Below are 72,089 nucleotides of genomic sequence, written 5' to 3'. Positions count from 1 at the left end.
CGCTTGTGGTGGGTAAATAATAATGATTGTCTGGGTCTGGACAGGGCTTCCTTCTGGGCGCATGCTAAACTGTGCTGGGAATATTGTCTCATGGAAAGGCGGAAGGCAGCAGATCGCATCTCCATGCGGCATGTTGCATCCTGAGTGCAGTTTCGTCTGATGCGAATAAACTCACCCTTAGGGATATTTTTGGCAACATGGGGAGGATGACAAGATGCCGCATGGAGTTGTATTACCCGCGGTTTCTTTGCGAAAAAGTGCGGGTGTTAATTGAACCGGTGCACTCGTCGCCCTCCAGAGACAAGTCCAAAAAAGATATATAAGTAGCATGAGAGTGCACAGTAAATTTCAAATTGCACACATTGCAATTCAAAAACTCCTCAAAGAGTGGTATGGTCGCCACATCACCAGACCATATGAACAGCAGGTCGTCAATGTAACGACCATACCACTCCAGCGAGGATGCCCAGGGATTGGTCGGGGAGAATAAAAATGCATGTTCCCACCAGGCCATGTACACATTGGCCAGGGAGGGGGAGAATTTGGCTCCCATGGAAACTCCCGACAATTGCAGGAAAAACCTGTCATTGAACATGAAAAAGTTGTGTTTTAATAGTAAAAGAACCACATCGCACACGTAGCCCTGGAAGGGGGTTGAAAAATCTGAATATACAGCAAGAAACCAGCGTAATGCCCGTACGGCCAAGTCATGTGGAATGACGGTGTAGAGGTAAGTCACGTCTGCAGTGATCCATGCAAAACGTGGCTCCCACTTCAGGCTATGAAAAACCTGTAAAACACTCCTAGTGTCTTGTAGGAAACCAGGTATTTCCTGCACCAGTGGCTGCAGCAGAGAGTCAACCCAGGCTGAGAGATGTCCCGAGAACGAGCCAATGCCCGACACAATAGGACGCATGGAAGGAGGAAAACCTCCCTTGTGTATCTTGGGAAGGGAGTGGACAATGGGTATCACTGGAAATTGAACAAAAATAAAATCGCTTTGACGTTGATCCAAATAGCCATTTTCCAATCCCTTCTCCAAGAGGCATTGTTGCTGAAAGAGGGGAGTGGGATCACCTGGAAGCTCCTCATAAACAAAGGTGTCTTCTAACATTAATACATTTTGTAATTTATAGATAGCTTTATCCAAGATGACCACTGCTCCCCCCTTATCAGCCGATTTAATAGAAATGTCGGGCATTGACTCGAATTCGGACAGGGCTTGTCGCTCTATATATGACAGCTTGTTAAAGAAAGTTGCCCTAGGCGATTGCATATCCCCTTGTAAAGCAAATAAATCCCGTATAACTAATTCCTGATAATGATCCAGAGCAGGGGTGCGTGAATGAATGGGATAAAACCCAGGGTTATGAGTAGTGACCTTGTGTGCAAAATCACTGCCCGGATCAAAATCAGGAATAGTGCGGGATTGCTGTAAAAAAGATAAATTAGACAATTCTTGAAAAGAAAAAGAGGACACAGGTGAATGACATGACTCATCAAAACAGACTATATCAGCATTACACATAGGCAAGGTAGGCTCATTGGACAGGGCTGGGGTGGAATCCTGACAGTCCGCAAAATGTTTTGTCACAATCAAGCCCCGTGCAAATCTATTTAGATCTATAATAGTGCGGTAAATGTCCGCCTGACAAGACGGGGAGAATGAAAGGCCCCTGGATAGAACATCTAGTTGTGACTGTGAAAAAACCTTTGCAGAAAGATTAAAGACCTGGATATTCATCTCATTCTCCTGTTGCGTGAGGGATATCGACCTCCCTTTGGAATGTTTACGTCCTGCACGCCATTTTTTGCTTTCTCGATAGGAAAAATATTACCAGCAGCACCGGACGTATCATCTGATTCAAAATCTGGGGCTCCAGATGGTATGGGCTCCGAAACCGAGTCGGAAGATTCCGGATCGGTTGAGCTGAAAACCATGCTCCTAGACTGATTTCTCCCTCTTTCGGAGCGGTGATGTTTTTTCATAATAGAGCGTGGAGTGTAAAATTTTTGGTCAGACCATATATAGACTGACTGCGTTTTATAGTCCTGGAGATCCCGGTTAAATTTTGCTTGTTTCACGGAGATGAGACTGTCCTCAAGTTTGCTTAGATTTTGTTGCAATTTAAAGCCCAAGTCCGTGAACATAGATGTAGAGGAGAGAGGAACGATAATTTCCTGTGTGGCTTTAATTTCCTCACGGAGTGTTGTGAGCATATCCTCTTCATGTGAGGTGATCAGGCTCATCAATTTTAGGGAACAGTCGGATAGAATATCCTGCCATTTGGTGACGAAGGCATCCGAGTACACCGTGGTGGGTTTTTTCCTTAGGCGGAGTCCACGAGGTATCATGGAGCGATCCACATATTTCTCTAAAGTAGTAAGGTCCCACCAAGTTCTCATTTCCTTTACCAAAAGCTTTTCCAAAGAAGCCATATGGATTTTTAGATCCAAGGAATCTTGAGCAGATTTATCGTCCATGTTAAATATGGCATCCATTTTTGATAATCTCTCATCACAGTTATCGATTTCACGCAGTGAGGAGTGTAACATGTTTTTGGCTCAAAAAATGTATATAGATATGCACTGGTAACAAAAGGCTGAATACAGGGGAGCAACACCTGGGTTCACAAGCACAGGTAGGCAAAGAGAGAGTATAGGCGTGCTCAAACCCTGTCACACCAAGCACGGACCACGCCAAGAACCACAGCGTTACTTAAGTTTTTTCTCTTTTTACTCAAGTAACGCTGTGGTTCTTGGCGTGGTCCATGCTTGGTGTGACAGGGTTCGAGGACGCCTATACTCTCTCTTTGCCTACCTGTCCTAAGGTAGTGGAACTCTGGGAAGAGATACGCAGATTGTTATTGAACAAAATGCATATACGACTTCCAGACTCACCTATACAATATATTTTCCAACACAATACATCCCATGAACATATTCCAAGGATAATGCATCTTTTTATATTAGCAGCAAAAAGATGCCTATTATCATATTGGCTAAAGCCAGAATATCCACAACCATCGGAAGTGATTTCCCAACTAAAAAAATCCTTAATGTTGGAGCAAGTAGAAGTAAAAAATAATAAATCAAAGTTGACAAGCGCATTTTTTTTTTAAAATGGCTAATTTTTATTGGAAGTTTCTCAACAGACAAAGAAATACAAATGATAGTAACACGATTCCAATTAACAACATGGTATCTATTAGAAAAGCAAGCCAACAGATTGGGTAGACTCCAGATAGATGATCAAAAGAGGAGAGTAATGAGAAATCACATATAGATCACCACAGATGACACTTTATGCATTGAATATGAAAAACCAAGTGGAGGTGACCGGTGCTGATCTAGTCAACACCTGTCTCCCCCGAGGTCAGGCAGGAGACGCCAGTGTTTGGCGTCCCCTGCCAACGCTCCAGCCAATGTTAGCGCTACAGCATCAGAGGGAACAGGAAGAATCCCTCTGCATGCAGCCATTCTAGCTGGAGACTGCATGAAGAGTGGACCTGTGCCCCTTTGTGCTGTATCTGCTGGGACTTGTGGTTCACCACCACAGCTTTTACTGGTACATGTAAAGAAGAAGAGAAGAACAACATCTGCTGCAGTGATTTTTTTTTTTTCAGCAGCAGAAGTTCCAGATTCCTAATCCACCGACCCTTCCCAAGCACTAATCCCTTTCTCCTCTCTCCCACCGTCTGATTTTGCCTACGGCGAACAAATCTTGACTTTTTTGTCACTTTTATCTGTGTTTTTTTTTTTTCCTGCTCTGCACCACTTTTTCTGTGTGTGAGCTGTGAACGCCAAGCACTGATCAGTCCGTACTTCACTGTTCAGCGCCTGGGCTAATTTTATTGGTGCGGATATATATTTTTTTCATCTGTGCCTTTTTTTTTTTTAAAGAAGTAATAGTTAGAAGCTTATATATATCAGTTTATTTTTAGCTAGTGTTCTTTTTTATATCTGCAGTACATTTTTATTTGCAATAAATCAACAGACAATGAGATATGTTCATTATATCATAGAAATTAACTTCAGCATAAATATACAAATATACTCAGGGGTGTCCCCCAATAATAACATTAAGGCAGTTACATAGGTCTTTCTGAGGGGGGAAATTGTTCTTCCAGTTTGCATTCCCTCAGAAGGTAAATACAGCATGTTAACAAACATTTTTGTAAAAGCAAAAATAAAAAGTAAAATAAACATGGTGTAAAGAACATTTCTCTCAAGCAATGTGGCAATGTCTTGAAATATCATAAAAGGCATAGGTCACTCTTCACAGGGTATAAAGTGGATGAGTTAGCCAAGGGGCCTAGGTCTTGTCTCTCTTTCGAAGATCAATAATTGAAGGCGGAAGGTGTCTTTCATATCTACAGGTGGCATTAACAGTAAGTATTACTTCTTGTATAGTTGGAGGGGTCGTTTACTTCCTATGAGTGATGACTAATTTGGCGCTCAGTAAAATATGGCCTATTAGGTTTGTATGAGCTCGGTGGAATTGGTGGATGCCGATAAATAAGAGAGCCAATGCTGGAGAAGGTAATGTTGTGGTTAAGGTGATTTGGGAAATCAAAGTAAAGACTTGTTGCCAGTAGCTATCCAGTTTAGGGCATAACCACAGAATATGGTACAGAGTACCAGTGCAGCCACAATCCCTCCAACAACAAGCCGACACCCCTGGATACATTCGACTCAGCCTATCAGGTGTGAAATACCATCTCAAGAGGGTCTTCACTCCTGCTTCATAGTGTGTGACACATTTGAAATTGGAAGAGAGAAAACCTATGGCCTGAGACCACTCTTCCTCTGGGTATATTCGTCCCAAATCTGATTCCCACTCTAAAATGAGCTTAGATTTAACAAACGTCACTTTGTCACTGATAAAGTCATATATGTACCTTGTGGATTGTTTTTTATGTAGCATTGGGTTTTGGAAAAGTCTTATAATATCGGGGTTCACTTTTGAAGATGTTTTTAAGCAACTATCATGATAGTGTCTCACTCTTAAGTAGTTATAGCATTGCCTATAAGGGATGTGGAAGAGGACTTGTATTGACTCAAAAGGAAGCAATGAATTTCCTTGGACAATCTGATCCAAGGTATTAACTCCCGCTGCATACCAAACAGAGAGGTAAAGACTAGAGTTGAGCGAACACCTGGATGTTCGGGTTCGAGAAGTTCGGCTGAACTTCCCGGAAATGTTTGGGTTCGGGATCCGAACCCGACCCGAACTTCGTCCCGAACCCGAACCCCATTGAAGTCAATGGGGACCCGAACTTTTCAGCACTAAAAAGGCTGTAAAACAGCCCAGGAAAGAGCTAGAGGGCTGCAAAAGGCAGCAACATGTAGGTAAATCCCCTGCAAACAAATGTGGATAGGGAAATGAATTAAAATAAAAATAAAATATATAAAAATAAACCAATATCAATTGGAGAGAGGTCCCATAGCAGAGAATCTGGCTTCACGTCAGCAGAGAATCAGTCTTCATGTCATAGCAGAGAATCAGGCTTTACGTCACCCGACACTGGAACAGTCCATTGTCAGATATTTAGGCCCAGGCAGAGGAGAGAGGTCCCGTAACAGAGAATCTGGCTTCATGTCAGCAGAGAATCAGTCTGCATGTCATAGCAGAGAATCAGGCTTCACGTCACCCACCACTGGAACAGGCCACTGTCACATATTTAGGCCCAGGCACCCAGGCAGAGGAGAGAGGTCCCATAACAGAGATTCAGGCTTCATGTCAGCAGAGAATCAGTCTTCATGTCATAGCAGAGAATCAGGCTTCACGTCACCCACCACTGGAACAGGCCACTGTCACATATTTAGGCCCAGGCACCCAGGCAGAGGAGAGAGGTCCCATAACAGAGATTCAGGCTTCATGTCAGCAGAGAATCAGTCTTCATGTCATAGCAGAGAATCAGGCTTCACGTCACCCACCACTGGAACAGGCCACTGTCATATATTTACGCCCAGGCACCCAGACAGAGGAGAGAGGTCCCGTAACAGAGAATCTGGCTTCATGTCAGCACAGAATCAGTCTTCATGTCATAGCAGAGAATCAGGCTTCACGTCACCCACCACTGGAACAGGCCACTGTCACATATTTAGGCCCAGGCACCCAGGCAGAGGAGAGAGGTCCCATAACAGAGATTCAGGCTTCATGTCAGCAGAGAATCAGTCTTCATGTCATAGCAGAGAATCAGGCTTTACGTCACCCACCACTAGAACAGGCCACTGTCACATATTTAGGCCCAGGCACCCAGGCAGAGGAGAGAGGTCCCATAACAGAGATTCAGGCTTCATGTCAGCAGAGAATCAGTCTTCATGTCATAGCAGAGAATCAGGCTTCACGTCACCCACCACTGGAACAGGCCACTGTCACATATTTAGGCCCAGGCACCCAGACAGAGGAGAGAGGTCCCGTAACAGAGAATCTGGCTTCATGTCAGCACAGAATCAGTCTTCATGTCATAGCAGAGAATCAGGCTTCACGTCACCCACCACTGGAACAGGCCACTGTCACATATTTAGGCCCAGGCACCCAGGCAGAGGAGAGAGGTCGCGTAACAGAGAATCTGGCTTCATGTCAGCACAGAATCAGTCTTCATGTCATAGCAGAGAATCAGGCTTCACGTCACCCACCACTGGAACAGGCCACTGTCACACATTTAGGCCCCGGCACCCAGACAGAGGAGAGGTTCATTCAACTTTGGGTTGCCCCGCAATATAATGGTAAAATGAAAATAAAAATAGGATTGAATGAGGAAGTGCCCTGGAGTACAATAATATATTGTTAAGGGGAGGTAGTTAATGTCTAATCTGCACAAGGGATGGACAGGTCCTGTGGGATCCATGCCTGGTTCATTTTTATGAACGTCAGCTTGTCCACATTGGCTGTAGACAGGCGGCTGCGTTTGTCTGTAATGACGCCCCCTGCCGTGCTGAATACACGTTCAGACAAAAACGCTGGCCGCCGGGCAGGCCAGCACCTCCAAGGCATAAAAGGCTAGCTCTGGCCACGTGGACAATTTGGAGACCCAGAAGTTGAATGGGGCCGAACCATCAGTCAGTACGTGGAGGGGTGTGCACAGGTACTGTTCCACCATGTTAGTGAAATGTTGCCTCCTGCTAACACGTTCCGTATCAGGTGGTGGTGCAGTTAGCTGTGGCGTGGTGACAAAACTTTTCCACATCTCTGCCATGCTAACCCTGCCCTCAGAGGAGCTGGCCGTGACACAGCTAAGTTGGCGACCTCTTGCTCCTCCTCTGCCTTCGCCTTGGGCTTCCACTGGTTCCCCTGTGACATTTGGAAATGCTCTCAGTAGCGCGTCTACCAACGTGCGCTTGTACTCGCGCATCTTCCTATCACGCTCCAGTGTAGGAAGTAAGGTGGGCACATTGTCTTTGTACCGGGGATCCAGCAGGGTGGCAACCCAATAGTCCGCACACGTTAAAATGTGGGCAACTCTGCTGTCGTTGCGCAGGCACTGCAGCATGTAGTCGCTCATGTGTGCCAGGCTGCCCAGAGGTAAGGACAAGCTGTCCTCTGTGGGAGGCGTATCGTCATCGTCCTGTGTTTCCCCTCAGCCACGCACCAGTGATGGGCCCGAGCTGCTTTGGGTGCCACCCCGCTGTGAACATGCTTCATCCCCTGTCTGGCCACATTTGTACCTGGCCTCTGGTGTTGCAAAAAACCTCCCTCTGAGTCACTTCGAAGAGACTGGCCTGAAAGTGCTAAAAATGACCCCTCTTCCTCCTCTCCCTCCTGGGCCACCTCCTCTTCCATCATCGCCCTAAGTGTTTTCTCAAGGAGACATAGAAGTGGTATTGAAACGCTGATAACGGCGTCATCGCCACTGGCCATGTTGGTGGAGTACTCGAAACAGCGCAACAGGGCACACAGGTCTCGCATGGAGGCTCAGTCATTGGTGGTGAAGTGGTGCTGTTCCGCAGTGCGACTGACCCGTGCATGCTGCAGCTGAAACTCCACTATGGCCTTCTGCTGCTCGCACAGTCTGTCCAGCATGTGCAAGGTGGAGTTCCACCTGGTGGGCACATCGCATATGAGGCGGTGAGCGGGAAGGCCGAAGTTACGCTGTAGCGCAGACAGGCGTGCAGCAGCAGGGTGTGAACGCCGGAAGCGCGAACAGACGGCCTGCACTTTATGCAGCAGCTCTGACATGTCGGGGTAGTTGCGAATGAACTTCTGCACCACCAAATTCAGCACATGCGCCAGGCAAGGGATGTGCGTCAAACCGGCTAGTCCCAGAGCTGCAACGAGATTTCGCCCATTATCGCACACCACTAGGCCGGGCTTGAGGCTCACCGGCAGCAACCACTCGTCGGTCTGTTGTTCTATACCCCGCCACAACTCCTGTGCGGTGTGGGGCCTGTACCCCAAACATATGAGTTTCAGAACGGCCTGCTGACGTTTACCCCGGGCTGTGCTGAAGTTGGTGGTGAAGGTGTGTGGCTGACTAGATGAGCAGGTGGAAGAAGAGGAGGAGGAAGCTGAGTAGGAGGAGGAGGAGACAGGAGGCAAAGAATGTTGCCCTGCGATCCTTGGCGGCGGAAGGACGTGTGCCAAACAGCTCTCCACCTGGGGCCCAGCCGCCACTACATTTACCCAGTGTGCAGTTAGGGAGATATAGCGTCCCTGGCCGTGCTTACTGGTCCACGTATCTGTGGTTAGGTGGACCTTGCCACAGATGGCGTTGCACAGTGCACACTTGATTTTATCGGACACTTGGTTGTGCAGGGAAGGCACGGCTCTCTTGGAGAAGTAGTGCCGGCTGGGAACAACATACTGTGGGACAGCAAGCGGCATGAGCTGTTTGAAGCTGTCTGTGTCCACCAGCCTAAATGACAGCATTTCATAGGCCAGTAGTTTAGAAATGCTGGCATTCAGGGCCAGGGATCGAGGGTGGCTAGGTGGGAATTTACGCTTTCTCTCAAATGTTTGTGAGATGGAGAGCTGAACGCTGCCGTGTGACATGGTTGAGATGCTTGGTGACGCAGGTGGTGGTGTTGGTGGTACATCCCATGTTTGCTGGGCGGCAGGTGCCAACGTTACTCCAGAGGCGGAGGAAGAGGCCGAGGCTGCAGCAGCAGAAGAGGCCGGGGCGGCAGCAGCAGAAGAAGTAGCAGGGGGAGCCTGAGTGACTTCCTTGTTTTTAAGGTGTTTACTCCACTGCAGTTCATGCTTTGCATGCAGGTGCCTGGTCATGCAGGTTGTGCTAAGGTTCAGAACGTTAATGCCTCGCTTCAGGCTCTGATGGCACAGCGTGCAAACCACTCGGGTCTTGTCGTCAGCACATTGTTTGAAGAAGTGCCATGCCAGGGAACTCCTTGAAGCTGCCTTTGAGGTGCTCGGTCCCAGATGGCGGCGGTCAGTAGCAGGCGGAGTCTCTTGGCGGCGGGTGTTCTGATTTTGCCCACTGCTCCCTCTTTTGCTACGCTGTTGGCTCGGTCTCACCACTGCCTCTTCCTCCGAACTTTGAAAGTCAGTGGCACGACCTTCATTCCATGTGGGGTCTAGGACCTCATCGTCCCCTGCATCGTCTTCCACCCAGTCTTGATCCCTGACCTCCTGTTCAGTCTGCACACTGCAGAAAGACGCAGCAGTTGGCACCTGTGTTTCGTCATCATCAGAGACGTGCTGAGGTGGTATTCCCATGTCATCATCATCAGGAAACATAAGTGGTTGTGCGTTAGTGCATTCTATCTCTTCCACCCCTGGGGAAGGGCTAGGTGGATGCCCTTGGGAAACCCTGGCAACAGAGTCTTCAAACAGCATAAGAGACTGCTGCATAACTTGAGGCTCAGACAGTTTCCCTGATATGCAAGGGGGTGATGTGACAGACTGATGGGCTTGGTTTTCATGCGCCATCTGTGCGCTTTCTGCAGAAGACTGGGTGGGAGATAATGTGAACGTGCTGGATGCACTGTCGGCCACCCAATTGACTAATGCTTGTACCTGCTCAGGCCTTACCATCCTTAGAACGGCATTGGGCCCCACCAAATATCCCTGTAAATTCTGGCGGCTACTGGGACCTGAGGTAGTTGGTACACTAGGACGTGTGGCTGTGGCAGGACGGCCATGTCCTCTCCCAGCACCAGAGGGTCCACTAACACCACCACGACCATGTCCACGTCCGCGTCCGCGTCCCTTATTAGATGTTTTCCTCATTGTTCCCGTTCACCACAATTTTGAAAATGGCAAATTTGGGAATACTTTTTCAACCCAGAACAAAAACTGTGCTTTTACGGTCACTACAAATAATTTGACCAGCTAAAACAGTACTGATTTAGAGGAATATAAATGTCAGGGCTATTTTTTAGGCGCTGTGTGACAGGTATACCTCTAATCACAGAATTAGACTTGTATCTGCACTGTAGCGTGTGTGTTAAGTTTTTCAGAATGACACTATCAGCACCTTGAATCTAATATACCCTTTTTGGGATAGATTTAAAGTAGGCCTGATATAGCAGAAACTACCAATTTAGAAAATGGCAAATTTGGGAATACTTTTTCAACCCAGAACAAAAACTGTGCTTTTACGGTCACTACAAATAATTTGACCAGCTAAAACAGTACTGATTTAGAGGAATATAAATGTCAGGGCTATTTTTTAGGCGCTGTGTGACAGGTATACCTTTAATCACAGAATTAGACTTGTATCTGCACTGTAGCGTGTGTGTTAAGTTTTTCAGAATGACACTATCAGGACCTTGACTCTAATATACCCTTTTTGGGATAGATTTAAAGTAGGCCTGATATAGCAGAAACTACCAATTTAGAAAATGGCAAATTTGGGAATACTTTTTCAACCCAGAACAAAAACTGTGCTTTTACGGTCACTACAAATAACTTGACCAGCTAAAACAGTACTGATTTGGAGGAATATAAATGTCAGGGCTATTTTTTAGGCGCTGTGTGACAGGTATACCTTTAATCACAGAATTAGACTTGTATCTGCACTGTAGCGTGTGTGTTAAGTTTTTCAGAATGACACTATCAGCACCTTGAATCTAATATACCCTTTTTGGGATAGATTTAAAGTAGGCCTGATATAGCAGAAACTACCAATTTAGAAAATGGCAAATTTGGGAATACTTTTTCAACCCAGAACAAAAACTGTGCTTTTACGGTCACTACAAATAACTTGACCAGTTAAAACAGTACTGATTTGGAGGAATATAAATGTCAGGGCTATTTTTTAGGCGCTGTGTGACAGGTATACTTTTAATCACAGAATTAGACTTGTATCTGCACTGTAGAGTGTGTGTTAAGTTTTTCAGAATGACACTATCAGCACCTTAAATCTAATATACTCTTTTTGGGATAGATTTAACCACCTCCGGACCGCCTAACGCAGGATCGCAGCGCTGCGCAGAGTCACGCATATACGCGTCATCTCGCGAGACGCGAGATTTCGCTCAAAGCCGGCCCGCGCATGCGCATCGCGGGCCGGCAAAAGTTAAAGAACAAGTTCGTCACCAGCCTGCCAGCAACGATCATTGGCTGGCAGGCTGGCGATTTTCAAAAAATCCAATCACAAGCCATATAACAGATCATATTAGTAAATATGATCTGTTATATGGCTTCTCTGCTCCTCTGCTGGTCCTTTTCGTCGGTTGGATCCAGCAGAGGAGCAGACTGAACTGTGAGTACACCAAACACTTCACTGTAGCCCCAGATCACCCCCCTGCACCCCAATTAACCCTTTGATCACCCCTTTGATCGCCCCTGTCAATCACTAGTGAAAGACAAAAAGTGATCAGTGTAAACTGTCACTTTTTTTTTTCACTAGTATTGGCTGTTAGGTTTTAGGGATAGTTTAGGCCCCTTGGTTAGGTAGTTAGCGTCAGTTAGCGCCCACCCCACCGCACCGCAGTCACTTTTATTCGCTGATTAGCGTATCGCTAATCAGCATTTGTACTTTTATAGTATCTGTAAGTGATCAAAACTGATCACGGTCAGATCTATAATTGTATTAGTGTCACCTTAGCTCGCCCTCCACTCAAAACGCAGTGTTTGCCCGATCAGGCCTGATCGGTCGCCCACACGTGCGTTCACCCACGCCCGCCCCACCGCACCGCAGTGACAAAAAATTATTATTTTTTGATCACTGCACATTCACTTTACATGCACTGCGGCGATAAAAAAATCTGTTTTGATATTTTTTATCAACCGCAGCGGCCTCCGGTACTTCGCTAGCCTCCCCTTTGTAAGACAGGCTTGCTTTTTTTCTTGGGTAGTCTCAGGGAATACCCCTAAATTTAGTAGTCCAAAATGTCAAACAGGGGGTATTCTTCTGAAGAGGCCTACAGGATTCTGACCCAGTCGGATGAGGAGTGGGAACCCTCATCTGACGAATCTAGCGGGTCAGAATATGAACCTGTGGAAAGCATTGGCTCTCTGACCCAAAGTTCGGACGAGGAGGTGGAGGTCCCTGATAGCACCAGGCGTACCAGGCCCCGTGTCGCTAGACCACAGGTTGCGCAGGATCCGCTTCAAGAGCAGCAGAGTGGGGCTGTCGCTGCCGGATCACGTGGTGAGGCATACACCAGCAGCGCAGCCCTTCCTGGACCTAGTACCAGCACTGCCGTACAACCTGGTGAAGTAGCGAGCACCAGAAGGGCAGTTGAAGCTGGTACGGTGGCACGTGCAATAGTTACCCCGTCGCAGCCACCGCACAGACAGGCCCGTAGAGCCCCTAGAATCCCTGAGGTGCTGGCAAACCCTGATTGGCAGTCACCAACTTCAGCCGCACCAGTAGTTCCCCCTTTCACCGCCCAGTCTGGAGTTCGGGTTGAGACGGCTCAAATCGGTTCGGCCCTGGGATTTTTTGAGCTGTTCTTGACTGCGGAGCTCTTGGACTTAGTCGTGGCAGAGACAAACCGGTATGCCACACAATTTATAACCGCAAACCCGGGAAGCTATTATGCCCAGCCTTTCCGGTGGAAACCAGTCCAAGTTTCCGAACTTAAAATTTTTCTGGGCCTTCTCCTCAACATGGGCCTGACAAAAAAGCATGAATTGCGGTCATATTGGTCCACGCACCCGATTCATCACATGCCCATGTTCTCTGCTGCTATGTCCAGGACACGATTTGAGACCATCCTGCGTTTTCTGCATTTTAGCGACAACACCACCTCCCGTCCCAGAGGCCACCCTGCTTTTGACCGGCTCCACAAAATTCGGCCCCTCATAGACCATTTCAACCAGAAATTTGCAGATTTGTATACCCCTGAGCAAAACATCTGCGTAGACGAGTCCCTAATACATTTTACCGGGCGCCTTGGCTTCAAACAATACATCCCAAGCAAGCGTGCCCGGTATGGGGTCAAATTGTATAAGCTCTGTGAAAGGGCCACAGGCTATACCCACAAATTTCGGATCTATGAGGGAAAAGATCAGACCCTGGAGCCGGTCGGTTGCCCTGACTACCTGGGGAGCAGTGGGAAGACAGTCTGGGACTTGGTGTCACCCTTATTCGGCAGGTACAAGTGTGGCCCTCTTTAGGCATTTGTTTCTAGAACGGATTTGCGCCTGTGGCACCGCGCGAACTAGTGGCGTGGGCTTCCCCCAATGGCTTGTAACCACCCGTCTTGCAAGGGGGGAGAGGGCTGCCTTGTGTAACGAAGAACTGCTCGCGGTGAAATGGAGAGACAAGCGTGACGTTTACATGCTCTCCTCCATTCACGCAGACACGACAATCCAAATTGAGCGAGCAACCCGTGTCATTGAAAAGCCTCTCTGTGTCCACGACTATAATGCGCTCATGGGAGGGGTGGACTTCAATGACCAGATGTTGTCTCCGTATTTAGTTTCCCGCAGAACCAGACGCTGGTATAAGAAGGTGTCTGTATATTTAATTCAATTGGCGCTGTATAATAGTTTTGTTCTCTACAGTAAGGCTGGGAGAACACGATCCTTCCTCAAATTCCAGGAAGAGATCATCGAGAACCTCCTGTATCCAGAAGGTTCCGTGGCCCCATCCACCAGTGTAGTTAGCCGTCTACACGAGCGACATTTCCCCAGTGTCGTTCCTGGTACCTCAACCCAACCGTCACCCCGAAAAAGATGTTGTGTCTGTAGCAGGAGTGGAATAAGGCGTGACACCCGCTATTTCTGTCCTGACTGTGCTGACCACCCTGCCCTATGCTATGGAGAGTGTTTCCGGAAGTACCACACACAGGTACACTTAGCATAGGGATTGCATCTCACAGGACAGGCACACAGGGCTATTAGGGCCCTTTTACTCACAGCTGCTGCAAACCTCTCCTTTCACCTGGAATAAAGTGCATAACGTACTTTGCCACATCTTTGGGCGATTTGCGCTTTGCACATTGTCCCATGGGGAAGGAGAGGTTTGTTCTATAAAGGTAAAAAAAACTAAACAAAAAAAAAATTACCGATAAGTAAAAAAGTAAAAAAAGTTAAAAAAAGTTAATATGTTCTGTTCTAAAGTTAATAAAGTTATTGCGTTGCGGCCTGGTTTTTTCTTTTTTGTTTTGTTTTTTTTACCTTCCAGGTGGACCAACCGATCGACTAGCTGCAGCACTGATGTGCATTCGGACAGAAGCATTGCGCTGCTGTCAGATAACACGCAAGTCGGTGTATGCGGCGCTGCAAGACGAGATTTCTCCTCTGCAGTAAAAGATACGTTTGCCGAGGCATATGAGCTGAGGAGGTGGCGTTGTTCATATACTTTGGCAAACACTTTGTATATATAAAAAAAAAAATCCCGGCAATGATTTATTCATCCACATCGATTGATGTGAATGGAGAAATCTGGTTTGCCAGGGCATACGAGCTAAGTGGGTATGGATGTTGGGCGGAGCTCCTATGTCATGGCAGACGCCTTTCCCCTCCTTTTTCTTTTTTTGGCAGATATTTTTTCATCCACATTGATCGATGCGAATGAAGAAATCTGTGCCGTTCATTTTTTTCTTTCAGCCCAGAGGCTGAACGGGAAAAAAAAATCTCATTACCTGTATGCTCAATATAAGGAGAATAGCAGAAACTCCTAATGCTGGGCATACATGTAATGATTGCGGAGACCCTCAAATGCCAGGGCAGTACAAACACCCCACAAATAACACCATTTTGGAAAGAAGACACCCCAAGGTATTCGCTGAGGGGCATATTGAGTCCATGAAAGATTGAAATTTTTGTCCCAAGTTAGCGGAAAGGGAGACTTTGTGAGAACAAAATCAAAAAAATCAATTTCCGCTAACTTGTGCCAAATTTTTTTTTTTCTATGAACTCGCCATGCCCCTCATTGAATACCTTGGGGTGTCTTCTTTCCAAAATGGGGTCACATGTGGGGTATTTATACTGCCCTGGCATTTTAGGGGCCCCAAAGCGTGAGAAGAAGTCTGGTATCCAAATGTCTAAAAATGCCCTCCTAAAAGGAATTTGGGCACCTTTGCCCACCTAGGCTGCAAAAAAGTGTCACACATGTGGTATCTTCGTATTCAGGAGAAGTTGGGGAATGTGTTTTGGGGTGTCATTTTACATATACCCATGCTGGGTGAGATAAATATCTTGGTCAAATGCCAACTTTGTATAAAAAAATGGGAAAAGTTGTCTTTTGCCAAGATATTTCTCTCACCCAGCATGGGTATATGTAAAATGACACCACAAAACACATTCCCCAACTTCTCCTGAATACGGCGATACCACATGTGTGACACTTTTTTGCAGCCTAGGTGGGTAAAGGGGCCCACATTCCAAAGAGCACCTTTCGGATTTCACAGGTCATTTACCTACTTACCACACATTAGGGCCCCTGGAAAATGCCAGGGCAGTATAACTACCCCACAAGTGACCCCATTTTGGAAAGAAGACACCCCAAGGTATTCCGTGAGGGGCATGGCAAGTTCCTAGAATTTTTTATTTTTTGTCACAAGTTAGTGGAAAATGATGATTTTTTTTTTTTCATACAAAGTCTCATATTCCACTAACTTGTGACAAAAAATAAAAACTTCCATGAACTCACTTTGCCCATCAGCGAATACCTTGGGGTCTCTTCTTTCCAAAATGGGGTCACTTGTGGGGTAGTTATACTGCCCTGGCATTCTAGGGGCCCAAATGTGTGGTAAGGAGTTTGAAATCAAATTCTGTAAAAAATGACCAGTGAAATCCGAAAGGTGCTCTTTGGATTATGGGCCCCTTTGCCCACCTAGGCTGCAAAAAAGTGTCACACATCTGGTATCTCTGTATTCAGGAGAAGTTGAGGAATGTGTTTTGGGGTGTCTTTTTACATATACCCATGCTGGGTGAGAGAAATATCTTGGCAAAAGACAACTTTTCCCATTTTTTTATACAAAGTTGGCATTTGACCAAGATATTTATATTTAAACCATTTTTTTTTTTTGGACACTACAAATTATATATATGTATATCACAGGTACACGTCCCAGGATCAAACATTTAACAAATATAATGAAAGGGACGTTAAAAAGGGAGCAAAATAACGTAACATAACATTTTTTTTTTTTACCCAAACATTTTTTTTTTATCAAAGACATGTAGAAAAATAAATTTAGAGCAAAATTTATATATGGATCTCGTTTTTTTTGCAAAATTTTACAACTGAAAGTGAAAAATTTCATTTTTTTGCAAAAAAATCGTTAAATTTCGATTAATAACAAAAAAAGTAAAAATGTCAGCAGCAATGAAATACCACCAAATGAAAGCTCTATTAGTGAGAAGAAAAGGAGGTAAAATTCATTTGGGTGGTAAGTTGCATGACCGAGCAATAAACGGTGAAAGTAGTGTAGGTCAGAAGTGTAAAAAGTGGCCTGGTCTTTCAGGGTGTTTAAGCACTGGGGGCTGAGGTGGTTAAAGTAGGCCTGATATAGCAGAAACTACCAATTTAGAAAATGGCAAATTTGGGAATACTTTTTCAACCCAGAACAAAAACTGTGCTTTTACGGTCACTACAAATAACTTGACCAGCTAAAACAGTACTGATTTAGAGGAATATAAATGTCAGGGCTATTTTATAGGCGCTGAGTGACAGGCTCAACTTGCCCCTGATGTAGTATATGGCCAAAAAATAACCACACTATTGATGGTTAAATGCACTTGGGTGACACAGGCTCAGCCTGCACCTGATGTAGTATATGGCCAAAAAATAACCACACTGTTGATGGTTAAATGCACTTGGGTGACACTGGGTTAGCCTGCACCTGATGTAGTATATGGCCAAAAAATAACCACACTGTTGATGGTTAAATGCACTTGGGTGACACAGGCTCAGCCTGCAGCTGATGTAGGATATAGCAAAAAATAACCACACTATTGATGGTTAAATGCACTTGGTGGTAGCTTGTGCTGGCGCACCACAAGCCACAAAATGGCCGCCGATCACCCCAGAAAAAAGTGATATAAAAACGCTCTGGGCAGCCTAAAAAAAGTGAGCAATTCAATATCAGCACTTCAATGATCCACAGCTGGAGATCGATCACTGAATTAAGTCTTTTGGAGGAGTTAATCTGCCTAATCTCGCCCTAACGTCGCAGCAGCAACCTCTCCCTATGCTTGAATCAGCAGAGTGACGTGCAGCGCTACGTGACCCAAGCTTATATAGAGGCTGGGTCACATGCTGCACTGGCCAATCACAGCCATGCCAATAGTAGGCAAGGCTGTGATGGCCTCTTGGGGCAAGTAGTATGACGCTTGTTGATTGGCTGCTTTGCAGCCTTTCAAAAAGCGCCAAGAAAGCGCCGAACACCGAACCCGAACCCGGACTTTTACGAAAATGTTCGGGTTCGCTCATCCCTAGTCATGACCCTCAATGCTACTTTCTGGAATGTAGGTTGAGACCAATTTATATGAAATTTTCCCTGTTCTCCATGAGAGCGGTGGAAGCGTTGCCATAGGATCCTAGCGTATGCTACTGTGAGTAATGTGGTATTAGGAGGTATGGGATTCCATAATAGTTGTACAAGATAGTTTTTCAAAGAGCAATTATTTATAGACTCTGATTCAATTTGAATCCACTGCTTGTCAGATGAGTCACTCCACCACTCTTACCTTTGGAAATCGGGGGAAACCCCGAATAGCTCATAATCTGATGATGCGGAGAAGGGGAGCGGGAGGACTGGGCCTTCCCTCTATAAAAGCTTATCACTGCGCTATAGGAGTGCCTGTGCTTTTAAAAAAAAGCATTCTGGTACAGAAATGAGGGCTCTGAATACATATATAAGTTTAGGTAGAGTTATCATTTGAAATGAGACTATTCTACCCATCCAGGATATTTCTTTCATAGCAAAGCTATTAAGAACTTGAGCTAAGGTGGAGAGGAGGGGCTCATAATTCTGTTTATATAAGAGAGAGCTAGGGATAGTAAGCCTCATTCCCAGATATGCTAACTCTAATGTTTGCCAGTCTAGGAGATAAAGAGCTTTCAGTTGTCTAATCTCAGAGAGGGGGATGTTGATAGGAAGTGCTTGTGATTTTGACTCGTTAACCTTATAATAGGACAGTGAACCAAAGTGGGAGAAAACTTGCAGTGCTTCCCCAAGGGACGTGGATGGATTTGATAGGGTAAGTATAATGTCATCTGCATATAGTGAAACGGTGTGGGTAGTAGAGCCCACAACAAAACCATTTATCCCATTTGTGCTCCGTATGTGTTGTGCTAGGGGTTCCAAAGCTAAAATAAAAAAGAAGAGGAGAGAGTGGGCAGCCCTGACGGGATCCGTTAGTGATTGGGAAGCTAGTGGATAACACCCCGTTTACAAAAACTTTCGCAGACGGTTAGAGTATAGGCTAGGTATGGCAATTTAAAATAGGGCCGTGGAAACCAATTCTATCTAGAACCGAGGAGGCAAACGGCCAGTGTAAACAATTGAACGCCTTCTCAGCGTCCAGAGTCACCGCCAGGAGAGGGGATCTGTGTGATTCAGCGTAGTTAAAAAGATCTAGTACTCTACGGATGTTGTCTGAAGCTAATCGTTCCTTAATAAAGCCAGTTTGATCCTCTTTGATTAACAAGGGAAGGATGGTGGATAGTCTAGAGGCAAGTAATTTCGCGAATATCTTTATATCCGAATTTAGCATTGAAATAGGTCTAAAGTTTTGTGGAGTATGGCTGGGTTTGCCAGGTTTAGGGAGTGTTATGATCAGAGCCTGTAACATGTCTATAGGGAAAGGAGTAGCCATCATACACTGTTTACAAATAGATAATAGGTGGGGGGCTAGTAAGGAGTGGAAATGTTTGTAATATTCATTTGATAGACCGCCAGGTTCGGGGGTTTTCCACTGTGGGAGAGCAGAAATCAGTTTTTGAATCTCCAATTCAGTGAGAGGGGAGTTTAAAGCTTCCAATAGGGCTGGAGTGAGCGGGGGTAGTGAGGCTTTCGCTAAGAAGTCTGAAACTAAAGTAACATAGTTATCTGGCAAAGTGATGGTGTCTTTGAGATTGTAGAGATTCATATAAAAACGGTCTGAATTGTTCAGCAATATCTCTGGGGTCTATCAGTTTCGCCCGGGTATGGAGGTGGGTTATATGTGAGATCCTAGATTTGATTTGTTGGGATTTAAGTTGTCTAGCTAACAGTTGTCCGACTTTATTACCGTGTGCATAATATTTAGATTTCAACCTAAGTAATCCCTTTTCATAGTCCTGTAGTAGCACTGATCTCAGTTTATCCCTCTCTATCCTTAATTCTTCTGAGATTGGAGGAGATGGTTGTTGCTTATTTATTTTTTCTAGTTTGGAGATTTTTTTTAATAGTGTCTTGACGGTCAGTTCTTTTCTTTATGGATTATTTTAAGAAGCAAGCCACGAATAAAGGCCTTGTGGGGTTACCAAATTATAAAAGGGTCTAATACAGAACCCTCATTGAAAAGGAAGTACTTCTGTAGGGACTGTGTGATATCCGGTGATAAGTAGGGATACTAAATAAAAAGGTTTTATTCCTCCACACTGGGGCCGTTTGGTGTTGGTATTGGTCTTCTAAAGTAATCATGATGGGGACATGGTCTGACCCACTGATAAGGACAATTTCAGAGGATGTGGTATGAAAAAGAGTGGTATGGTCCACCAAAAATAGGTCTATAGAGGAAAAGGGGGGGGGGGAGGAGTAGTCTCTCTCGTGACTATGTCGTGCACGCCATAGGTCAATGAGGCCCTCAGAGGGGCTAAAGGAGGATAGACCACTTGTAGAGCATCTAGAAGGGTTGGTAGAATCCATGGAGGGGTCTATTATGCAATTGAAGTCCCCACACAAAATTAGCTTATCCTTTTTAAGTTTATGTCTCATTGCTCTGTGTAGAAGAGATAGCTGACGCTCATTGTGTAAACAATATTTTTGATAGACCAAACCATAATAATGTATCTCCCACTTTGATCCACCTTTTAAGAGTGTAAAGGAGACTAAGTTCTTAATGGCTATGAATACTGCACTGGCTTTTTTGTAGTAGTGTGAGTGGGTTATGTTAGGGAACAGACGATGTTTGATTCGATGAGCATCATTATTTAAGAGATGGGACTCCTGAATGCATAAAACGTCAGCCTCCAGGGTCAATGCCTCCCTCCACACAAATGCCCTGACATAGACCTATTTTAAAAAGGTCAACAGAAAGAAATACAACCAGTGTAAAAACAGAAATAAAGACATAGTGACCAGAACGGTGTTACCCGTTTGGGGCTAGGTAGGGCAAAAGTTCTTGGAAGGAAGCCGAGAGTATAGAAGCTTTAAGATTGTCCAGCTCCCAGTGGAGTGAAGAGGCAGCACCTGTGAAAAAAGCACAGCAGGGAAAGAAAACCTCCAAAACATCAGAATATAAGGCCCACAAGGAGACATGTTTCTCTGCAAGAGGAGCTTCGAAGGTGACAAAACCTGCAATGAAGGGTTATGAGGATTAGAGAATTTTTATAAATCCTCTGTAAAGCTCCTCAGGTCCTGCAGATTTTTCTGTAGGACACTTGTTTACATTCTTGTGGAATTGAGGGAAGAGTAGTGGAAGTCCCGGACTCTGGATGAGACAATGGGATTTTCCAGTCCTGGAGCAAGCATTTGCCTTCCTCAAGGGTGTGAACAATATGAAAGTGTCCATCTTTAGATATCAGTAAAGTCAGCTGACTTATTGATTAAAGGATACCTTGCATAATAGCTGGAGTCCACCGGGTCATCTATTCACGGGACTACAAGGAGATCTAACATTCTACAGGCAATCTAGGCGAGGGGGGTTTATGGCGTCAAGTGTCTTGAGCTTTAACTTGCGCCACCCCCTCTGGTGAAGTGAGTAAAAACTTTATGTGGATGTACGCTTTTAATTGAAGCACAATATTGTGTTAGTAATATACACATTTTTATACATTGTTTTTTATTCTTTGTGTGCATCCATAGAACCACTGGAGTAATAGCACCTCATTTTAATCCCATTTTCACAATATCAATCATTGAGATTAGTATTTAGTCGATCAAACGTACATTTCAGCTTCTCTTCTACATCACCATTTGCTATCTGGCGCTCCACTGGTCTTTTTATTCACCCTATTCTCATGTCTCTAACTGCCAGAGGTACTGTGGCTTGCAGCACAGTGCGCAAAAATCAGAGAGGCCTCCCTAGATTCCTGGTAGGGCAACGACTGAGAATGGGTGAAAGTAGGGCTCTCCACCATAAGAACATGCTGGTGGTTAAGTACAAGGACAAGAGGGACGTCCTTGTACTGACTACCATTCACACTAACACTAGTTCCCCTGCTCCTGTACGAGGTACCACAACCACTACCCCCAAACTAGTTTGCATCCTGGACTACAATAGGAATATGGGAGGGGTTGATCTTTCAGATCAACTTCTGAAGCCCTAAAGTGCCACACGAAAAACGAAAGTGTGGTACAAAAATCTGGCTGTACACATTGTACAGGCGGCAATGTACAATTCGTACGTGCTATTTCAATCTGCAGGCCACACAGGAACTTTCCTTCAGTTCCAAGAGGTGGTTATCAAGGCCCTAATTTTTCAAAGCCAGGTCGGGGAAGGTCCCAGTACTTCAGGAAGTCATGGTGCCTGTGTTGTACCAGAGCAACATTTTCCAGGTCAAGTCCCCCAGACAGCAAGGAAGGGAAGAACCCCAAAAAGATGCAGGGTGGGTTCCAAAAGGGGGATAAGGAAAGACACCATTTACCACTGCGAAACCTGTCTTGAAAAACCTGGCCCGTGCATGCAGGATTATTTTAAAATCTACCACACATCCATGGAGTATTAATTTAATTTCATCCATGATGTACCCTGTAGTTTTACCACCTTATATCTCTGATTTAGTCCGCATAGCTCACATATCCACTTTTCATGAACCACTGCATATTCATTTCTGTGAAACACCTGTTAGGTCAAAAGTGCCCTTTCCACCCCTTAAAATGTTCCTACGGCGTGCACTTTCCAAAATGGGGTCACTTCTTGGAGTTTTTCATTTCTGGGGACCTCAGGAATTTTTTTAATGCGACATGGCACCTAAAATCCATGTTTGCCAATTCAGGCCAGCCAGCAAAATCTATATTTTGCTGTTTGCATCTAGAGCCCTGCTATGTGCCCATGCATCAGTTTTTGAGCACATATGGGGTGTTGCCATATTCGGGGGAAATGTGTGGCGCATTTTGTCCTGTTACCCTTTGGGAAAGTGAAAAATGTGGGTGTAAAGCAACTTTTTGTGAAAAAATTGCAATTTTTTATTTTCACTGCCAAGTGTTTCCTAATTCTGGGAAACACCTTTGAGGTCAAAGTGCTCACTACAACACCTTGAAAAATTCCTTGAGGGATGTAGTTTCCAAAATGGGGTCACTTTTTGGGGGTTTCCACTGTAGGGCCACCTCAGGGTGTCATATGCGACATAGCTCCCAATTACCATTCCATCTAAATCCGCTCTCCAAAAACCATATGGTGCTCCTTCCACGCTGAAGCCTGCTGTGCGTCCATACATCAGTTTTTGAGCACATACAGATATAGCAGAGTTAACACACAAACTCTTACACTCAAATTTCTTAACTCATCGCGTTATCTTGAAAGAAAAGCCATTGAAAAGCAATTGAAGGTGTTTGCTTAACGCATTTATTTTAGATAACAGGTCTCATAAAGCATGTGTGTTAACTCTACTACATCCGTATGGGGTGGTTCTGTAAATCCATAATGCTATTCTGCTTTTTACCACCAAACAAAGCGTGAACGAATTTCAAATTATGAAATTCGCTCATCTCTACTCACTAGCTGATCTGCCGGGGTCCAACAGCTAGTGATGGCCTATGCTGAGGATAGACTATCACTTAATAAAAGGTGGACAACCCTTTTGGTTACTATATATTTTGAATTAATATGCAGCATTAGTACAAATAAAAGTAGAGTACTTATCCATATTACCAATCAAATTGCCACTGTCATTTTTCAAAAGAGCTCTGAGAAGTGGGAGCTGAAGTCTGATTGGTTGTTAACAGTAATTGCTCCGTCAGGTGGCATGGACATGTTGTCACTGAATGGGTAGTGCATTATTTATTTGCTGTATGTATATAATAGATATTTGCTGTATAAGAGTCGGAAGCTGTCCAGCTTTAGGGAGATGTGAGGAATTATTTATCTGCTGATACTATTTCAACACACAGAGTAAGCTTCTATTCACGTGTATCAGTTACACATGAAACCAGAACTTGTGCAGAAGACAGGGAGAGAGGGTGTCGCATGCAGAGATACCGCAGAGATAACTAAAAAACAAGGTCCAAACAGGACCATAGACAGTTCAGTGCATCATTAAAAAGAAATACCAGTAGGTTAGACATAATGTCCATTACCAGGACCACCCTACATAATCCCAAAATGCAGAATTAAAAAAGTAAATACATATCTATTAAGAAATATCAAGATCCCCCTAGGAAAGCTTGATCAAGTACTGGGCATCATCTCCCGTACTCCTCCCTCTTTAAAGCAGGATAGGACATGGTGTCTACAGGTCATCTAGTAAAGGGACAGGGGAGTGGAGTAACACATAACCTTAGGATCAGACAACTCATGGGTTTTGTGTATAGTCTGTAATAACCATGTAGACACATAGGAAGGAAATGTATTAAGACTGCCATTTCTTATGGCAGTCCTAATAACATGTTGAGCAAGCAGCCTGCGTTCGCCTTTGTCCCCCTCCCCTGAGCATGCACGGGTGCCGCGTCACTTACCCTGACCCGTCTGTTGCCCAAAAGCAGCGGGCCTGGCTGCTGACATACCGCATTGCTCGTCCTACTGCAGCTGGCCCCTGACCTTTCCTATTAGGCCTTCCTGTACTGCTTTAAGGGCCAGAGAGCACCCTAGTTTTCCCCTGCCAATGGCTGGTATTTTAGGACCTTCTCCTAGGGGAGGGTGCTTGACCTTTATGTTAGCTAGTCCTACAGTCAGGTCCATAAATATTGGGACATCAACACAATTCTAAAATTTTTGGATCTATACACCACCACAATGGATTTTAAATGAAACGAACAAGATGTGCTTTAACTGCAGACTGTCAGCTTTAATTTGAGGGTATTTACATCCAAATCAGGTGAATGGTGGTAAGGGACCAAAAATTAATGGGACACAATAATAATAATCATAAATCAAACTTTCACTTTTTAATACTTGGTTGCAAATCCTTTGCAGTCAATTACAACCTGAAGTCTGGAACGCATAGACATCACCAGACGCTGGGTTTCATCCCTGGTGATGCTCTGCCAGGCCTCTACTGCAACTGTCTTCAGTTCCTGCTTGTTCTTGGGGCATTTTCCCTTCAGTTTTGTCTTCAGCAAGTGAAATGCATGCTCAATCGGATTCAGGTCAGGTGATTGACTTGGCCATTGCATAACATTCCACTTCTTTCCCTTAAAAAACTCTTTGGTTGCTTTTACAGTATACTTTGGGTCATTGTCCATCTGCACTGTGTAGCGCCGTCCAATGAGTTCTGAAGCATTTGGCTGAATATGAGCAGATAATATTGCCCGAAACACTTTAGAATTCATCCTGCTGCTTTTATCAGCAGTCACATCATCAATAAATACAAGAGAACCAGTTCCATTGGCAGCCATACACTACCATGACACTACAACCACCATGCTTCACTGATGAGGTGGTATGCTTAGGATCATGAGCAGTTCTTTTCTTTCTCCATTCTCTTCTCTTCCTATCACTCTGGTACAAGTTGATCTTGGTCTCATTTGTACATAGGATGTTGTTCCAGAACTGTGAAGGCTTTTTTAGATGTCAAATAACTAAGAAGCTGGGCGGCACAGCTTAAACCCCCTGGTCACTCCCTGACTTATAAAACATGTGAGAGAGATACACAATAGTGACTGTAAAACCCTCGAGTTTGCTGGCATCGTATTAGTACCCAATCCCCCTGCAGGCGGACATAGGCACAGGTTATTACTACAGAGAGAAGCCAGGTGGATTCTGCGTGTGAATGCCCTAGGTGAACTAGGACTGAATGATCGCAACGACCTCAGTGTATTCCTGTGATGTTTCCACTGTTGCACTATATTGCTATTAATTATAGACGTTCTGTCTTTTTAATGTGATTTCATCGGAAGGGGGGGTAGGGCGTCATGTGTTGTCATGACAACCTCCCCCCGAGTTGTTTAAAAGGCAGTGTGATGATACGTTCCCACGTCAGCGGCCTGAGGAGGCGCATTTGTGCGCGAAACGGCCGTCGCCGCTGTGCATGTATGAATTGCTGTCTGCCCCTGCACGCCCTGACAGCTAAGTGTTACCTGTATCCCAGATGAAATAAAGGATCTTTGGATTTACTACTGCCGGGTGAGTGCCGCCTTATTACCTTCTTCTCTCCTGTGGAATTTTTTAGATGTCGTTTGGCAAACTCTAATCTGGCCTTCCTGTTTTTGAGGCTCACCAATGGTTTACATCTTGTGGTGAACCCTATGTATTCACTCTGGTGAAGTCTTCTCTTGATTGTTGACTTTGACACACATACACCTACCTCCTGGAGAGTGTTCTTGATCTGGCCAACTGTTGTGAATGGTGTTTTCTTCACCAGGGAAAGAATTCTTCGGTCATCCACCACAGTTGTTTTCCGCAGTCTTCCGGGTATTTTGGTGTTTCTGAGCTCACCGGTGCGTTCCTTCTTTTTAAGAATGTTCCAAACAGTTGTTTTGGCCACGCCTAATGTTTTTTTCTATCTCCCTGATGTTTTTTTTTTTTGTTCAGCCTAATGATGGCTTGCTTCACTGATAGTGACAGCTCTTTGGATCTCATCTTGAGAGTTGACAGCAACAAATTACAAATGCAAATAGCACACTTGAAATGAACTCTGGACCTTTTATCTGCTCATTGTAATTGGGATAATGAGGGAATAACACACACCCATATGCAAACTGTTGTAGTTCCTACACTGTTCACCTGATTTGGATGTAAATACCCGAAAATTAAAGCTGACAGTCTGCAGTTAAAGCACATCTTATTTGTTTCATTTCAAATCCATTGTGGTGGTGTATAGAGCCAAAAATATTAGAATTGTGTCGATGTCCCAATATTTATGGACCTGACTGTAAGGGAGTCCTTAGTGAAGGTGTGCTGTTCTGTTTGTCTGCTCGTTTACCGACCTGTGTTTACTGATTCTCACTCTTCGCTGCCTGATCTGATCTTAGCCTGTTTTCCATATTGACTCTTTGCTGTCTGCTAGTGACAATGAAGTCCATCTCCTGGTATAAGGCTGGGTTCACACCTGAGCGTATTCGATAAGCGCTTTTTACAGGCGTTTTTATCGGGCGTTTGTATCGGGCGTTTTTAATGGGGGGGAAAAAGCAAACGCCCATTTAGGCGTGTTCCCGCTGAAGTCTATGGGCGGGAACGCATGACAATACGCCCCAAAGAAGCTCCTGTACTTCTTGGGGCGTAGGGCGTTTTACAGCGCGTTCGTACGCTCAGGTGAGAACCATGCCCATAGGGAAACATTGGTTTTTGCCTGTTGAGCGTTTTACAGCGCGTAGGAACGCGCTGTAAAACGCTCATGTGTGAACCTAGCCTTAGAGTTAAAGGATGAATACCAGGGTAGTACCAGAATAACACCTTTAAGTTTAGCCCAAACTCAAACCCATTACTCGTAACACCTATGATATGCCAGAATTATTAAGCAGTAATAAATCTGGTCCATTTTTAGAAGTTCTGTGCAGCAGCGGTTCCAGATGTCAGACCCCAACCATTCAGATACTTATTCTCTATGCTGTGCAACAACTATTGCAGTGCCAATTTATTAATTTATGCATGAATATCAAATATGAATATATACACAGATGTTCAGAAAGGAAAAAATAGATATGATTGAATCCTTATTTTTTGATATTATTGTAAATTAGTTGATAATTGTTAAAGTCCCAGGAACACGAATGATCTAATTTAATTTCAAGCATATAGCATTAATCTCAAGCAAAATTAACCCATGAATTTAAAACTTTTTTTACTTATCTGGTGGAGTTTGTTCTCTTTCTGTAGGTGGACAGGAACTCACATAAGACAATCAAGCACCTGCATATCCCAGGATATATTGCAACCTTCTTTAAACCCCTTCCTGCCCTGTATACAAAATAGTCCCTCGCATATAGTGCCAAAGATACATATGGTAGGTAATGCTCCCACAGTTTCCTTCTCCAGTATCTGGAGAGAGATATAATTATATATTTGTATTAATTTAGAAGTAGGGATGAATGATGCATGAATGAATGAAAGCGTTGCCGGGAGGAGCTGGAAGTTACTGAACATGTTAGTTCACCACCGAAAGCCAGAGAAAAAAACTAACAATAAAAAAACTAACAATATTTTATTATTTATTGCAATGATACTTCATTTGAAAAGCCCTATTTATTGCATTGTAATACCTTTCATGAGATAACCCCTTTAAAAATAAAAATAAACATGGTCAATTGCATGGATAAAAATTGGACACTGTCCTTGTTTTTTTTTTAACCAATTACAGCTGACCCTTGAATTTTTTTTACCAAAAGCTTTGAATGCTACAAAATTGTTAGTTACAACTCCCATGCCACATTATGATCACTGCAGCCAAGCACTGGATGCAGAGGACATCACTGCTGCAGCTAGTGATTGGCTGCAGTAGTTATATGTGTGTGTCGAAATCTCACAGCTGGAGGCCAAGATACAAAGACCAGCGAGGAACTTGAGAAGCTGCTATGTTATTTTATAGGATTCAAAGCTATATACAAATTCAAGGCTAGACAGCCTCTTTCACAAAAAAAAATAATGTTGCAACCATATGCCATTGCCAAGGTCATATTTTTACACCTAGAAAAGCTACATAAAGAAGCATAAAGTAGCATTTACTGGCAAATATATAATGAACTCAGGTACATATCCCTTCCTGACATAAAATGTCAGAGGTAATCGATTTCTTACTGCATTAGTTCAGCCTTTCACATGTCACCTATTAAGTTTCCCCTGTATGAAGAAGTTCCTGCAACTTTAATGAAGTCACAAAACCCCAGAGTGTTAGAGCCAATGAGGCCAAAGAGCTGTGCACCTGAGATGCTTTGCATATTATGAGATGCCACTCATACCCAAATTAAATTTGCACACCATTAGACACTCAGCTAATCTAGCAGTAGACAGTACATGCTGGAAGACTTGGTGCATAATTGAAGACAACTGGTCATTTAGTGTGCAAATCTGGATGACGGTCAAACCTGGATCTGCTCTGCATCCTGTGAACAGCCTTCACTGGAAAGGCAATTTTACTGATTACAGAAAGGTTGTATTCACGAGTCCTACATCACTAGATATTGCAAATATTCTGTTCTACATCTTTCCCAGCATTTTGTACCATGAGCCAAAGTTTCTGGAAAGTTTACAAAGCAAAAGTTCTGCAGACATTCAACACAGAACAAAATGAAGAAGCACATGAAGAGGTAAGCACTGTAAGGATTAAAATAGTAGCTATGTAAGGTAGATACACCAATAGAGAATGTGTAAATGATGTGAGTACATGACCAAAATGACTAGCAAGTGCTTTACAAAATTTATTGATTTGGGGGTCCAATTATGGTTGGCCTGGCCAAACAGATGATTTTACTGTGATCCCAGTCTCTGACACCGACATTAGATCAAAAGGCTACTGAAGACATCCATATTTCCAGCTGACTTTAGAGACAACCACTTCCCACTAGGGTCTATTATATGAGGGCTGATTTACAAGTAACCGATTTGACCTTATTGACATTATGAGGGAGATTTATCAAACTAGTGTAAAGGAAAACTGGCTCAGTTGCCCATTAGCAACCAATCAGATTTCACCTTTTATTTTCCGGAGGAGCTAGGAAAAATGAAACATGGAATCTGGTTGGTTGCTATGGGCAACTAAGCAAGTTTTCCTTTCCACCAGTTTTGATAAATTTCCCCCTATGTATTTTCTTTACCAATCTACTGTATACTACTGGGGTAACTACACCAATAGGAAATTACTGTTTTAAGAGTGACTGCTATAAAATTAAAATATTAGTAAATTATGTGACAACGGTAAAAGCTATATGAATAATGTATTTCAGAGTGACACCACAGAGATTATTGAACCTGAAAATCAAGAAAATGGAGATGAAGGATTAAACATGTCCCAGCTTGCAAGAAAGGTAAGTGCAATGTGATTTGTCATACATTGGGAATTACAGACTTTGTTTGCCCTTGCCAGAAGAATTTCTAGTATTTACAGGTGAAGATATGGCTTTTAATGACTTTACCCCCCTCCCTCAGTCATTTTTTTGCAACCCCTTCCTTTCACGCTGCCCCCATTCCTGTGGCTAGTAAAGATCGCTCTCTCAGACCAGGCCCGGAAGCTGTTCCATCCGTTTTCTACACTGTCTATACTGCCCCTGTATATAATTTCATTGTGTAATACTGTTGATGGGGCCCTGACAAAATCTTTTAGTCCTTCTCCTCCTGGATGGGCCCCTTCTGGGTCAGGGCCACAAAGCAACCGCTTCCCCTGCTTCCCCTATAGCTACGCCCCTGTCTACAGAGCTGTACACACAGCCATCATCCTCCCTACCCTGGTGCTCCAACATTGTTATCCTGATGCTACCCCAAATATTATGCCCATTGTGCTCCCCAATGCCCCAAATAATATACTGCAAAGATCATAGTGCCATACAGATAGTGTCCCCATAGTAATATAAAAGTCCCACCAATGATAATAATTCTCTCTCAGAGTGTCCTCATTAGTTATAACACAATGCCTCTAATAATGATAATGCTCCCCAAGAGTACCACTTTAGTAGTAGTGTACTCCATAGTGTTCCCACCATAGAGCCCCCAGTAGAAATTAGACCCACCTGTACTGCTGCCATTAGTTTAAAATGGCAACCGAAGTTCCCCCAGTAGTTAAAAATGACCCTAAATAGGGCCCTTAATAGTTCAAATGGCCCCTATTGTATCCCAGTAGTTAAAATGCACCATATAGTACCCCCAGTAGTTAAAATGTCCCTATATTACTCCTAGTAGTTACATTGCCTGCTGTAGTGCCCGCAGTAGTTTAAATGCCCCTATAGTGCCCCAGCAGTTAAAATGCCCCACCGTAGTGCCAAAATATTTTAAATGCCCCTTATAGTGCCCCCAGTAGTTAAAATGGCTGTTGTAGTGCCCTCAGTAGGTAGTTCTCTCAGTCCTTAAAATGCCCCTATAGTGCCCCAATAGTTAAAATGTCCCACTGTTGTGCCCACAATAGTTAAAATGTCTGTTGTGGTGCACCCAGTAGTTAAAATGCCCCCTATAGTGTTCCTAGTAGTTAATCACCCCTGTTATGGCCAGAACTTTTAATTCTCCTGACTCCTTTAGCACCCCAGCAGTATCCATAGTGACAAATACAAAAAATCAAATACTGTAGCTCATTACCACTCCCTGCTGCTGTTTGTGATGGGAGGCCACAGGCTTATTCCAGTCTGTGCTGCCTACATCCCAATGCAGATGGTCATGATATTATCGCCCAGCCTGAGCCACTCAGGTCTAGTCGTCTGTGTCCTATTAGAGTGAAGTTTTACATTGGGTTCTCAATGCCACTCGTGTTGCCTGGCAACAGTCCAACCACCATAAATTGCTGGCCCAGAAGTAGTTGGTGAAACCTAAAAACCACTGGATAGTTTTCAGGCCCTAGGGACAAAGCCAATCTAGGTCTTCAAACAGTTATTCAGGATCCATCTGGAGGCCATGTTCTGTCATTACATATCATGAGAAGGGGAGGCACTTTTCAAAATTAGCGTACAGCCTGTTCTTCCATAGCCGATGAAAGACAGCGCTTCCGGTAAAATGTCAAGATCTTGACAGACATTATTGACAGACTCCAGGAATACTGCCAGAGCGTTACTAATGCCAAACAGTATGACAAGATATTCATTTTTAAAAAGTGTCTGAAGACCTAGACTGGCTTCGTCCCTAGGGCCTGAAAACTATCCAGTGGTTTTTAGGTTTCACTAACTACTACTGGGCCAGCAATTTATTTCACATTTCTTCACACACACCACAGCTATCTCAACTCTCACTAGAAAAGGGGTGAATCCCAAACATTGGTCACCTGAAGCAGAGACTACTTTCCAGACTCACCGTTCGGTCACCATTGCTCTCATGACATCAAACCCCCACTCTTTCCATCGCCAAGCCCTTCCCTCTCTGCATAGATTGACAGAGCCAGACAGTGGTAATATAATCTCATCTGGCCCTGTGCTCTTGCGCATTCGCTGTCACTTCGTCTATTGCCACACGTGCAGTACAACATGATACATGCTAGGTCAGAAATCAACTGTACTGCACAAGTGCCAGGCTGTATTGCACAGGGCCAGGCAAGATTATATTGCCACTAATTGGCCCTGTCAATCAAAGCAGGGAGAGAGGGGCTGGATGCCAGAGGGATGGGATCTTTGGCATAAGGCTGCTGTCACGTGGTCAGTATGTTTGGTCAATATTTAACCATATTTTTCCTCATTTTTCGAATTAGTGTTCACTAATGTCGTAATTCACTGTTGGCATTTTTTCTATACATGTGAAATCAAGGGTTCATCCAGCACATTCTGATTCTAATTTCCATGGGTTTCTTTTTGTTGGTATGGCTGGCACATGTGCAAGCTAGTAGCACATCATTTTCCTTTTAACCCATCTCCTCTACCTTGTCATCGTTCTTGCTGGGCGGGATACTCTCATTACTCTATGTGGGAGATTTATCATTTCCCTTGTCTCTGAAAGTGGATTTAAAAAGTCGCTTCCTAACTGTTTGCAACTTTTTAAAAAAATTGTTGTATCTCTTGGATTTTACTCTGCCCTTGCCACTTTCTCTAAACTGGATATGGCAAGGGCAGCAAGGGTCGTGGCCAGCAACCCCGGCAAATTTCTCTTCATTTACGCCAGCTTTCTGGGGCAAATGAAGCCAGAAGTCTACTGCAGCTCTGAGCTGTTATAGATTTCTGGTTAGGCGAATGGACTGCAGGAGAATGCGCTCAATTTTTCATGAGGTGTGCCCCTCGTTATAAATTAGGTGCATCCTCTGGTGGCGCAGGCGATATCAAGACCAGCGCAGAAAGCTCCTGTCTTGATAAATCTCCCCCAATGTGTTGTTCTGCCTGCTGCTCCATCAAGACAGACCTTATGCCCTAGACATCTTCATCCAGTGGGACTTAAACATGGTAGATATGTTTCTACCCATGCAAGTGCAATGCGTGCAAGTTTTCTGGTGCACATATATGTAAATGTATTGAGCTAAGATGTCCAATGCACGACATGTCTGACATGCCACCCCTACTTTTTTGTAAAAGCGATGAAGGTCAGAAAAGGGGGAAAAGTTACAAGTTTCAGCGCAAAGCATTCCCACGTAGGCTTTATCATACCAGTAGAGAACATGGCTACCCGTATGGAAGATGAATCAGGGAACCTGTACAAGGTTTCCACTCAGGATGGACCTGGTGTTGCAGGGGATAACCATTTCTCCCAGAAACTCAAAGTATTCAGCCTGATTGCATGGATATTGACACATCCTAACTGAGGGTAATGGGCTTGTAAGAGCAACCTTGATATACTCCATTGAAGAACCAGCTAGCAATCATATCTACTGTAAGGTCATATGCACTTTTAGAAGGAGATGCCTAGCCAAGCAGTAGGACTCCTGAGGCACTGTCATTACATAATATCATTTGGGTCTGTGAAGATGGAGTCTAATACCACTGTTGTTTAAATCTTAGGCTTCCCAAGGCAATCCTGTGCCAGAGAGATTCTGATAAGGAAATTTAAAACCATGCTGCAGAAGATAAATCTTGGTCATAGTTTAGACCTACTGCTAGTCCCTACTGGTTCCATGTTTTTCCATTTGATCCTCTGCAAAAAAAAAAAAAAAAAACAGACAGTGACTGACCAACTAGGCGGTCTTCCTTGTTGTCATAACATTAGCATTGAAAGTCAGGTAGATAGAGGCTGTAGTAGCCAACGATCCTCATTGATACATCCCACCTGACAGATGAGTTTTTAGAACAGTACCATCTTTTGCTAATAAAAATTAATTATTATGCTAAAAAATGAATATATTGCTATTGCTTTGCGACTTTGTCATTAAGGCTGTATTTCTAAATCTTCTGTGCCTCTCTCACCCCTATATAGCTCTGTTTTAAAGTGGATCTGTCAAAAATGTTGTGATAGTATAACTACTATAGGAGTGCTGAAAGTATACACCAGACACCTAATTTAGTGTCCAGTGTACTCCTAGGGTGAGTGCTCTCCTGTTTCCCACCACCTCTCAGCATATTCATATACATAGCAGCCTGACAGTCATCACCCTGAGGGCCAAGAGGAAATGAAAAAGGGCAAGGGAGTGTGTTGCTCATGAATACTCCAGAGGGATTTTTTGTACTATTTTGGCTACATTTTTTGGCTCGTCCACCTTCGGGTCCTTGGCTTGTTTTGTTCTGGTCAGTTATGGACATGGTTATGTGCGATGCTGCAGCCAATGACTGGCATCAGTGTTGACATGTCTCCAAGCAGCATGTCACCACTGAAGCCAGTCATTGGCTGCATCAGAGCAGGTGACCCTGTGACTATGTCCATACCCATACCCATAATCTACAGTTAATAAAGCCACATTACACAATGCTCTTACAACAATAATAGATTTTTATTGACACATATTACAAATGATTAACAGATGGTAGGTAAAATGTAATACATAATGCTGCTGGCCTTCCCTGCACTGTATATTTATTGTTCTTTTATTTACCTTGTATTGGGATTGTATCATATTCATTCATCAATGTTGCTTGTGATTATTGTGGTTATAGATGGTCCTTCATTCATACCAGCGAATGATGGCCATATTCTGGGATCTTGTACCTTATCATGGGTCAGGATCAGTGTGTCCTTTGCCATTTGTGCAATTTTTTATGTGTTTAACTTCTGTGCCTGTCTTTTGTGTTTGTATATTATGATTTTTTTTAAACTAATAAATGGATAGTATTTTTGTCTGATATTTGGAGCTGCTACCTAATTTTTTGCTTTGTGTAATATGAGACCGGTATTGTGCTCTGTATTCAGCGGACTCCAGCACTTGATTTACACTAGAGCTAACTCAATACTGATTTTAGCAGAACGACTGGCTCAATTCAAGAAAGTGACCCAACATAGGGTCTTCAGTTTATGTTGTACTCGGATAAGGATACTTTCACACTAGCTTTATTCTTTTCCGACATTGAGTTCTGTCCTAGGGGCTCAATACCAGAAAATAACTGATCAGTTTTATCCCCATGCATTCTGAATGGAGAGCAATCCGTTCAGGATGCATCAGGATGTCTTCAGTTCAATCTTTTTGCCATTTCAGGACGGAGAAAATACCGCAGAATGCTACAGTTTTATCTCCAGCCAACAAGACTGAACACATGCCGGATCCGGCATTAATTTACATTGTGTATTAGTGCCCGATCCATCACTAAGGTTCCGGCAAAACGGATCCGCATGCGCAGACCGAAAAAAATGCAAAAAAATTTATACCAGATCAGTTTTTCCGGATGACTCCGGAGAGACGGATCCGGCATTTTAATGCATTTGTAAGACGGATCCGCCTGACAAATGCTATCAGTTTGCATACGTTTTGCCGGATCCAGCAGGCAGTTCCGTCGACGGAACTGCCTGCCGGAATCCTCTGCCGCAAGTGTGAAAGTACCCTAAGGGCAGTATAAACTGGTGACAGATTCCATTGAAGATACATACTTGATGTGCATCTCATATTATTATCTTACCTAGAAGTCAATACAGATCTCCTATAAAAGAATGGGATTTTTTGTTGTAGTTTTTTTTTAGAAAAATGTGTATATAATATGAAGATTGCTAGGATAACAATGACACTACAGAATTTGGCCTACCCTCTCAGACTAGACACAAAGAATTACAATTTAACCATCTCACAACCAGACTACATATTTATAAGATGCTGAGTGTACCATTGACCACCAGGAACCGTATGCCAAATATACTTATAGAATCTCACTAATACTATACACATAATTAATGTATATACCGGTAGCTGCCATACAACATGATAACAACCCCACGTGTTGAATTATGACACTATTATTGTTAAATTTATTTTTTTGGTACCACTATATAGTTGAAGACAAATCATTCCCGCTGCTGACGCCAATAAAAAGGTATTCCCAAAGTCTGAGAAGAATGTTGCATGTTCCAGTGGAGGTAATTAATATGAAAACTAAGCATAGAAATAACATAAGTACAAGATAATAAGACAGGAAAATGGTAAAGGGCCATGATACTTTTGACACCACATGGTGGGATATTGCACCATTACTGCAGTGTGTTAGTACTTGGCTGACTCAATATGCAATATAGCTACATAGATCACATCTCTATCTCCATAAGTGGAAAACTAGAAAACTGATGAGGAGATTGATTTAAACTAGTGCAAGGGGAAACTGGAAGAGGGGCCCATTGTATCCAATCTGATAACAGTTCTAAACTTTTTGGGCTCTTTGGAAAATAAAGTTGTAACCTTTTGTGTTGCTTTCCAAGTTCATTACACAAATTTTGGCTATTCAGTATTTACCAGCTGGCTTTCTACAGAGCCAATCATTTTTAAGAAACCACTAAAGGGGTAGGCCCATCTCAGTCTTTGATGGCATATTGCTAGGGAATGCCCTCAAAGTCAGATCGAAGCGGGTTCCAGAGGTGGGACCTGCACCTATCTCCAGATAGTGAAGGAGTGTGCAGTGTGCGGGTGCTCTCCATTCACTGATATTGGAGTTCCGAAAATAGCCGCACAAAAGTCAGACAGCTGCTGTGTGGAATATATACCTGCATGAACCTATCTATTATTATATAAAACACTGTAATAACTTCATAGTAATATGGCTATATTTATGGCTATATTCACACTAGCTGTCATAGCTTTGTTGATGGGAGCCATGATACTGTGACAGCAACAAACCACAATGAGTGATATAATGGGGTCCTTGGGGTTTCAATCAAAAGTGATGGACACCCAGGCAGAAGTTCTAAAGGTGCAATTCATCATAGACCAGCATTTTGCACCAATCTATGTTATCTCCTGTGCTGCCAGAGGATGCGCCTAATTTATGATGAGGCACCCACCTCATCATAAATTAGCTGCATCTTCCAGCAGTCTGTACATCTAGACTGGAGTCTATGGCAGCTCAGAGCTGCTGTAGATACAGTCTTCTTTTACACCAGTAGATGGATTTGCCATCCCTTCCTGCCCTCATCATGCCCCCTTTTCTGGAAACTGGTGAGGGTGGTGTAGAAATTCCACTTGTGACTAGATATGACACTTCAGAAGTTGCAAACATAAGGTTTGCAACCTTTTTATGCCAGAAAAATGGCGTGGGGGAATGATACATTCCCCCTTAAATGCATATGAAATAATGGATATCAGAGCCTAATAAGGATATCAGAATTCGCCTTTACAGCTATATTTTGATATGTCTTAGACACATGATCAATGTGGCCATGATCAATGATATAACAAGTCGATCGGCACTCGTTTGATTTCATTTAAGGTGCTGCTACATACCGCCATTAGGATATAGGCCCTTTACATGGCCCGATGGAGCAGATGATTGTCAGGAAGGAATCCTTCCCCACATTCGCCTGCTGTCAGTGAAGAAGACCACTGCATTTACATACAACAATCTCCTCCACAGTATGGGGAGGAATGATCACTAATGCCATTGCTCATCCCCATACAGAATCATTGAGTACTGTTTAAACAGCATGATCTGCTGCCGGCGAACGATGGTTTAGGTGACCGCATCAATGATTCTATTACATGATGAACGAGTGTTTTGCTAACGATAGCGATAATCTGCCTGGACATCGGGCAGTTTAAAGGGGCCTTTAGGGTTTGTTCACATCTGCATTTACAAATCAGGCAGGCTGTTCTGACAGAGGGACAGCCTCCCAGAATTGACCGCATCCAGCCTAGCCGGATAATGCCCTGCATGGCCATTGACTATAATATATATAAAAAGTAGCCAAATCCCTGCCAAATTCATTTATAGTCAATGGGTTCCGGTGGTGCATGGAATTATCCAGCTAGGTCGGATCCGGTGAACTCCGACAGGCTGTTTCTTTGGCAGACTTGTAAACGCAGATGTGAACTTAGCTTTAATTAGGCTTTTAACGTCCCCCAAAAAATATATGAACAGATGACAAACAGGCATTTGCTTGTTTGTTGGCTGATCAGCTGCCATGTTTGCCATTATTGTCCCATGTAAGGGGGCTGCCACACGTTCAGTTTTCTTATGCAGTTTTTGAAGCCAAAACCACGAGTCAATTCAAAAAGAGAAATAGTAGATGTCCTGCATACTTTCTCTCCTTTTATGAGCCATTCTTTTTGTTTGAAAAACTGCATAAAAAACCTGAAGGTGTGTCAGCTCCCTTAAAGGGCCTACAATGTAAAAATTAGACACCAGAATTTCATTTGCTGGCTATGCCTGACACACAAAAGTCTAATTACAGCAACATATCTTAAAATGGTCTTTTGTTTAGCTTGTGGAGTTAGGGTGCTGCCACGCATTTTTTTTTGTATACTTTTTGAAGAAAAGAACAAGAGTGTATTAAAAAAGAGAAGTTGTATCTGTTCTTAAAGCGGTTGTTTTCCTTTATGATCTTTTGTACAGACCACACTCCGTGGCTGGACCCGCAATGGTAATCATACTTAACAGGTTCCCACTGCTGGGCTCTGGCTCCATCACTGCCCCGCTGGCTCTGCGGGTCCGGGCTCTCCAAGTATTAACATGTGGTTTGATGCAGAATCACATCAGTTTTATGATCTACTCCTGTTTTTGACTTAAAAAACTGCATAAAAAACATGCACATGTGTCAACACATTCATTGATTTCCTCTAATGGGAAACTCACAGCACAGCTGAATAGCTTTTGCTACTCTACTCGCACAAAATATTAAATCTTGTCTTGATGGCACAGTAGAATATCTCTATCCAATGACTGCATTTTAGACTTAATGAAATGTGATCTTTTTCACTAGTATAGCCATATCCAGTTTGGCAAGAGGACATGGTAATTTTTCTCTTGACTTTTAAAGCATGTATTACACAGGTCGATTGAGCAAGCGATTGTCGGGAGGGAAGCGTTCCTTCTGGGCAATCGCTTTCTAGCTAGCGGTCTCCTCCGCAGCATGGGGGGAGCGATTGTTATGCCATCGGTCATTCCCATACTGTCTAGTGGTTTGCCAGCGGCAGATTGTAATTAGACAGCACTCTGCCGCTGAAAATGATTTTTAAGCATGATTAAAAACCACAATTGGCTGATGAACAAGCATTTGCTCATTCATCGGAAATCGTTGGCAATATGACGCTGCAAGATGACTGCTAAAGAGCGTTCATAGAAAAACTCATTACAATTAGTCAGCCGAAAAATCGGCAGGTGTAATACAGCCTTAAGTTGAGTAGCTATGTGAATTTTAGGGTAATTTCCTTGGGTTATCCCTGAAATTATACACAGTGTGAGCATGCAATGAGGATTATAAAAGAACGTGACTAAGGGCTGTATTATCTGACCAATATCTATCCAATCAGACAAATAGTTGGTGTGTAAATGGCCATCTGACCAATGATTGGTCAGAAAATCTGTCATATAATCTGTTGGTGTAATACAGCCCTTAGTAAGAATGCAAAGATAGAGTTATTATAACATATAAGCGTCAATGTTGGACTGAATTACAAATTACTTGTAGTGTGAAGTTTATATATTATATATTGATGCATGTTTATGTGCTGAAAAGTATATATTGTTCCCAGGTTCAAGGAACATTTGGTTGGAGAACTGTAACTTCGTTGTTCACTAGAGAAGAACAAGAAACAGATCAGAGAGTTGAGCAAGCATCGGAGATGGAAACAGAAGAGTAAATGTCTATTTAAGTAGAGATGTGAAGGTAAATCATTGCTGATAATGATAAGAACACTAACAAGGTTTGCTGCTTTTCTGCAGGACTGCATCTTCACGCACTTCAGACAACCCTCCACAGAAAAGCTCCTCAGCACTCTGGGATGTATTCACTAGCAGGTGGCAACAGAGTACTGTTCAACCCTCTGAAGCAAAAGGGGTACTGGAAGAACCTCCAGAGGAACACAGTGAAACTCACCATGTAGAGGAGACACCGTTTAAATGGGGTTTCCTCACTAGCAAACTAGCAGAGTTAAGAAGCAAGAATGAGTAAGAACGTAACAATATGTAGATAATTGCTTTCTTGAGGAACTTTGTATCTTAATAACTGAGCAGATTATTCCCCAATGGAATTGTGTGACATAAGCAGGTTTGGAAATGACCATGTGTCCATTTGTTTGTGATTACTAAAATAAAGGCAACTAATTATTCGGTAGTCATCCCCTATAAAAATGGTTATATTTTTTCAATATGTTTCTGCAATCCTAAATACGTCTGTGGGAATTCATAATGGCTATAAAAACATGAATCTTAACAGATCTGTTTTCCATCTTTAATGTGACCTTAAAACCAACAAAACACAATGCCAATTTGGAAATTTGCTGAAAATAAATATCTACAGTAGATGATTCAACACAGATTCCTCTACATATTCTAACATCATTGAAATTCTACCATAGAATTACGGTAGCTGATTTGTCAGCATATTTTAATGTGTTCACCTTTCTATACGTTAATATTGCCAACAACAACAAAAATGTAATGCAGTAATAACTAGGTGGTATAGAGCATTAACATGAAATGATGCAAAAAGGCTGTACATAAATTTAAAGCGACCAGTAAGGAAATTATTTTGTCTAAAAATATGAATTTAACTTCAAATTTTACAACGATTTACAAGTTTGTTTGGGAAATAGAATTGGTAAGATGTAGAAAGTTACTGTGGTTTTGTTTTCTTGCACTGTTAATAGCATTGAGTTGTGTTGTGAACCATGTCAAACAGTAGATTCCCTAGTCAGCTTCTTATTTTCCTGCCCTCCAATGCTACGTGCTTGATGACAGCTGTATATCCACTTTATTACACGGGCATTACGTTCAATTACAGATACTGGAGTTTTTTCTTCTTTCTCCTCTTCTGCAATACCAAGAGCACAGCTCACTCTGTCCATGGATTCCAGACTACCCATTGGTGTGTTTTCTTCTTTTTGGTAGCTATTAAGTAGGTTTAACAAGCTACCTTCCAACCCACAGCTCTCAAAAAATGTTTGGGCTTCAAAATCAGTAAAAGTCAGCTGGTCTTCTACAGAGACTTCTTGAACATTAGAGAACATGGGGCAAGGAGTTTGGCAAACAAGTGTTTTCTCTTTTCCTCTTTGTAGCCGTGGTGACAGTGGGACCTCTTGGTTGCAGGTTTGACCTGTATGTTGTGAAAACCGAGAACTTCTTTTTAATAGTGGTGTCCCTTGGAGAAGCCGAATGACCAGCCCTGCCTCCTCGTTGTTGTTTTCTTTGCTGGATAATGCCACATCCCGCTTCTGTCTGTAAATAATAAGGGAGTCTGGCCGGTTCATTCTTTTACCACTCAATCTCCTTAAACAGTGAGGATTGGTTGTCGGAGACCCAGGGGTTGTCTGTGGGTTGCTTCCATTCTGGGACAAAGGAAATTTGCTATTTGGGCTATATGTCTGTTCTTTTTGAGGCTGAAAATTAAGATGTGCTTGATTTCTCAGCACACTAGGAGACAGGCTTCGAGAATGAGATAGGATCGTTTTTGGTTTAAACGTTTCTGGTGAGGAAGGCCTTGGTGTGGCAGATGTAAACACATCATTACATTTATCAAAATTGGAATCACTTTGCTTTCGAGAGGCTTGTTGAGTAGTTGAGCTAAAGAGGTTGTTAACAGAATGTTCAGATTGTAATTGTGAACTACAAGGCATTAAGCTTGATTTCCTGGACAACACAGGGGTGATAGCTGGGTTTTGCCTGCGATGTATTACTTGTGGAGATTTCACATATTTGGCTTTATCTGCTTCAAGACGATCAGATGCAGTCCCCCTTCCACTGGATCCGTTGAGCGGTACAAGATGTCCCACTGGTGTCATAGTAATGTATAATGAGTCATGGATTGCTAAATGATAATGCCATGTGGTCACCAGAACTTCAGGGAATCAGATTAAAACAGCACCTGTAAAACACAGAGGATATACATTTATACAGTATAAAATAGGAAGTAGGAAATATTAGAACAACAAATAGGGAATATCAGAATAAAGGCAGAGTACTATTGGAAATGCTAGTGAATAATACAACTGATAATATACTAGCTGTAAGTGAATAAGATGCTAGAGTTTACAGAAACTATTTAAAAAAAATATATATACAAAGAATATATAGTACACACTTATGTCAAAACCAAGGACACCAAACAATATAAATACAGTAGATCAATACAGGGGCATAACTATACCGTATTTTTTGCCCCATAAGACACACTTTTTCCCAAACAAATGTGGGGAAAATGCCAGTGTGTCTTATGGAGTGAATACTAATGAGCGCTTTCATTATGGAAGCTCTCATTAGTACCGTAAGATCGGGAACCGGTGAAGCAGTGATCCCTGTGCTCTGTACTCACCGCTTCCTGGTTCTCTGCCATCGGCTGCGCTTTGACTGCGCACAGCATGAGGACATCAGCACTCTGTGACCTCACGCTGTGCTCGTCGGGTCACAGCAGAGCATGCGGCAGGAAGAGATGGAGCTGGATCCTGGAGCAGTGGAGGCGGCGGCAGTGGCATCCAGAGCAGGAGAGGTAAGTGGATTATTTTATTTTATTTGCGCTGAGCAAGGGGGTATGTACTGAGGTCTGGTGGTCATTCACATAAGGGGGTTTGATCTGAGGTCTGATGGGGGGGTATTCATAATGGGGCTGTTATCTGAAGTCTGGGGGTCATTCACATTGGGGTCTGATTTGAGATCTGGTGGGGTCATTCACATTGGGCCTCTGATCTGAGCTCTGATTTAGGGGTTATTCACATTGGGGCTCTGATCTGAGGTCTAATTTAGGGGTCATTCACATTGGGGTCTGAGCTGAGGTCTGATTGGAGGTCTGATCTGAGGTGTTATTGGGGTCTTATTAACATTGTGGTCTGAGCTGAGGTCTGATTGAGGGTCTTATTAACATTGTGGTCTGAGCTGAGGTCTGATTGAGGGTCTTATTAACATTGTGGTCTGAGCTGAGGTCCTCCTCTAAGGTGTGTCTTATGTGCAGGTGCATCTTATAGGATGAAAAATATGGCAATTTATAGGACCGCACAGCAGAATAAGATAGTGCCTCTATCACCTGGTGTAAGAAAATTAAAACAGCAGCAAAAGTAGCAAAAAAATTACAGGTATATATAATGGCAGAATATATCTGAAAACCCACATTACAACAAAATGCCTCCATATTGTTATTCTCCATACAAAGTTACAATAGTCTTGCACCTGATTGGGCCACCTCAATCTCTGGGTTCCATAGCAAGTGCTATGGCTGCTATGGCTATGGTTACGCCCATGCGTCAATAAGAAAATGTATAGTACAGATATATGACAAAACCCAATAGACGAAGCAATACAAAGAGGTCTATGAGAACATGTTTGATTCAGATCAGGGGCCTCAAACTTGCGGCCTGCACTCACATGGGGTTCCTGAGTCAATTATTTGCGGTCTGCGACCTGCCTTTGAGGGCAGGGCCGGCGTTAGGGGGGGCAAACTGGGCAATTGCCCAGGGCCCCATTGTCTAAGGAGCCCCCCTGCTTCAGTGCTGCTGTTCAGCTGAATGTACGAGGAAGCTGCACTTTACAATGCAGTGTGCGGTCTCCTCCCTCACATATAAGAGAAATCATTACCTAGTGCTGACAGGACCAGCGATAATGTCAGATGCAGGAGGCGGGGCTCAGCAGAGAAGAGGGGATGAAGGACCTGCGATGACCTCACCATCATTTGACCAGAACAGGAGGCGGAGCTCAGCAGTGCAGTAACATAATGAAGACCAGCCATGCATGTGAAAAAGTATGGATTCAATGTAAGTGCCAGGGAAATGCTGGGAGTTGTAGACTGGGACTACAACTCCCAGCATGTCCAGCTTGTTATGTAATATCAGAGTACATTACAAGAGGAGGTATAAGAGGAGAGGACTACAACTCTCAATATATCCAGGCCATTATTATATAATATCAGGGTACATTACAACACCCTGGATATGCTGGGGGTTGTAATCCTCTCCTCTTATAATGTACTCTGATATTACATAATAACTGCTTGGACATGCTGGGAGTTGTAGTCTTCTCGTATACCTCCTCTTATAATGTACTCTAATATTACATAATAATGGCTTGGACATGCTGGGAGTTGTAGTCCCATACTCTTATACGTCCCCCTGTAATGTGCTCTGATATTAAATAATAGACATGCTGGGGGTTATAGTCCTCTCCTGTTATACCTCCTGCAGTAATGTGCTCTGAATTAGGGCGGGGACGATGGATAGGGGAGAGTAGTCATCCGGCTAGGGTGCCATTTCGCTACCCATAAAGGGGCGCACTTATGGCCGTTCAACTTCACAAACCTCAGGCTGCTAGGCCTCAAGCCTGTGAGGCGTTAGAATAGAGCAAGAAGCCGAAATGACATGACTGCAACCTCCTGCTCTGGGTCTCGCATGATAACGTCATCATGTGAGACCTGGAGCAGGAGCTGTAATGTCATTGGGACCGCATGCATCAGAACGCAGCAACACAAGCCACAGATAAAACTGTGGTCTGCATCGCAGACAGTGGCAGGGGGACAGGAGGGAGGCTGTTGTTTTTTTTTTTTTTTTTTTTTTTTTTATACAAAATGTCCACACTGCTGGGGGCACCAGGGAAGGGGGGAGGAGATCATTATATATAAGGCACTACTGGGGAGGAATGGAGGAGTATTATATACATACTGGCACTACAGTGGAACATTATATATATATTTGCACTATGGAGGGAAGCATTATATATTGGAACTAGTGGGGGGCACTACAGGGGGACATTAGAGCCACTGGGAGCATTTTGGTTATATTATTACTACTAGAGTACTGTAGGGGCGTTATTATTATTTGACACAATATGGAGGGCATTGCTATTAATGGGGGCTATGTTGGGAAGTATTATCACTATTGGAGGCACCATTACTAATGAGGGCAATCTGGGTGTATAGTATAGTATAGTGTTTGTGGACATGAGGGGCAGCAGAACAGGCACAGTATTGGGGGTAGCAGCTTCAAGAGGTTCTCCGGGTTTTTTCATATTGATGACCTATCCTTAGGATAGGTCATCAATATTAGATCGGCGGGGGTCTGACACCTGGCACTCCTGAAGATCAGCTGTTTGAGGAGACAGCGTGCACTGTGCGCACGTGCCGTCTCCCTTCTCTCTTCCTGCTCTGCTGCTATATGTCTATTGGACAGCAGAAGTGAACAGCATGCACCGTCTCTTCAAACTGCTGATCGGCAGGGGTGTCGCGGACTGTGATTTTAGCACATTATTACAAGATGTGGGCCCCCTCTTTTGATTTTGCCCAGGGCCACATTTTGTCTAAAACTGGCCCTGTCTGAGGGGATGGCAGTTTTACAGAGGACCACAGGAACCTCCCCACCATTCAGCCTCATAGATCGCAGGCCAAAAGGCCTGAAGCTTATGAGGCAGTAGAATAGCGCAGGAGCTCGAATCCTGATGCAGGTGTTCGTGATCACGGTATAGTGCTGTCTGAGATCCAGCGTAGGAGGTCGCAGTGATGTCATCAAGACCTGCTGCATCGGGACATGGCAATTTAGGCCACAGTCCAGAAGAGACCTGTGGCCTGCATCACAGACAGAGTCAGGGAGCCTAAGTCAGATGTGTATATATATTAGGAATATAGGGGAGGGGGGGCATTAATACAGGTGGGAGCACTGCATGGGGAGCATTTTAATACAGAACACTACAGGAGTGACAGTATTACTGGCTGGAGCACTACATGGTGCAGTATAATACAGGGAACTGCAGGGGGCATTAATAAAGGGCAGAGCACTACAGTGGTCATTATAATACAGTAGGACATCAATACAGGCTGTTGCACTACAGAGGGCGCTATAGTTAAAAATACTGGGTGAACTACAGGTGGGCTTTATAAATACTGGAGCTACCACAGGAGGCAATATAACCACTGGAGCTGCTACAGGGGGCATAATAAATATGGGGGCCACTATATAGGGCATTATACCTACTGAGGACACTATATGGGGCTTTATTACTACTGTGGGCTCTATAGGGGTGCCTTATTACTTTTTGGGACTCTGAAGGGGTGCATCATAGAGGGGCCTTGTTATTGCTGGGGGAACTATAACGAGGCCTTATTTCTACTGGGGGCACTATGGTGGCATTATTACTTCTGGGGGTAATGTGGGGGCATTATTATTGGTCACAATATGGAGGGCATTGCTACTAATGGGGACACTCTTGGGGACCATTATCGCTATTGAGGGTACTGTAGGGGGCACTATTTCTATTGAGAGCAGTCTGGGAGTACTATGGGGGGACTATCGGTGCTATATTCTATTAACAATAATTTTTTATTTCAAATAAATGTAACCTGTCAACTGGAATTTTTTTCTCTGTGTGGCCCATATACCTGGCTGAGTTTGAGACCTCTGGTATAGATATATGTCAAAACCAAGCAGACCAAACAATACAAAGATGCTAGTAAGAATATTTATAATACAGATATATGTCTAAACCAAGTAGGCTAAATAATACAAAGATGTCAATAAAGAACATGCATAAATATATATATATATATATATATATATATATATATATATAAAAACACAGTGTGTGTGTGTATATATATATATATATACACATACATACATACAAACTCACATGCAAATACATGTTCCCTACATCTTCATCAAACCAACAATTCAGAGATCTAAAAATACTGACATCTGAGACAGCCAGAAATAGATCCAAATCTCCACAAGATGCCAGGCCACAAGCAGCTAAATGGTAGCTGAGCACGGGATGAATTTAAGTAAGAATAAGCACATCATACAGGCAAACAACACAGAGCCCTATGGTAGAGGCAATAAGAAACAAAATCAGCATTTGAAATCTTGTACTGAAACAATGAAAAATTCTGATGGATTATAGCAAAATAAATCAGTACTTTCTGTTATCACAACCGCCACATGTCCGATTAAATTAGCATACCAGACAACTAGCTTCTGTCACATCTGAGAGCAGGTACTATAAGGCACTCTTTATATTAGAAAATAAATCCCGGACAAGTACCCTCAAACTCATATTGCTCACCTCAAGCAGCTGTTGCAGAAGGTGTCCCCTCACCATCCATGAATCACATCTTTCAACTTGCAGGAGAGCATAAAAGGACAAGCACGTGATAGAATTTGTGAGATAGACCCAATGCCTGGTTTTTAGTGGGTTTGAAAAAAGTGGTTAAAAGTACAGTATGTGTGCGTGAGAGAGTGCAATAAGTTACCTACTGTGTCATAGTGCAATGTAAAGTGTGAATGTGTGTGCTTGTCACACAAGGAAATCTCCACCCTTTCCAGACATAGTCTCCTTTCTCATCCGTTTGTTGACTGCTCTGGACGTTAACTCCTAATTCTCCATATAAACTTTCCCCTGTTTAACCCTTAAAGAGTCTCTCGGGGTTAGAATTTTCACAGTGTTAGAAATGTTCGCATACATCAATTATACAGTGAACTTAAATGGATCATTTAAAATAAAAAAATAAAAAACTAAGACGTTTGCTTTTCCTTCCTATCATCATTTTTCCTAATGTGTGCACTCTAACTACTGTAACATTTTGTGCTTCCTGAATGGTAAATTTACATGTGTACTGTATAATCCAAAAATGCGGAAAATAATGTATGTTATAGATATCTGGAAGAAGGGGCAGTGTTTGAGAGTCATACCATTGTGGCTGGGCAAGGAGTTAACTCTGATTGCCCTAACAGATGATTCATTATATCTCATCCTAAATGCAGATAGCAGATGGCAAAGTCTGTTCAGGGTAGGGCAAGCAGATGAATAAACACAAGGGCCAGTTAAACATTCTAGAGTGGGTGTTTCTGTCATTGTGTTTGTGTCCAAAGAGTTTATTATAGACCAGGCATGCTCAACCTGTGGCCCTCCAATTGTTGCAAAACTACAACTCCCAGCATGCCTGAAAAGCCTACAGCTATCAGCCTACAGCAGGGCATTGTGGGAGTTGTAGTTTTTCAACAGCTGGAGGGCCGCAGGTTGAGCAAGCCTGTTATAGACCTTTATTGTAGACCTTGGTAATTTAACTGCACAGTCTTGTCTTAATAACCTTCATTTAAACAAATGGATTTCTTCAAGTTTAATAAAGGCTTCTAAATCGTATCATTTTGCTATCAATTTCAAATTATACAAAAATTATAATTTTTTTCCTGTTTGTTATATATTAAACAATGGATCATCTATGCTAGACCAAGACCCTTTCTGACAAATAAATGACAAATTAAGAAATATTGTGGACAGGCATCTTTTTTAAGTATATGAGACAACTGGTTTAGAAAAGCAACTGTGCAAACAAACTCCCAATAAAGTAAAGCTGTTTGGATAGCAGTAAATGCTACTACCCAATTACTGCCACAAACACAGACAACAGTTTTTTATTCTCATCAGTCCCGTGTTAAATCAGATACCACTGGATATGTGCTGCCATGTATGCCTGTTAGTGCATGTTCTGTATCTAACATCTTTTGCTTACTCTTGTATGCCAGCTCTGTATGATCATGGTGTAGTTTTTTTTTATTCTTCCATTGAAATGAACCTTTGCTTGAAAGTTAATATCAGGGGGGCAGAGCAAATATCAGTTTTGTACATTGATATATACAGTACAGACCAAACGTTTGGACACGCCTTCTCATTCAAAGAGTTTTCTTTATTTTCATGACTATGAAGGCATCAAAACTATGAATTAACACATGTGGAATTATATACATAACAAGCAAGTGTGAAACAAATGAAAATATGTCATATTCTAGGTTCTTCAAAGTAGCCACCTTTTGCTTTGATTACTGCTTTGCACACTCTTGGCATTCTCTTGATGAGCTTCAAGAGGTAGTCCCCTGAAATGGTCTTCCAACAGTCTTGAAGGAGTTCCCAGAGATGCTTAGCACTTGTTGGCCCTTTTACCTTCACTCTGCGGTCCAGCTCACCCCAAACCATCTCGATTGGGTTCAGGTCCGGTGACTGTGGAGGCCAGGTCATCTGGCGCAGCACCCCATCACTCTGCTTCATGGTCAAATAGCCCTTACTTTCAAAGTTTTCCCAATTTTTCGGCTGACTTACTGACCTTCATTTCTTAAAGTAATGATGGCCACTCGTTTTTCTTTACTTAGCTGCTTTTTTCTTGCCATAATACAAATTCTAACAGTCTATTCAGTAGGACTATCAGCTGTGTATCCACCTGACTTCTCCTCAACGCCACTGATGGTCCCAACCCCATTTATAAGGCAAGAAATCCCACTTATTAAACCTGACAGGGCACACCTGTGAAGTGAAAACCATTTCAGGGGACTACCTCTTGAAGCTCATCAAGAGAATGCCAAGAGTGTGCAAAGCAGTAATCAAAGCAAAAGGTGGCTACTTTGAAGAACCTAGAATATGACATATTTTCAGTTGTTTCACACTTGTTTGTTATGTATATAATTCCACATGTGTTAATTCATAGTTTTGATGCCTTCAGTGTGAATCTACAATTTTCATAGTCATGAAAATAAAGAAAACTCTTTGAATGAGAAGGTGTTTCCAAACTTTTGGTCTGTACTGTATATAGGCCCCTTTGATGCTAGTAAAACAGCTCTGACCTGTGCTTAAAGACATGTACTTCTCAAGACCTCTGAAGGTATCTTGTAGTATCTCGCACAGCATCATTAGCAGCAGATCCTTAAGTACTGTATGTTACGAGGTGAGGCCTTCCATGGATCAGACTTGTTTTCCAGGAAATATGACGCTCTATCACATTGAGATCTAAAGAATTTGGAGGCCAAATCAATACCATGATCTCTTTGGCAGTTCCGCACACAAGGTGCATTATCCTGCTGATAGTCATTAAGGAATACTGTTGCCATGAAGAGATGTACTTAATAAGCAACAATGTTTGGGAAAGTGGTATGTGTCAAAGTAATATCCACAAGAATGGCAGAGGCCCAATGTTTTGCAGTGTTACAACATTGCCCATACTGCCTCTGCTGGCATGCCTTCTTCCCAAAGTGCATAGTCCACATAAAAATAAAAAATACTCAACAGAAAGGTAACCCTCTTCCATTACTTCATAGGTCACTTCTGATGCTTGTGTGACCATTGTAGGTTCTTTTGGTGGTGAACATGACAGCATGGGCACACTGGCCAGTCTGCAGCTAAATAGCACCATATGCAGCAAACTATAATGCACTGTGTGTTCTGACTAGAGCCAGCAGAAGTGTGCAACCTGTGCAGCTGCACATAAAGGCACACTCTTCCAGAATGAAAGGGGTCCCTCTTGGTGAACCCTGCTATTCAGTTATCTTCCCTTCTTTCCCTTCTGTATCTGCAAGCTGTCTAGGGTAGGGACAATCTCCCATATATCTCATTCCTCTGCTTTGATGTACACACTGAGCATACCTCCCAACTATCCCGGATCTGGAAGGACAGTCCTGGAATGTCGGCGGCTGTCCTGCGGTCCCAGTATGGCTGAGGTATGTCCTGCTCTGAACTGTCTCTGTGTCATTAGGATGCAGAGACAGTTAATTGCAAAATACTGTGAAAGGGGCACAATGTGGGCATAACTACTGTAAAAGAAGCACTACTGTGAAAAGGGTACAATATTGGCGTAACTACTGTGAAGGGGACACAATGTGGGCATAAATACTGTGAATGGGGCACAATATGGGCATAACTACTGTCAAAGGGACACAAGGTGGGCTTAACTAATATGGGGGGCACCATGTGGGCATAACTATTGTGAAATGGGGCAAAATCTGAGCATAACTACTGGAAGGAGGCATGATGTGGATAAAGCTACCATAAGGGGGCACAATGTGGGTAGAACTACTGTGAAAGGGGCACAATGTGTGCATAACTACTTTAAAAGGGGCACAATGTGGGCATTATTGTTAAAGGGACAAAATGTGGGTATAACTACTGTGAGGGGAAACAATATCAGCATAACTATGAAAGGGTCACTACTTTTAATGGGGCATAAGTACTGTGAAAGGGTCAGAATGTGGGCATAACTACTGTGAATGGGGTACAATGTGAGCATAACTATTGTGAGGAGGCACAATGTAAACATAACTACTGTGTGGTGGAACAATGTGGGTATTACTATTGTGTGGGAGCACAATGTAGGCATAGCTACTTTGTTGGGGCACAAAGGCACAAAGGAGGCATAACCACAGTGTTGGGGCACAAAGCAGGAATATTTACCATGTCGGAGCACTAAGGGGACAATAGGATGTGCTGACTAACCCTCTTTTTCTTGTAGGAACATAGGGGGCCATTTATTAAGAAATATACAACACTTTTTGGCGTATTTAAGTTGCAGATTTTGTTGCAAAGGGGTTTTGCTGCAAAATCTGACTATTCCCCACGCACACCACTTTTCCGAGATGGCTAAAAAAGGGGGCGTGGCATGGGCGGCGACGAGGGCAGGCTTGCCAGTCTCATTTACCATTTTCTACTACAGTTTATGACATGGAAAATGGTATTAAACTATGCCAGTAAGGGAGGTGGTGTAAAGTTTAAACCATGTTACATGGCGGCAGACCCAAGCGCTAAACTTATGTAGAGGCCTGCGCCTCTACATAACTTTGGCGCATCTACCACCAGCACATGGGGATTAAGATCGGCATATAAATTGCCGGTAAATTATTGCAGTCTGTGAGAGAAGCAATCAGACAATAACAAGTTAAAGTCCCTTAGGGGGACTTAAAAAAGTGCAAAAAAAGTTTTTAAAAAGTTTTAAAAATATGAAAAAATAAGATGTAAAAATCATCCCCATTCAGATTTTAGAAATAACAAATAAAAAATAAAGATCATTAGTATCGCCACATTCCAAAAAATATTTATTCTGTACGTGAATGGTGTAAAAAAATCAAAATGGTGACTCAAGTTTTATTTTTTTGGTCACTTTGCCTCCCCCAAAAAAAACTAATAACGTGATCAAAAAGTTATACACAACCCACAATGGTATCAATAAAAAGTATATACAGGCAGATTGTCCAGCAAAAAATTAGCCCTTACACGGCTTTGTAGATGTAAATATAAAAAAGTTATAGCGGTAAGAATATAGCGATGCAAAGATTGAAAAAAATGGAGTAAGTATTGGATTGTGCATTTCCTTCAATCTTGTCTCTCACTCTCTTTTATTCCAATTATGTGCAATAGCCAGTCAGAAATACAGTGTTCATTTTAGGATATGTGTATACACTCACCTAAAGAATTATTAGGAACACCTGTTCTATTTCTCATTAATGCGATTATCTAGTCAACCAATCACATGGCAGTTGCTTCAATGCATGCAGGGTTGTTGTCCTGGTCAAGACAATCTCCTGAACTCCAAACTGAATATCAGAATGGGAAAGAAAGGTGATTTGAGCAATTTTGAGCGTGGCATGGTTGTTGGTGCCAGACGGGCCGGTCTGAGTATTTCACAATCTGCTCAGTTTACTGGGATTTTCACGCACAACCATTTCTAGGGTTTACAAAAAATGGTGTGAAAAGGGAAAAACATCCAGTATGCGGCAGTCCTGTGGGCGAAAATGCCTTGTTGATGCTAGAGGTCAGAGGAGAATGGGCCGACTGATTCAAGCTGATAGAAGAGCAACGTTGACTGAAATAACCACTCGTTACAACCGAGGTATGCAGCAAAGCATTTGTGAAGCCACAACATGCACAACCTTGAGGCGGATGGGCTACAACAGCAGAAGACCCCACCGGGTACCACTCATCTCCACTACAAATAGGAAAAAGAGGCTACAATTTGCACGAGCTCACCAAAATTGGACTGTTGAAGACTGGAAAAATGGTTTCTTGAACATGACAATGAGTTCACTGTACTGAAATGGCCCCCACAGTCACCAGATCTCAACCCAATAGAGCATCTTTGGGATGTGGTGGAACGGGAGCTTCGTGCCCTGGATGTGCATCCCTCAACTGCAAGATGCTATCCTATCAATATGGGCCAACATTTCTAAAGAATGCTATCAGCACCTTGTTGAATCAATGCCACGTAGAATTAAGGCAGTTCTGAAGGCAAAAGGGGGTCCAACACCGTATTAGTATGGTGTTCCTAATAATTCTTTAGGTGAGTGTATATTGTATGTATTTACTATTGCGTTAGGGACATGATTTTTCACATTCCAGCTGTTGTATATTGATTTGCAACAATCATACCCAGACATTGTCCGTTTATAACCTCGATTCCACAATCATGCTGTAACTGTTCATTAATGTCATGCTTTTGAGATTATGTACTGTATGTAATTATCATATTATATAATTTTTTTTGTATATTTAGCCCTTCTTTTCAAGTACCTATGTACAAAGAGCCGAATCATGTTATGGCCGTGCTGTTTTCCGACGAGCAGGTTGTCAGGGTTTAGCCTCATCTTGACTTAGAAACTGAGACATGAGACAACTCCTTTTAAACACAGAATACCGCTAGTTTGGAGTAAAAAAATGGCTAGTTCAGTTAGGAGTCAGTGTGTCATTGTGTAACTTATTTAGACTGCCTCAGGGAGGCTGGTAGTGGCAGACATTTTAGACTTGCTTGTGCTAGTGTGCAAAATTTAAAGCTATGCTACTCAATTTATTATTACTGTGAATCACTCCAATAATTCACACTCACAACAAATCTTTTATAATATTAATCCTGATGCTGATAGTGTGCCGCCTGACATATTGGTGTTCATCAAAGATACCACCCGTATATTGTATTGGTCTCTGTTCAGTTCACCTTTAAAAACATAGTATACTATATATATATATATATATATATATATATATATATAATAGTATAGTCTGGGATAGGGACAGTGAAGGGACAGTGTAGGGAGATCATAGGGAGAGTTTTCAGACACTGTATTGAGGGCATAGGAAGAGCATAGGGAGACTGCGGCACAGTGCAGGCTCTGTAAGCTGAGGGGATCCTTAGGAGACAGTGTAGTTTGCATCAATCCTCTGTGTAGGGCACAGAGCTATCTAACTGAACAGAGCCCACCTTGTTTAATAGATAAGCAATTCTATTATTCCTTAATTCTTGAACCGGGGTGAAAAAGCTGTATAATCTAATCGTTATTTGGGTGCCAACCTTGTTTAATAGATAAGCATGTCCAACTAATTTAATCGGTTTCTATGAGGAGGTAAGGTCTAGACTTGACAGTGGTGAATCAATGGATGTCGTATATCTGGACTTCTCCAAAGCATTTGACACTGTACCACATAAAAGGTTAGTATATAAAATAAGAATGCTCGGACTGGGAGAAAACGTCTGTAAGTGGGTAAGTAACTGGCTGAGTGATAGAAAACAGAGGGTGGTTATTAACGGTACACACTCAGATTGGGTCACTGTCACTAGTGGAGTACCTCAGGGGTCAGTATTGGGCCCTATTCTCTTCAATATATTTATTAATGATCTTGTAGAAGGCTTGCACAGTAAAGTATCAATTTTCGCAGATGACACTAAACTGTGTAAAGTAATTTACACTGAAGAGGACAGTATACTACTACAGAGGGATCTGGATAGATTGGAGGCTTGGGCAGATAAGTGGCAGATGAGGTTTAACACTGACAAATGTAAGGTTATGCACATGGGAAGGAATAATGCAAGTCACCCGTACATACTAAATGGTAAAACACTCGGTAACACTGACATGGAAAAGGATCTAGGAATTTTAATAAACAGCAAACTAAGCTGCAAAAACCAGTGTCAGGCAGCTGCTGCCAAGGCCAATAAAATAATGGGTTGCATCAAAAGGGGCATAGATGCCCATAATGAAACCATAGTCCTGCCACTTTACAAATCACTAGTCAGACCACACATGGAGTACTGTGTACAGTTCTGGGCTCCTGTGAACAAGGCAGACATAGCAGCGCTGGAGAGGGTTTAGAGGAGGGCAACTAAAGTAATAACTGGAATGGGGCAACTACAGTACCCTGAAAGATTATCAAAATTAGGGTTATTCAATTTAGAAAAAAGACGACTGAGGGGAGATCTAATTCCTATGTATAAATATATCAGGGGGCAGTACAGAGATCTCTCCCTTCATCTTTTTATCCCCAGGACTGTGACTGTGACGAGGGGACATCCTCTGCGTCTGGATAAAAGAAGGTTTCTACACAAACATAGAAAAGGATTCTTTACGGTAAGTGCAGTGAGACTATGGAACTCTCTTACTGAGGAGGTGGTGATGGTAAATTCACTAAAAGAGTTTAAGAGGGGTCTGGATGTATTTCTGGAGTGTAATATATTACAGGTTATAGTTATAGAGATGGGTTGTTGATCCAGGAAGTTATTCTGATTGCCTGATTGGAGTTGAGAAGGAATTTTTTCTCTTAGGGTCCATTCACACATCCGTGTGTGTTTTGCAGATCCACGGATCCGCAAAACACGGACACCGGCAATGTGCATTCCGCATTTTGCAGACCGCACATCGCCGGCACTATAAGAGAATATGCCTAATCTTGTCCGCAATTGCGGACAAGAATAGGATATACTCTATTTTTTTCGGGAACGGAAATGCGGACCCAGAAGTTAGGATCCACATTTCCGGATCCGGGCAGCACATCGTGCGGCCCCATAGAAATGAATGGGTCCGCAATTCCGTTCCGCAAAATGCGTAACAGAATTGCGGACGTGTGAATGGAGCCTTAAAGTGAGGAAAATTGGCTTCTATCTCAGAGGTTGCTTTTTTTTTTGCCTTCCTCTGGATCAACTTGCAGGATAACAGGCTGAACTGGATGGACAGATGTCTTTTTTTCATTATAAACTATGTTACTAGCAATTCAATTCCGTCTTTATTCTCAAATTGGAGTGAATAAGCTGCGTAAGCTAACCATTATTTGAGTGCCCACCTTGTTTAATGGATAAGCAATTCTATTACGCCTTTATTCTCAAATTGGGGTGAATAACCTGTGTAATATAACCCTTAGTGTGGTATCAACCTGATTTCATAGATACGCAATTCCATTTGGCCTTGATTATTATATTGGGTGAATAAACAGTGTAACATAACTGTTAGAGTGTTGTCCACCTGATTTCACAGATTAGAAATTCCATTAGGTCTTAATTCTCATTTTGCGGTGAATAACCTGTGTAATATAACTGTTAGTGGGGTGTCCACATTTGGAACGGGCGCCTCCCCCAGGGCCCCTTATTGCGACCCAGGTTTAGTAGGAATGCCGAGTGGTGTAGTGCGGCCTAAATGTCTCTTTATGTATGTCACGGTGCTCCTACCTGGATACGGCTGGACCCCAGGCTTTGGCTCCGAAGCAAAAAATAAGGGGGATAATTGAGAGATTTGAAAGAATAACTTGATTCCAGACCTTGAGAAGAAGTGCAATGGCAGCTTTACTTGAATAAACGTTTCTTCAAACTGTTTTCAGGCTTTGTCTTGGTTCCAGCAGGGTTTAGCATTAACTGGCAGGCAAACTCAACTCTGCTTTATCTCTTTCTCTCTGGTAGCAAGCAGGACTCACCCACTTCTGCCCAAAAGGGGGGAGAATGGAATGGTGAGTTCCATTCTGTCTAAGATAGCTCTGCCAGAAATGCTGCCACCTTCTGGTGAACCAGGCATATTGCATGTACTGTATAACAGTTGCATAACAATATTATAGATGCACATTGTGGTGAACCTGGAACAAAATACATAAGATGACATTTATGTTAGACCATTAAAGACAGTAGCAGGGTGCAGGAGTGGTAACACCACTCTGGGGTGTTACACATTGACATTGAATAACTTATTTTACATATACAGTTACTGTTACTGTACAGTATATCCAACAAAGAGGTGCCAGGTGTGGCAGGCGCAGCACTATGAAGTGCCTTTTGCGCTGTGGCATTAGAAGAATTTTGGTATCTCTGACTTTTAGTCTAACCAGACTGTCTATTACTCTGTAATTCCTCTAGCGCCGTTCTATGGAAACAGTAGGTTTAAAGAGCAAACAAAATGCTTGAAATAACTTCTTTATTAAGTTCAACTTTTCTTCATATATAACACTGCCGCCTCCGCAGCAGATAGTCCATGTACAAAACATGTGTTGAAAATATATCACAAAATGGCAGTATGCATAAGATGGAGGTTCAACTGTTCAATCTTGTCATTCAACATAAAATGGTGGATATATTTCTCTCTTGAGTATCTGTACTCTCACTTTAAGTTATTTAAGCACTTTATGATCTCTCTGAGAGGTATATCTAAGATTTAACAGTTCTACTGGCTAAACTGGGTTTGCAGTTTGCAGTAACTATTTGCAGATTGGTTAAGTATGATCTGGTATGGTTGTATGCAATTTGGATTGCAATATGGAATTTGAATTTGGATTGTGAACTTTGTAGTTTGCAATTTGTAGCTTGCAATTTGAATTTGCAATTTGTATTTAGTGGAACTGTAAGTAAACACACATATAACTGGTTCAGTATACAGTTCTAATCACTATACTAACAGTAGGAACATTATATAACTTATTTAAATACCTATTTTGGCCTCTCTGCTTCCATAAGAACACAGCTCTCAGTGGAGTTAATGTCTCTTCAGCTCCTGTCTCTGGTGAATAATGATTCTAGCAGCTTCTGCTAGGGCAATTCCCAGACAGGCTGTGTGTGAGGCTGTGTCACGACGGGGAGTGGGGGAAACCCCCCACCGTGCAGTGTCAGAGGGTAAAGGGGATCAGCCTGGCCAAAAGGAGTAATATGGGAGCAGGTCAACTCCTACCGCGTCCCTAATCCTCTCCCTGACTCCTCACTGTATGAGCGGACCCCGATGGTAGGACGACTCATACTCAGGATTCCTAGAAACCCTAAGTCGCCCTGGTAATCCCTCACTTAGGAGCAGGGGAGAGACGACCTGTTCATCCCAGTCATGGAGGAACAGGAGTCTCTATCTGAGGCCAGGCTGCAAGGAGAGGGGAACACATACAGCTATAGAGATGGCAGGTAAGCAAGACCTATAACACACTTACCTGCCACAGACACACTGACTGGAACCCGTGCACTAGTGCTGCTGTCCACACCAACTTTAGGACACAGCACACACCACAAACCACACAGGGTGCCAGGACACCCATAGCTGCAAAAAACGTGAGACACCATAAGAACATCTATGACCAGAAGGGTGGCCCTCACTGGACAGATGGAATATGAAGACCAGGAGGATAGCTCCAGCATACACCATGGCTGGAGTACCCCTCAGCTTCAGGCATCCAGCAGAGGTTAAATAGCCCAAGCAGCCACACCCACACACACAAACCCAGTGTTAACAAAACACTAGGAAGGGAGTTAACCCTTCCAACACCAGACAAGGGAAGGAAGCCACTTAAAGGGGAAGTGCACACACAAGCATACCAATCCACATGTTACCACCGGCAACAGCATGCGTGGCAACCATGCCCCAACAATTACCCAGAAGGCCGAGACACTGCCACTGCATGCACACACAGCAACACGTTGCCGCGGGCAACCGCAGGTGTAGCAACAGTGTCACAGCGCACACCATAGGCCGTGACACTCCCACCCCTCAAAGCCCCCCCACCAAAAAAAAAGGGGAATTAAACAGAACACCCAAAAAACAACAGGACGGGGGGTGTAGGGGAAAGTAACAGGATCAGCGTCAGAGCAAGGATGTCTCTCTAAGACTGCCGCCAGCCCCTGGAACAACAAACAGGAACCAGGGCACCAGCCACCAAACAGCCCAGAGAAACCGCACTGAACGCTGCATCCACCTCAGACACGGTTCACAGCAGGTCGCTGTCAGCATGCATCCCCAACCAGCACACAGCTAGTACACCAAGGAATGCATCCAGCACACAACACACGCACCTGAACCACTGAGGAATGGACGAGGAGGGATGCAAACACCAGTGACGGTTCACACCAACTGCGACCAACTGTCACAGGGAACCGCACTGTTAACAGCGTCTCGCCTTTCACCCTCCCTCCGGAGGATAAGCATGTGCGCCAGAAAATGGCAGGCGACACATGCTGGGCCCTCTTCCGAAGGCACCAAGCAAGGAGCCTTAGTGGTCATACTGTCACGACGGGGAGTGGGGGAAACCCCCCCACCGTGCGGTGTCAGAGGGTAAAGGGGATCAGCCTGGCCAAAAGGAGTAATATGGGAGCAGGTCACCTCCTACCGCATCCCTAATCCTCTCCCTGACTCCTCACTGTATGAGCGGACCCCGATGGTAGGACGACTCATACTCAGGATTCCTAGAAAGCCTAAGTCGCCCTGGTAATCCCTCACTTAGGAGCAGGGGAGAGACGACCTGTTCATCCCAGTCATGGAGGAACAGGAGTCTCTATCTGAGGCCAGGCTGCAAGGAGAGGGGAACACATACAGCTATAGAGATGGCAGGTAAGCGAGACCTATAACTCACTTACCTGCCACAGACACACTGACTAGAACCCGTGCACTAGTGCTGCTGTCCACACCAACATAAGGACACAGCACACACCACAAACCACACAGGGGCCCAGGACACCCATAGCTGCAAAAAACGTGAGACACCATAAGAACATCTATGACCACAAGGGTGGCCCTCACTGGACAGATGGAATATGAAGACCAGGAGGATAGCTCCAGCATACACCATGGCTGGAGTACCCCTCAGCTTCAGGCATCCAGCAGAGGCTAAATAGCCCAGGCAGCCACACCCACACACACAAACCCAGTGTTAACAAAACACTAGGAAGGGAGTTAACCCTTCCAACACCAGACAGAGGAAGGAAGCCACTTAAGGGGAAGTGCACACACAAGCATACCAATCCACATGTTACCACCGGCAACAGCATGCGTGGCAACCATGTCCCAACAATCACCCACAAGGCCGAGACACTGCCACCGCATGCACACACAGCAACACGTTGCCGCAGGTAACCGCAAGTGTAGCAACAGTGTCACAGCGCACACCATAGGCCGTGACAGGCTGGCTGTGATTGGTGAAAACTCTAGGTGTGTGAGAAGCTGGCTGTGATTGGTCTAGACTTCTGCCCAGCAACAACAGATTAACTCTATGCTTTCTGTTGTTTCTGCTGTGTCACTGAGCTTACCTTTCATTACAAAATGAATCTTAAAGGCATATTATCTTTTTCTGCTTCTGTGAACACAAAATATAACAGTTATATGACATCCAAAACATGATGTCACAGTAAATAACTCTGCTTTTGTCTTTAACACATAAACATAGGAACTGTATTAAGGTTATTAGCAGGTTTAGCTGTATACACATATAAGCTATACTAGCAACCTAGGACAGGTCTTAGCTGGCCAGATACACTCCCACCAAAATTACCTATAATTCTATGTTCTTAGTGGTAGGACTTGAACATGAATTTGAGGAATTTTGCATCAGATTCTCAACTTCCAAGTGTCTTTTATCACTCTCAAGTAGAACAACTAACTTCTGTATAGGACGTTCCAACTTGAGTTGAGTAGTGAGATGTTTTCCTTTTTTGTCACGTTTTGAGTCTCCTATTTGTAACAACACTCTTCTTACTAGTTTGTCTTGATCCTTTTGAACTTCTAGAACTTTGGCCAATATCCATTGACTTCTAGGTAAATCTTCTTCTTTCACTAACACTATGTCACCAACTTGGACATTTCTTCTGGGTGTTTGCCATTTACTTCTTAGCATAAGATTGGCTAAGTACTCTTTCCTCCATCTATTTCAAAACTGTTCTGATAGATGTTGAACTCTTCGCCATCTACTTCTGGCATATATATCCTCTTTGGTGAACTTGCCAGGGGGTGGCTGTATGTAATCAGACTTAAGGTGAAGTAGATGGTTGGGAGTTAAAGGGTCCAAACTTGTTGGGTTGTTGATGTTATCAACTTTAAGTGGACAACTGTTAACAATAGACATTACTTCATAGAATAGGGTCCTAAGTGAAGCATCATCTATTCTTCCGGCGTTATTTTTAACACTGAACCTAACACATTTCTCACAGTTCTGATTTGTCTTTCCCAAACTCCTGTATGGCTTGCATGTGGAGCATTCATATGAAAATCACACTGTTTCTCTAACAAATACTTTTTCTTTATCGATCTCTTTTAGAGCTTTCTTCAATTTATTCTTAGCTCAGACAAAATTAGATCTAAGCTTTCTGACGGTACCTCTAATGACTATGAAACATCTCAAGACGTTGATGAATGCGTCAGTTGACATATCTTCTAACATTTCCAGGTGAATCGCTCTGGAACTCAGACATGTAAATATTAGTCCACATCTCTTGTACTTGGTGATGAATGGGCCAAAACAATCCATTCCGCTATATAGAAATTGTGGTGATGGGTTTACACTATCTGCCGATAAATCTGCCATTCTTTGTTCTTCTGTAGGTCTACGTGCCTTTCTGCAGACTACACATTTACTTATATACTTTGCTATAACTTTTCTTCCTTTCACAATCCAGTAACCTTCTCTCAAACAGCTTTGGGTAAAGATTCTTCCTTGATGCAAGGATATGTTGTGGTAGTGATTAGAGTTGAGCGGACACCTGGATGTTCGGGTTTGACGGGTTCGGCCGAACTTCACAAAAAAGTTTGAGTTCGGAACCCGAACTTGACCCCGAACCCCATTGAAGTCAATGGGGTCCCAGACTTTGGAGCACTAAAATGGCTGTAAAAAAGTCACGGAAAGGGCTAGAGGGCTGCAAATGGCAGCAAAATGTGGTTAAGAGAACGGCAAGTGCTCTGCAAACAAATGTGGATAGGGAAATTACTTAAAATAACATAAAATACATAAAAGGAAACAATAATAATCTTGATCTTGGAGGACGAGGTCCATATGGAGTAGGAGGTTGAGGAGGCGGTGGATGTGTAGGTGGAAGCGGCGGTGGAGGATGAGGAGGTAGCCTACACTGCTTTTTGGTTTTATTTTTAATAATTTTTTTGTTTAAATTAGGGTACACCCCAAAACATTGGGAAATATAACCTGTGATAACCCCCTCCAACCATGCTAAACAAATGTTCAGACAATACACTGGCTGCAGGGCAGGCCAGCACCTCCAAGACGTAAAGGGCAAGCTCAGGCCATATGCCCAGAAGTTGAAGGGGGCAGACCCATCAGTCAGTACGTGTAGGCGTGTGCACACATACTGCTCCACCATGTCGCACGTCCCCGTGATGTCCACGATCCAATTGGATATCTGCTCTATCAACTTTCGATGCTCTTTTCTGCGCCTACCATGTTGATCACGGTTAGTGGCGAATCAGGGTTCCACGCGTTAATTACCACATCCAAGGGAGGTCAATGTATGAAATTAAATGTGATTGAGCGTAAATGTGGGAGAAGTTATCAAAGCGGAAGGATCGAATGAAAGGAGGGGGCGCACGGCAATTGCCCACTTCCGACTCGGGGACATAGTGACGATAAATAACAATACAGGACTCTTAAGATACCCTGTTATTGGAATGATTAACAAAAAATTATAGGGAATGTCACTGGGGTATTTTGGATTTGGAAACGTTAGACAGGAGAGGCCCTGCTGCCGCTTTGTTAACTCTAGATAACTTCTGCCTGATTGCACGTCCCCGTGACATCCATGTTTCAATTGGATATCTTCTCTATCAACTTTCGATGTTCTTTTCTGCGCGTACCATGTTGATCACGGTTAGCGGCGAATCAGGGTTCCACGCGTTAATCTATTAACCTGTCTACTAGGTAGAGCATGGGTATATCACAGCCATAAATTGGTGAATGTCACCCAACTATGTAACAGAAAAATTTGTCAAATTTATTAACCTGTCAACTAGGTAGAGCAGGGGTATATCACAGCCAAAAATTGGTGAATGTCACCCGACAATGTAACAGAATTTTTTTTGAAATTTATTAAACTGTCAACTGGGTAGAACAGGGATATATCACAGCCAAAAATTGGTGAATGTCACCTGACAATGTAACAGAAAAATTTGTGAAATTTATTAACCTGTCAACTAGGTAGAACAGGGGTATATCACAGCCAAAAATTGGTAAATGTCACCTGACAGTGTAACAGAAAAATTTGTGAAATGTATTAACCTGTCTACTAGGTAGAGCAGGGGTATATCACAGCCATAAATTGGTGAATGTCACCCGAAAATGTAACAGACAAATTAGTGAAATTTTCTTAGCTGTCTGCTAGGTAGAGCAGGGGTATATCACAGCCAAAAATTGGTGAATGTCACCCGAAAATGTAACAGACAAATTAGTCAAATGACATAAAATAAAATACGTACAAATTAAAAAAAATAATCTTGATGTATGAGGTGGAGGTCCATATGGATTTGGAGGTTGAGGAGGCGGTGGACGTAGCGGTGTAGGTTAAAGCTGCGGTGGAGGAGGACGAGGTAGCCAACACTGGTTTTTGGTTTTAATGTGTTTTTGTTTTTTTTATTAGGGTACACCCCAAAAGAGTGGGAAATATCAAAAATACAACAATGAGCAATTGCGCTGTAGTATAACAATGACTGGGTAAGGCCGGTATACATGTATATTCTACACAAGGTATGGACAAGTCCTGTGGGATCCATGCCTGGTTCATTTTAATGAACGTGAGCTTGTTCACATTGGCTGTGGAAAGGCAGCTGCGCTTGTCTGTGATAACACCCCCTGCCGTGCTAATAAGATAATACAATGGCTGCAGGGCAGGCCAGCACCTCCAAGGCGTAAAGGGCAAGCTCAGGCTATGTGCCCAATTTGGAGACCCAGAAGTTGAAGGGGGCAGACCCGTCATTCAGTACGTGTAGGCGTGTGCACACATACTGCTCCACCATGTTGCTGAAATGCTGCCTCCTGCTAAGACGTTCCATATCAGTTGGTGGTGCTGGTTGTTGTGGCATGCTGACAAAGCTTTTCCACATTTTGGCCATGCTAACCCTGCCTTCTGAGGTGCTGGCGGTGCCCCAGCTGAGTTGGCGACCTCTTCCTCCTCCTCTGCCTTCTCCTTGTGCTTCCACTGTGCCCCCGCTGTCAGGTGGGAATGCCACCAGCAGCGTGTCTACCAGCGTGCGCTTGCACTCGCGCATCTTACGATCACGCTCCAGTGACGGAATTAAGGACGGTACGTTGTCCTTGTAACGGGGATCCAGCAGCGTGGCCACCCAGTAATCAGCACAAGTTAGAATGTGGACAACTCGGCGGTTGAGGAGACTCTGCAGCGTGTAATCGCTCATGTATGCCAGGCTGCCCAGAGGCAAAGACAAGCTGTCCTCTGTGGGAAATGTATTGTCTGTGTCCTCTGTATCCCCCCAGCCACACACCAGTGATGGCCATTAGGTGCCAGCCTGCTGTGAACACTGTTCCTCCTCTTCCATCTCCTCCTCCTCATCTTCCACCTCGTTATCTACTCCAGAAATGTACCCTGGCTGGACAATTGTTTACCTGGCGATTGTGGGTGCAGGAACCCACCCTCGAAGCCACTTGTGAATGACTAGCCTGAAACTCTATGAAATGATCCCTCTTTGTCCTCCTCCTCCTGTGCCACATCCTCTTCCATCATCGCCTGAAGCATCTTTTCAAGGAGGCATAGAAGTGGGATAGTAACGCTGAGAACGGCGTCATCGGCACTGGCCATGTTGGTGCAGTACTCGAAACAGCGCAACAAGGCACACAGGTTTAGCATGGAGGCCTATTCATTGGTAGTGAAGTGGTGCTGTTCCGCAGAGCGACTCACCAGTGCGTGCTGCAGCTGAAACTCCACTATCGCCTGCTGCTGCTCGCACAGTCTGGGCAGCATGTGCAAGGTGGAGTTCCACCTTGTGGGCACATCGCATATGAGGCGGTGAGTGGGAAGGCCGAAGTTACGCTGCAGCGTTGACAGGGGAGCAGCAGCAGGGTGAGAAAGAGCGCACAGACAGCCCGCACTTTCTGCAGCAGCTCTGACATGTCGGGGTAATTTTTAGGGAACCTCTGCACCACCAAATTCAGCACATGCACCAGGCAAGGGATGTGCATCAAACCGGCTAGTCCCAGAGCTGCTACGAGATTTCGCCTATTATCGCACACCACTAGGCTGGGCTTGAGGCTCACTGGCACCAACAACTCATCGGTCTGTTGTTCCATGCCCGTCCACAGCTCCTGTGCGGTGTGGGGTTTGTCCCCCAAACAGATAAGATTTAAAACTGCCTGCTGTCATTTACCCCTGGCTGTGCTGAAGTTGGTGGTAAAGGTGTTACGCTGACTGGATAAGGAGGCGGTAGAGGATGAGGAAGCGGAGTAGGAGGAGGAAGCAACAGGAGGCAAACAGATGCGCCCCGCAATCCTCGGTGGTGGAAGGACATGCGCCAAACTGCTATCCGCCTCAGGCCCAGCCGACACTGCATTTATCCAGTGTTTTTCTAGCGAGATATAACGTCCCTGACCGTGCTTACTGGTCCACGTATCCGTAGTTAGGTGGACCTTGCCACAGATGGCGTTGCACAGTGCACACCTGATTTTGTCCCCCACATGGTTGTGCAGGGAAGAGATGGCTCGCCTGGAAAAGTAGTGCCGGCTGGGCACGACGTACTGTGGGACAGCCATCGCCATAAGGCTTTTAAAACTCTCCGTCTCCACAAGATGGAATGACAGCATTTTAAAGGCCAGTAATTTTGAAATGCTGGCATTCAGGGCAGGGATCGCCGGTGGGTACTTCCTCTTCCGCTCCAGTGGTTGGGAGATAGAGAGTTGAACGCTTCCATGGGACATTGTGGAGATGCTTGGTGACCCAGGTGGTGGCGTTGCTTGCAGATCCTCTGTTTGCGGGGTGGCAGGTGCCACTGTCACTCCAGAGGTGGATGAAGAGGCCGAGACTGCAGCAGAAGAGGAAGCAGGAGGAGCTAGAGATCTTTCTTTGTTTTTGAGGTGTCTACTCCACTGCAGCTCGTGCTTAGCACTTAGATGCCTGGTCATGCAGGTTGTGCTCAGGTTGAGAACATTTATGCCTTGCTTCAGGCTCTGACTGCACAGCGTGCAAACCACACGTGTCTTGTCGTCAACACATTGTCTGAAGAACTGCCCCGCCAGGGAACTCCTTGGAGCTGGCTTTGGTGTGCTCGGTCCCTTGGTGCGGTGGGCAGTAGCAGGCGTACTGTCTAGTGGACGGGCGCTCTGCTTTTGCACCCTGCTCCCTCTTCTGCTGTGCTGGTGGCTCTGTGCGACCACCTCCTCTTCCTCCAAACTACACAGGTCACTCGCATGACCTTGATTCCATGTGGGGTCGAGGACCTCATCGTCCTCCACATCATCTTCCACCCAGTCTTTCCCCCTGCCCTCCTAGTCGGTCTGCACACTGCAAAAAGCCACAGCAGTTGGCACCTGTGTTTCGTCCTCATCCGAGACGTGCTGCGGTGGTCCTCCCATGTACTGCTGAAGGTTCTGTCGCCTACTCGCACCTGAGGAAGGTGTTTTTCACTTGTGCGTGTAGCTGGCACAGATAGACCACGTCCTCTCCCTGCAACAGGAGCTCCACCAGCAGAACCACGACTGGGGCCAAGTTCCTTATTTGACGCTCTCCTCATTCTTTGGTTTCACCCACCAAACTAACAGATGGTTTATGTCAGGCGACAAGGTAACGGCCAATAGTTAACAATTAAGTTCACTGAGAGTAAGGCAGTGCCCGTGTCATAAAGAGGAAAAATTTCTTGAGGGCACACAACACAATTACTTCACGGTCCCAATTTTTTTTTAATTTGTCAACCAACAATGTAACTGCAGTATTGACTGGTTGTATTTGACTGTGACAAATGCAGCAACGGCCCAAAATGTAGGGTCTTGCCCAAAATGGGTGTTTTTTTAAACCAGAATATACAGTTGCAAGAAAAAGTATGTGAACCCTTTGGAATTATATGGATTTGCGCACAAATTGGTCATAAAATGTGATCTGATCTTCATCTAAGTCACAACAATAGACAATCACAGTCTGCCTTAACTAATAACACACAAAGAATTAAATGTTACCATGTTTTTATTGAACACACCATGTAAACATTCACAGTGTAGGTCGAAAAAGTATGTGAACCCCTAGACTAATGACATCTCCAAGAGCTAATTGGAGTGAGGTGTCAGACAACTGGAGTCCAATCAATGAGATGAGATTGGAGGTGTTGGTTACAGCTGCCCTGCCCTATAAAAAACACACACCAGTTCTGGGTTTGCTTTTCACAAGAAGCATTGCCTGATGAGAATGATGCCTCGCACAAAAGAGCTCTCAGAAGACCTACGATTAAGAATTGTTGACTTGCATAAAGCTGGAAAGGGTTATAAAAGTATCTCCAAAAGCCTTGCTGTTCATCAGTCCACGGTAAGACAAATTGTCTATAAATGGAGAAAGTTCAGCACAGCTGCTATTCTCCCTAGGAGTGGCCGTCCTGTAAAGATGACTGCAAGAGCACAGCGCAGACTGCTCAGTGAGGTGAAGAAGAATCCTAGAGTGTCAGCTAAAGACTTACAAAAGTCTCTGGCATATGCTAACATCCCTGTTAACGAATCTACGATACGTAAAACACTAAACAAGCATGGATTTTTATGGGAGGATACCACAGAGGAAGCCACTGCTGTCCAAAAAAAACATTGCTGCACGTTTACAGTTTGCACAAGAGCACCTGGATGTTCCACAGCAGTACTGGCAAAATATTCTGTGGACAGATGAAACCAAAGTTGAGTTGTTTGGAAGAAACACACAACACTATGTGTGGAGAAAAAGAGGCACAGCACACCAAAATCAAAACCTTATCCCAACTGTGAAGTATGGTGGTGGCGGCATCATGGTTTGGGGCTGCTTTGCTGCGTCAGGGCCTGGACGGATTGCTATCATCGAAGGAAAAATGAATTCCAAAGTTTATCAAGACATTTTGCAGGAGAACTTAAGGCCATCTGTCCACCAGCTGAAGCTCAACAGAAGATGGGTGCTGCAACAGGACAACGACCCAAAGCATAGAAGTAAATCAACAACAGAATGGCTTAAACAGAAGAAAATACGCCTTCTGGAGTGGCCCAGTCAGAGTCCTGACCTCAACCCAATTGAGATGCTGTGGCATGACCTCAAGAAAGCGATTCACACCAGACATCCCAAGAATATTGCTGAACTAAAACCGTTCTGTAAAGAGGAATGGTCAAGAATTACTCCTGACCATTGTGCACGTCTGATCTGCAACTACAGGAAACGTTTGGTTGAAGTTATTGCTGCTAAAGGAGGTTCAACCAGTTATTAAATCCAAGGGTTCACATACTTTTTCCACCTGCACTGTAAATGTTTACATGGTGTGTTCAATAAAAACATGGTAACATTTAATTCTTTGTGTGTTATTAGTTTAAGCAGACTGTGATTGTCTATTGTTGTGACTTAGATGAAGATCAGATCACATTTTATGTCCAATTTGTGCACAAATCCATATCATTCCAAAGGGTTCACATACTTTTTCTTGCAACTGTATGTGTATTGCTTACTACCATTTTTCCATCCTATCCTGTTTATAGGAACCTGTCACCATGAAAATGCAGTGCAATCTAAAGATAGCATGTAACAGAGCAGAAGGAGCTGAGCAGATTGGTATATACTTTTGTTTGAAAAGAGTCAGTATAACTTGTATTTTATACATTTAAATTCCTGCTCATTCTGGGCTTTGAAGTCAAGGAGGTGATCCTATCAGTGACTGACAGTTATCTCTCTATACACAGTCATAGAGGGAAGGCTGTCAGTCGCCGAATATGACCACAAACTTGACTTGAAAGCCCAGAATGAGCAAGAATTTAATGAATAAAATACAAGTTTTACTGAATCTTTTCCCTGTAAAATTATATATCAATCTGCTCAGCTTCTCCTGCCCTATAACATGCTGCCTGCAGATTACACTGCATTTTCATGGTGACAGGTTCCCTTTAAGCATTCTAGGCTTCCCCTATCTTCATTGTACTTGATGCAGGCAGAAGGAAAAACCTCATTCCAGCAAAGCACAGCTATGACTCTGAAATACGGAGCCACGGGGATTTTGTGTGCCACTATACAATACCTCAAATATACAGGGTAAAGAAAAAAATGGTACCATGCTCATACTAATGCAGTATATATGGCGTATATATGGCGCTATCCTCTCCTAAAAGCAATGCTAACATCTTAACATCTATTTTGTAGAATCCTTTATGAATAAAGGAGGACATACAGAGGTGCAGTAATGGCACCATGCATTCTATGGGTGCCCTATTATTATTATCTATTATATATATAATCTATTAATAGTAATTTCCTATCATGGTTCCGTACAAAAAGAAGCTGTGCATGAGGCCCTAGATTCCGTCTGTACACATGGGTGTCAATAGCAGCGTATCGGTTTCTTACTACTTACTTATTACTTCATACCATTCAGACCTAACACCTATTTGTGACCTTGAAGTTATTTCTTGATTTTGATGTTTATGGCTTTTGTACTGATACAAAGCTCCAAGTTATGTGCATAGCCAGGCCTTGATTTATAATATCACATGCTGGATGCCTGCAGCCACCACTAGAGGGGGTTTAGGAGTTTACTACTTTTATGCCTTAGGCTACTTTAACACTTGCGACAGAGTGATCCGGCAAGCAGCTCCGTAGCAGATCCGTCTTACAAATGCATTGCAAGGACGGATTCGTGTCTCTGGATGTCATCCGGAGAAATGGATCCGTTATATATTTTTTTCACATGCGCAGACCGGAAGGACTGATCCGGCTTTGCAGTATTTTTAATGCCGGATCTGGCACTAATACATTTTAATGTAAATTAATGCCAGATCCGGCATTCCGGCAACTGATCCGGAATTTTGGACTGAGATAATACCGCAGCATGCTGCGGTATTTCCTTCGTCCAAAACGCCGTTCAGTGACTGAACTGAAGACATCCTGATGCATCCTGAACGGATTTCTCTCCATTCAGAATGCATAGGGATAAAACTGATCAGTTCTTTTCCGGTATAGAGTCCCTAGGACGGAACTCAGCGCCGGAAAAGAAAAACGCTAGTGTGAAAGTACCCTTATGCAGTAAGCTCACATGCTGATGTCCATGCATTGGGATTTGGAGCTCTGCATTATAACACAGTACGGGCCCCTATATATATATATATATATATATATATAATTTTTTTTGGGTCTATAAAAACTCCAGAATAACTGCATGTGGCCTTTTTAGGACATGTTTTTTCATGCGCTATTTTGCAAACAATGTCTTCTCTCACTAGCGTTTTCTTCATAAAATTTTTCCCCTATAGGGAAGGCAATCTACAAATGCCTGTAATAGGTCACTTTGCATGTGTTCAAGCGGTATGTGTTCTCCCTCGGATAGGTCTCTTAGGCTGGGTTCACACGGGCGTTGCGGGAACATGCGTGATTTTTCCCTGCAAGTGCAAAGCATTTTAATGCGTTTTGCACGCGCGTGAGAAAAATCAGCATGTTTGGTACCCAGACCCGAACCCGGACTTCTTCACAGAATTTCGGGTTTGGGTTCAGTATTCTGTAAATTTTATTATTTTCCCTTATAACATTTTTATAAGGGGAAATAATAGCATTCTTTAATACAGAATGCATAGAAGAGGGTCAATTGAGGGTTAAAAAATAAAAAATTAATTAACTCACCTCCTCCAATTGATCGCGTAGCTGCCGGTCTCCTGTTCTTTCTTCAGGACCTGTCAAAGGACCTGTGGTGACATCACTGAGCTCATCACATGGTCCATCACCATGGTGATGGATCACGTGATGTATTACGTGATGAGCACAGTGATGTCACCACAGATCCTTTGACAGGTCCTGAAGAAAGAACAGGAGACCGGCAGCTACGCGATCAATTGGAGGAGAGTTAAAAAAATAAAAATAAAATAAATTAACCCTCAATTGACCTTCTACTAAGCATTCTGTATTAAAGAATGCTATTATTTTCCCTTAGAACCATGTTATAAGGGAAAATAATACAGTGAATAGACTTTCATCTTAGCAACCATGCGTGAAAATCGCACCGCATCTGCACTTGCTTGCGGATGCTTGCGATTTTCACGCAGCTCCATTCACTTCTATGGGGCCTGCGTGGCGTGAAAAACGCACAATATAGAGCATCACCGCTCATGTGCACAGCCCCATAGAAATTAATGGGTCCGGATTCAGTGCAGGTGCAATGCGTTCACCTCACGCATTGCACCCGCGCGGAAATCTCGCCCGTGTGAACCCAGCCTTAGAGTAGTCATTTGTGTGATAGATAGTCCAGAAACAATGCTGAATAATTACATGATTTTCCTAGTTTATGACGTAAAGTCATGATTTTATGAACGACACGGAGGCGAATATTGCATTCTCAATCTTTACTGTAACCATAGCAGCAAAGAGAAAAAACACACAGAAACCATCCCACAAGGGTAACCCCTCCCATAGTCCAGTCCATAAGTAGAACCTCCCACAGGAACTCTTCCTCTTTCTTTGTAGCGAAGAATCTCTAAACTGTACCAACGGACCGGAAAAAACTCGCATCAACTCGTTCCAACAGGAAAACTCAACCAATCAGGGTAGAAAAGAAACAGGATCCGTCTGGAATGACATCAGAAACGAACACCACTGGAGGGCATCGACCAGACCAGCCACCAGAAGGCCACCTGGAGAAACACGGCCGGTAAGGCATCAACCTACAGGAAGAAACATAAAGGACACATGGTAATCCGCTAGAATATCAATTCTTTTCAACGGTACAATAAACCGACTGAAGATAATGAGTAATAAATAAATAATGAATACTGACAGAAAAACATAAGTTAGTTCAATCCAAACATATATACATTGTAATGACAATAAATATCATAATAAATATAATAATGATAGAACCATAAATGGAAGAACCACAGAAAACAAAAGGGAGGGAACATTAACATTTTATTAAAAAGTAGTAATAAACGGTAGCAAAGGGAGGGGCAATACTCGCCCCCGTGTCGTTCATAAAATCATGACTTTACGTCATAAACTAGGAAAATCATGTAATTTTATATCACGACCGGAGGCTCATATTGCAAGTTCAAAGTGTGGAAATAACAGACTCGAAAGCATGTGGAGCCGGCCTAAAATAAAACTCCCGGAAGGTAGAGGATCTAGACCAGTCCGCCAATCTCATGATGTCCTCCAAGCGAGCACCCGCTAACACCATAGAAGTAGCCGAGGCTCCTCTGACCGAATGGGCGGAGAAAACGGACGTGTTCACCCCGGACAAGGAAAGGATCCATTTCACCCAGCGGGAAAGGGTGACACTAGTAACCGGACGGAATGGTTTTCGAAAAGAAATGAACAGGTTAGGAGAAGAACTCGAACGGAGGGAAGAAGTACGAGATAAGTATTCCCTAAGACAACCTACCGGACACAGAGCCGGAGAATTAGGAAACTC

General features: G+C 43.5%; 2 protein-coding genes across 3 annotated transcripts; one reads left to right on the top strand and one right to left on the bottom strand.

The window, feature by feature from the left end:
- Positions 1-21,178: 21,178 nt before the first annotated feature.
- Positions 21,179-39,756, top strand: C3H1orf232 (chromosome 3 C1orf232 homolog). Of its 2 annotated transcripts, none has more exons than XM_040421891.1 (5): positions 21,179-21,282; positions 28,820-28,914; positions 29,551-29,631; positions 39,312-39,415; positions 39,502-39,756. In XM_040421891.1, exons 2-5 carry the CDS (start codon positions 28,831-28,833, stop codon positions 39,728-39,730), a joined length of 498 nt encoding a protein of 165 aa, XP_040277825.1. In that variant the 5' UTR covers positions 21,179-21,282; positions 28,820-28,830; the 3' UTR covers positions 39,731-39,756. The 2 variants fall into 2 exon arrangements, with proteins under 2 accessions (XP_040277825.1, XP_040277826.1); XM_040421892.1 differs by having other exon boundaries at positions 21,180-21,270.
- A 694-nt stretch (positions 39,757-40,450) lies between these two features.
- FAM110D (family with sequence similarity 110 member D) lies at positions 40,451-47,059 on the bottom strand. The gene is made up of 2 exons (XM_040421890.1): positions 46,810-47,059; positions 40,451-41,641 (listed from the first exon to the last, which is right to left on the bottom strand). The coding sequence occupies exon 2, from the start codon at positions 41,556-41,558 to the stop codon at positions 40,452-40,454; it is 1,107 nt and encodes a 368-aa protein (XP_040277824.1). The 5' UTR covers positions 41,559-41,641; positions 46,810-47,059; the 3' UTR covers position 40,451.
- Positions 47,060-72,089: the final 25,030 nt, after the last annotated feature.

The sequence above is a fragment of the Bufo bufo genome, chromosome 3 (genome assembly GCF_905171765.1).
Source record: "Bufo bufo chromosome 3, aBufBuf1.1, whole genome shotgun sequence".
Classification (NCBI taxonomy): domain Eukaryota; kingdom Metazoa; phylum Chordata; class Amphibia; order Anura; family Bufonidae; genus Bufo; species Bufo bufo.
Note: the sequence above shows the minus strand (reverse complement) of the source record. Positions and strands in the feature narration are given on the sequence as shown.

Coding starts and splice junctions, on each gene's coding strand:
- FAM110D (XM_040421890.1), bottom strand. CDS start 41,558: ATGACACCAGTGGGACATCTTGTACCGCTCAACGGATCCAGTGGAAGG.
- C3H1orf232 (XM_040421891.1), top strand. CDS start 28,831: ATGAGCCAAAGTTTCTGGAAAGTTTACAAAGCAAAAGTTCTGCAGACA. Junction 28,915..29,550: donor ATGAAGAAGCACATGAAGAG/GTAAGCACTGTA, acceptor AATGTATTTCAG/AGTGACACCACAGAGATTAT. Junction 39,416..39,501: donor TCGGAGATGGAAACAGAAGA/GTAAATGTCTAT, acceptor GCTTTTCTGCAG/GACTGCATCTTCACGCACTT.